The sequence below is a fragment of the Nicotiana tomentosiformis genome, chromosome 8 (genome assembly GCF_000390325.3).
Source record: "Nicotiana tomentosiformis chromosome 8, ASM39032v3, whole genome shotgun sequence".
Classification (NCBI taxonomy): Eukaryota; Viridiplantae; Streptophyta; class Magnoliopsida; order Solanales; family Solanaceae; genus Nicotiana; species Nicotiana tomentosiformis.
The window spans coordinates 16,815,841-16,887,929 of NC_090819.1; the positions used below are offsets into that span (position 1 = coordinate 16,815,841).

General features: G+C 39.7%; 1 pseudogene; it reads left to right on the forward strand.

The window, feature by feature from the left end:
- Positions 1-6,893: 6,893 nt before the first annotated feature.
- On the forward strand, positions 6,894-49,179 carry LOC104105031 (gibberellin 2-beta-dioxygenase 8-like; annotated as a pseudogene).
- The last annotated feature ends 22,910 nt before the right edge of the window (positions 49,180-72,089 follow it).

A 72,089-nucleotide genomic window follows, 5' to 3' on the forward strand; every position in this document is an offset into this window, starting at 1 on the left:
AGTTCTTGAAAAAAAAATGGCTCTAGTTAGTGACCTTGTGACTCTTGTGTTGACTTAGGCAATCATCGAGTGGTTTAGTTGAACCATTAGCAATTTTTAATCTTGAATACGGTTGTTGTGGGCCCTCGCCTCTATCCTCTTGAACAATCCAGCTGTGTGAGAGGTGAGATATTTTGTTACAAGTCCAAGTACCTGTGCGAATGATCTAGAACTTGCCCCGAATGTGTTTCTAGGCGAAATTCTAAGTTTTGCTTGGCTTGAGAAGTGATTGTAGGCTCTCCTTGGCCCGTTTTGAAATTTTCCATGGCCCACAAATGATGTTATCCCTAGTCAACCCTTTTGAGCCTAAAGCCTTTCTCATTTGATAACCATGTTACAAGCCTTTACCCATTTTGTAGTGACCCTCTCTTGGCACCCAAGCTTTCCTTAACACTCATGAGAAGCAAATTGGCGAAAACATAAGTTTGAGGGAGAGACGAGGAGTTTGAAAGTGGTATCAAGGTACAAAAAGAGAAAAGAAATGAAGAAAAAGAAAGTACAAAAGAAAAACACAAAAAGAAAGTGAATAAATTGAAGAGTTGAAGGGATTCAAAGAAAAGCAAAAGTGCGAAGCATGGAGAAAACAAAGAAGGAGAAAATGAATATCATGACCAAGAAAGAGTGATGTCAAGTCTCTCTAGTTCCCTTAAGAAAAAAAAAGATAAAAAAAAAGAAAATTACTCAAAGAGTCGGCAAGGCATGAGCCAAAAAAAGAAAATGGAGTGCTTAAGGAAAGATGAACCCGTTCTATTCCAACATTTCCTACCTTAGTCCAAACGCCTTCATTACATGCCGAAAAATTCCTACGTGATTTCAAGCCGAGTGAGCTTACATTAGTGGTGATTTACATGAGGGGAAAGCATATGGTACTTAGAGTCGTACTTATGACATTCTTTTGAGAGTGATGAGCGAACTTTTCACAAATCATTGAATTGAGTGCTACATTCTTAAGTGAGATAAGCTAACGGAGAGTATAGGAGGAGGAGTTTGGGATCCACAGTAACCTACATGAAAGTGCGAACTTCCTTGATGAGTAAAGTCAAATCTTGTTGCTCAAGTGTCACATTAGAGCTATTTATGCTTTAATCTTCAAAACATTGCCTTGTTGATGATTCATGAGTGTGTGGGTAATTGTTGGTCTCAATTGATGTATGTTTGATTCACCTTAGCTTAGCTGGAATAGCTCTTTTCTTGTGGATGTGGGAATTACCTTATTTGCTTGAGGATAACCAAAAGTTTGAGTTTGGGGGAGTTGATAAGTGGGGATTTTGACTACTTATTTGCGCCTTTTGACTTTCGTTTTAGTTCAAAAATGCTTAAAGGTATTCCCGAAAACTGATGAAATATGCTTACTTGCAGGAGTATTGGAAAATGAGCCAAAGTGATGAAATTCAACTCAAGAAGGAGTGATTTTGAACAAGGACAAAAATTAAGCAAAAAGGGCTAAAGTGCGGACCGCAAAATTCTGTCTGCGGCCGCAGAACAAGAAGAAAATTTGACAGTGCTGCAATGCAAAGTGCGGACCGCACAATAATTGTGTGGCCGTAGAAGTCAAGGTTCAGAGAGTTGGGAATTCAAGACAATCAAGATCTGCGGACCGCACTATAATTGTGCGGCCGCACCCAGAATTGTGCGGTCCGCAGAACGCAAGATGTGTGGTCGTACCCAAAATTGTGCGGTCTGCAGAACTCAAGAAGTGCGGCCGTAGTTCAGAATTGTGCAGCCGCATAAACCACTCATGTCAAGAGCTGCAGCAAAGTGCAGACCGCACACAGAATTGTGCGGCCGCAGAACCTCCAAAAGGGCAATTTTGTCCGAAAATTTCAGTTGTGTATAAATAGTCTTTTTTGACGAAATTAGGTCAAGTTTTGAATATCTGAAAGTTGGTAGCCATTTTTCTTTATTGTTTTAGGAATCTTTATCATAGCTTGTCAATTTTACATTGGAGATTCATCTATTTGTCATTAAATATGAGTTTAATCATCTTTTCTTCTTTATTTTCTTCATCACCCACTATGAGTAGCTAAATTTCTAGCTAGGGTTGTGACCCAACCCTAGTGTGAGTACCTAATAGGTGTTTGATTTAGGGCTTGTTTATGGTTAGGTGTGTAATATTTAGACTAGTTCTTGCTATAATTATAGAATTAATGGTTGCAAATATTGATTCAAGCCTATTTGACTTTGTCTCTACTTGAGAAAGAGAGACTTAGTCTAGGAAAAGTTGGCTAACAAGAAATTGGGATGAACTCAAGAAATTGATAGTCCCAATTAAAGGGTTGAATCTAGAGATAGTAAAAACCCGATTTGAGCATCTATCAATTATTTTGTGCATTACCCATTTGGACTTGAGAAAGCCAAATTGGGCAAAACCACTCTATTACCGAGAGGTAATTGAGTGGGTAATTGTGTGTTGATTGCTATAATATACCCCGACCAACAAAACCCGCTCTAAAGCCCACAACCCGTTAGGCAAACACCTAGGTGGAAATCACATCCCTAGATCTTTTACATGCTTGAAACACGGCACCAAAAATATTATTCTCTAGCTTTACATTTTCAAACCGTAGCATAATTTAGAAGTAGAATCGAAACACTGTTTGTGGAAGTGCATCTTAGACACTTTACGTGCTTAGTCCAAATATATACCTAATCCCATCTATGCTCCCTGTGGATTCGTTCCCGACTCCCAGTTGGGTAATTATTATTGCAATCGACCGCTTCACAATCCCAAACTAAGGTATGATTTGGGCGAGATCACCTATCATATCAGCATCCGTGTAGCCCTTCAAGACTGGATCTGATCTCCCAAAACACAAGCATTCATCTGAGGTTCCTTTTAGATACCTAAGTATCCACTTAACATCTTTCCAATATTCTTTTTCGGAATTATCAAGAAACCTGCTAACAATACTGACAACATGAGCAATATCAGTTCTGGTACATACCATTGTATACATCAGGCTCCCGGCGGCAGAGGAATATGGAACTTTAGCCATACTTTCTTTATATTCCTTTGTTGTAGGACACATCGTCTTGTTCAACTTCATATGACCAGAAAGAGGCAAGCTAACTGATTTAGCACTCATCATGTTGAAGCGTTTAAGTATACGTTCCATATGCTTATGTTGTGACAGCAACAACTTACTATTTGTCCTATCTCGGACAATCTTCATTCCTAGAATTTGTCGTGATGGACCCAAGTTTTTCATGTCAAATGACTTGGACAAATCTTCCTTCAACTTGGCAACCAACTTCTTGTCTTGTCCTACAATCAACATGTCATCCACGTATAACAACAAGATGATAAAGTTATTATTAGAGAATTTCTTATAGTATACACATGGATCTGAAAAAGTCTTTGTGTACGTTTGACTTCTCATGAATGAGCCAAACTTCTTGTACCACTGCCTAGGCGCTTGTTTCAGCCTATAAAGTCTCTTTTTCAACTTGCACACCATGTGCTTCTTCGCCTTTACTTCAAAACCTTCTGGTTGCTCCATATAGATCTCTTATTCCAAATCTCCATGCAGAAATATAGTTTTCACGTCCAACTGCTCCACTTCAAGATCTAGGCTAGCTGCCAAGCTCAAGATTGTTCGAATAGAAGTCATTTTGACAACAAGTGAGAATTGTTTTTTATCAAAATCAATACCTTTTCTGTTCAAAATCTTTTACCACCAATCGAGCTTTGTGTCTTACCAGCTTGCCGTTTCCATCTTTCTTGAGCTTAAAGACCCACTTGCCTTTTGAAAGTTCAACCAGTTCGTACGTATCATTCTTCTATATAGAATTCATCTCTTCTTGCATGGCTTCCATCCACTGGGTTTGTTCCGGATGAGATAGCACTTCCTTGAAATTCTCTGGTTCCCCCTCATCAGTGATGAGGATATACTCTGAAGAAGGATACCTTGTGGATTCTACCTTCTCTCTTTCAGATCTTCTCAAAGGTTGTTGTCCTTCTTGTTGTTGTTGTTGCTCTCCTTCTTCCTCTTGTGGACTAGGGTGCTCCCCCTGCTCAGCAACCTCTTCATCTATGCCTTTCCTGTGCCATTCTTCACATGTGGAAGGATTACGTACAGGTACAGTAGGAGTAGTAACAAAGTTAGTAACTATACCATTATCATTTTTGGTCTTTGTTGATTGATTACTATCAATCCCGACCATATCTTCTCTGAAGATCACATCACTGCTTCTGATGATCGTTTTTCTTTCTGGGTCCCACAATCTGTAGCTGAACTCTTCATCTCCATAACCAATAAAGATGTAGGGAATAGCTTTGTCATCCAGCTTCATTCTCTTCTCATTCGGAACATGTGCAAAAGCTTTACATCCAAACACTTTCAGATGGGAGTAGGACACCTCTTTGTTGGTCCAGACTTTCTCTGGAATGTCAAACTCCAATGGAACTGATGGACTTCTATTAATCAAGTAACAGACTGTGCGAGCTACTTCACTCTAAAATGACTTAGGTAGTTTTGCCATTTTGAGCATACTTCTCACTTTTTCGACAATGGTGTGATTCATCCTTTCAGCTACACCATTGTGTTGTGGGGTTCCAGGAACTGTCTTTTCATGTATGATTCCATGGATTGAGCAGTAATCTTCAAACTCCTTTGAAATATACTCTTCTCCATTATCTGTCCTGAGACGTTTTAATTTTTGACATGTCTCCCTTTCCACCAGAGCATGGAATTTCTGAAATACTTGAAATACCTGGTCTTTGGTTCTCAAGAAATAAACCCATAATTTTCGTGAAGCATCATCAATAAATGTGAGAAAATATTTGTTACCTCCCATTGATTCTACATCCATTGGACTACAAACATCAGAATATACTAAATCAAGTTTATTCGATTTTCTTCCATGAGTTGCTTGAAACGATACCCTTTGTTGTTTTTCAAATAACTAATAATCACAAGAATTCACAGTTGTACCTTTTGCAAATGAGATGAGTGACTTTTTGGATAGGATCTGCAGTCCCTTCTCTCTCATATGGCCCAATCTCTGGTGCCATAAATCTGCAGGCGTATCATCTACAGCCGCATATAATCCATCTTCACATATCTCAGCGGTTGTCTTGTACAATGTGTAGGGAGCCACTCCTTTAGAAATCACCAATGATCCTTTGGTGAGTCTCCACTTCCTATTGGCGAAGTAATTCTCGTACACGTCTCGATCCAGAGCGATCCCTGAAATCAAATTCATTCGCAGATCTGGTACGTGCCGCACATCTTTTAAAACTAATGTGCATCTGACATTTATCTTGATACAAATGTCGCCAATCCCCACAATCTTTGAGTGACTGGTATTTCCCATCTTGACCATTCCAAAGTCTCCTGCTTTGTACCTACAGAAGAATTCTCTTACCGATGTGGCATAGTAGGATGCTGTTGTATCAACCACCCATTATGACTCTTGGCTTACTAAGTACAAAAGAACCACCGAATCATTGTTTTGCACTGCAGCAGTTGTGTTGTCATCATTCTTCTAGCCAGTGCTCTCGCCTCGACCTTTCTTTGGGCAATCACTTTTGAAGTGACGAGGTTGATCGCAACTGTAGCAATTTCTACCCTTTGACCGGTTCCTAGACTTTCCACGAGCTTTGGATTTTTCATGCCTACTCGATGCTCTATAAAAACTTCTTCCTCTATTTTCCATGATAAGAGCATGCCCTTGATTTTCGGGCTTCTTCCTCATCTTATCATTGATAGGATGGCTGATGTGACCTCCTTTAAATCGATGGTATCTCTATCGTGCAGGATGGTTGTTACCAAATTATCATAGGAAGATGGCAACGAGTTTAGAAGCATGATAGCCTTATTTGCTTCAGTGATTGTTTCTCCAAGGTTTGCCAGCTGCATGATTAATCTATTAAACATATTTAAATAGGACAAGAAATTTGTACCTTCACTCATATGGATGGCATAAAGCTGCTTTTTCAAAAAAAAACTTGTTTGTTAAGGATTTGGACATGTATGGACTTTCTAGTCTCTTCCAATTACCATATGCACTATTTTCAACCCCGACATTATTGAGTACTTCATCGGACAAGTGCAGTTTGATTGCACTAGCCACCTTCTTATCCATGTCTTCCCAATCCTTGGCTTTTATGGTTTCTGGCTTTGCCTTTTTACCGTCTAGTGCAATATCTAACCCTTGTTGATTGAGTAGGTCCCTCATCCTTCTTTGCCATATGGAGAAACAGTCATTACCGTTGAATCTTGTTACTTTATATTTTACTCTTGATATTTGTTTTTGTCACAAAGTAAAATTTATAGTAAATAATATTTTTGTGAATGATCAGAACCTATGCTCTGATACCAGTTGTTGGGAATAAACCCTCACATAAATAATATTCACGGTATACGACTATAATAAATATGGATTACTAAAATACTATAACCAACGGTAATAATAAGAGAAACAAGGACACTGAGATTTTTACGTAGAAAACCCTTATGAATAAGGAAAAAATCACGGCCCGAGAGGAGCAACTGATTTCACTATATAAAGGATTTTACAATTTGTGGTACCGAGTAAAATACCCCAAGACCACTAAACACTCAAAAGAAATAACCCTCTTTTGATTTTTTCACCTCACTACAATACCGCTTAAACTCTCTATATTTTTTCTCACAGAGTATTTTGCTTCTTACTCTGTAATTCACTATCTTTCTCTTTGTTTTGGTGTGTCTACAAATGAAAGTAGAGGCACCTATTTATAGTTGCAGAATGCCCATGATGATATATGTAATGACATCAACACTACTGCAAAGGTCTGCTCAAATTTTTTCTAGTATTAATTGGTTGGCTTGAAGTTTTCAAAGCAAAAGAAAACTTCTATTCTTTTACATATGGGATGGACCCAACAAGAATCACCTGATCCTCCATTTCAAGAAACATACAAGCATCTTTTTGACAACATAAGTAATGAATATGATTCAAAAAATTACCAAAACCTCTTCTTAGTGGAGGAATGCGAGTTGTCTCTTATCGATCTTGACCAACTAAATTATGGAAACGAACTCGAGAGAGAGGAGTGCAAGAAAAAAATAGCCAAAGCTTCAAAGAATGGGTTTTTTCCAAGTGATAAACCATGGAGTTTCACATGATATTTTGGCCAAAATGAGAATGGAGTAAGTCAAGCTTTTCAAGAAGCCGTTTAATGAAAAAATGAATATTGACAAGAATCTTAACTTCTCCGAAGGAAGTTACCATTGGGGAACGCCGACAACTACTTGCCTTTGACAACTTTCTTGGTCGGAAGCTTTTCATATTCCTCTCTCTGATGTTTTCAGTTCAAAGGGACTAAGCAACCTCTGGTACTCGAAATTTTCACTCTTATATTTTACTTGATGTGTGTGCAGTGACGGAAGTAAGATTTGACCAAGGGGATTCAAAAAATGGAAAAGGGTTAGAACTGTCCCTGACGTATCAGCTTTAGTTTATAAATGCCCCTCGTTCACCTATTTTGCTAAGACTGACCTTACCGTTAAAAATCTAGCATATTTGTGCCCTCAGTTCTAACAGACTACTTATCAATTAATAAAAGATTTTGTTAATTCCACGTGGTCATTTCTAACTGGCCATTCAATATGGCACACCCCCAATCCATATTTCAGCCACCCATTACCCATCCAAACCGACCCAACCGAGTACAAGTACTTTTAGCCCAAAAACACCCAATCATAACAAAAATAGCCTATGATCCTAGTATAAAGTTTTTCCATTACTTCAATTTCAACTCCAAATTTGAAACTTTCTCCTTCAATGTAGATACATTATTCAAATCTGCAGCTTTACTACTAATCATATTGTTACACCTCACATTATTACGTCGATGTTACGCTCTGCAATAATTTATTATGACGATATTACGCTCCGCAGTAATTTGTTACGGCGATGTTACATCCTGTAGTATTGTACGTTGAATTTGTCGTAAGATAATTGACATCAGTTCAAGGACAAGATTATTTGCAGATTATAAGTATTATACAATTTCAAACAATTGATGAGTAGATTCGTGAAGGTGAAAGGGTAAACGAATCAAAGAAAATGAGTTTCGTCGAAATTTGACAATTTGGGATAAAATATGGTCCGAGCTATAATACATGATATTTATGGACTAGTACCATACAAGGTACTACATGACTATGATAGTAAGGTGTATAAGGTATATTAAAAGTGAGTAGTATTTTAAGTAATTTGAGATAATTCTTAATTATGTGAATAATTGATTAATTATTGGTTAATGGGGGAATTAACTAGTTAATTAAGAATTTATGGGTAATTAATTAAAGATTTTGGATAAACTTAGCCCTCCCCCTCCCCCCCCCCGACGTGGCAGCAACCCTTTTAATCTTTAATGACTCATAAAGAAGATTGGGAGGTGGCACATTTAAATGATTTATGTGACACCAAAGCCTTGAAATGTAGGCCTACCTAAGAGTTAAAGATAACTTCCTAATTCAAGTCACTTTCTAATCTCGTAAGAGAGTTTCAGCCAAGCACATAGAAACATTACAATTCAGATCACTTTCTAATCCAGGGAACATAGCAACGTTAATTCACTTTCCAAATAGCAACGTTGCTGCTAAGTTCTTAAGGAAAGGTTTGGCCAAGATTTTCTTTGCATAGCAACGTGATTGCTTTGAGCTTTTCATACGACTTGTTCCGTATTTTATCGTAATTAACATGTGATAGAGGATTGTCAAGAGAATCGACTCAGGTATGTTAAGGCTATCCCTTCTTTCATTTTGGCATGATCCAAATGATACAAATGAAATGAGCAAAATACGCAACTTTCATAAATGACTCTATTCATAGAAATACTAGGGGTGTCTATATTTTTGATTCCCCATATGTCTTATTATTCCATCATCTGTTGACGGGTCTCAGAAAATACGTAAATTGATAAAGTTTATTTCATGACTTTAATCAAAAGCATAATGGTCCTATTACGTTCCGAGAGATTTTATTGACGTATTTCATATGCATTTCATTCATTTATACATGTATATTGACCCATGAACAGATGGCGTTATATACGCGTATATATGTATATTATATATATATATATATATATATATATAGGATATGAAAAAAGGTTACGACGTTATATACGCACCACCATCTGATCAGCTGGTATACGTTGATGATGTTGCCCACAATAGCCGAAATGATATGATGGGATGCCTTCAGAGGTTTGATGATGTTATGAACACATATACCTATGCATGGTATGACATTTATACGCATATGCATGACATTATAAAAATAAAATGATTCACAGAGCTATGCAGACGTACATGTCGAGTCTTTTACTCCATGTTTCTCTCATGTCTATTATTTACTGATTTTTATTCCTTACATACTCGGTACATTATTTGTACCGACGTCCCTTTCGCCTGGGGACATTGCGTTTCATGACCGCAGGTACCGATAGACAGGTCGAGAATCCTCCAAGTAGGCGATCAGCTCAGCGGAAGATGTTGGTGAACTCCATTTGCTCCGGAGTTGCTTGTTTGGTGAGTATGATTTAGATGTGTATTGTTTGGTATGGCGGGGCTCTTTCCTGACCTTTATGACATTTATGTATTCTTAGAGGCTTGTAGACAGAGGTCATGTACGTAAAAGATTGTATGGCCTTGTCGGCCTATGTTTTAGTGTACGAGTGGTTATTTTGGTCTTAGAGGCCCATATGTCTTAAGTATAAGTTGGTATTTCATGTTGCATTCTACTTATCTCACGACAGTCTCCCAGGCTCAGTTATCTATGATAGTATGATACGAAAAGATACGTTATGTTGGTACTCGGTTAAGCAAGGTACCAGGTGCCCGTCGCGGCCCATCGGTTTGGGTCGTGACAAAAGTGGTATCAGAGTAGTTCTGTTCTAGGAAGTCTACAAGCCGTGTCTAGTAGAGTCTTGTTTATGGGTGTATTGTGCACCACACTTATAAGCAGGAGGCTACACGGCATTTAAGACTGTCACTCTTTCTTCTTACTCTAGATCGTGTGGTAGAGCTCAGTTGTAAGAACTCAATTTCCTAAACTCTATCTTATTCATGATACAACAATGCCTATATCCAGAAAGACGGTTGGTAAGAGATATAGCTGTGGAAGAGTTGAGTCAGAGGAACTTGATTTTTCATGATGCTTATGATGAGTAAATGTGAAGTTTTCAGCAGAACATGTGTGTAAGCTTCTTGATAAGGAGCCTTAAGGTAAGAATATCTACCCATATGGTGAAAATCAATGTGATATTCAGGAGGTACATATATTTTTCAACAAGTAAAAGAAGCAAGGTGAAAAAGGGTACGAGGCACCCAGTTAATGAAGATTATCAGTATTTGCAACTCAGGCACAGAAAAATAAGCATTTTGAGTTACCTTCAATGGTAACAGAGGTATGTACGATCGGCCATACCCATCTTAGTTATGCCTTATGGGAGTTGACAAATATGGTTTAAGAGAAGGACGGGGTATCAGGATCCCGTTGGGGTTAAAGTAACACAAAATGATGGATGGGTTGTTTGTGTCAGTTGACATTTTCGAGGGATATTGCAAATGTACTACTCCTTATGAGACGCTCAGATGGTGCACTCTAGAATAATACAGCCAGATATGAATACTAGAATGTTCAAAGACAGGCACTGGAATCTTGGAAGGAATAAATATTACCTTAGTATGGCTCCCGTCCCTAGTAGAGAAAGAATGTTAGGCAACCCGAAGAGCCAATGGATGGAGCAAAGGGCGCTAAAAGCAAAAGAATATCTTGTTCGAGTTTTCAGAATAAAGTGATAGACATAAATGTTAATGGGAAATAAGAAGAGAATTAATGAAGTATTATGAGTAATATATGATACATGGATAACAATGGTAGATCAAAAAGATGACAGTATTACAGAATCTATAACCAAATGAGGGAAGAGACAAGAGGTGACAGGCCTTAAGACAACAAAAGAGTATAGGCTATACAGTCATATCCTTATTCCGAGAAATAAGTTCGTGACTCCAACGCGACTACCAGAAAGGAGAGTTAAACCCGAGAGTAATAGAAATCAGTATGGGCTGGTGAACAAGATAAACTAAACATGAATTAGGGGCTAAGTGATTTGATAATAGTCAGCGTCATGAGAGTTTCAGATTTGCTTTCCGACGATAATAGAATGAACAACAGAAGAAGATTCATGAGGAATTCAGAGAATGGTCATTCAAGAAAACGCTTCCCTAAAGCAAGCAAGGTGAGTAAAGTTAAGCTTAAGGGACTATGTATGCCAGTTACACTAAGTGTCACCCTCGCAAGTGAGGAATTTCATTATCCTTGGTACAGAAGGATTACCGCGAGGAGAGTAAGGATCATCGATAATGTGAAAAGATGCCAAAGATGAAAAGGTAAAACATCTATACGTAGATCGTCATAGCTCCAATTCTTAGTACTCCCCTAAAGGGGCGAATATGGAGTGATGTGGCATTAAGTCAGAATTAAGTGGTTTTAGTAACTACGGAATGGTAAAGTGAGAATGCGATAAAAATGAGAAAGGGATGAGATTGCACTCATTCAAATCCTACAGATATGCAACGATTCCAGGACATTATGCAAACACGACGTCAAGGAGAGGAAGTAAGGGTTCATACCCGAGATGTTATTAATAGATAAAGAGCCAGTGCGAGACGTAAGTTAAGACAAAGGAAATAACCCAAGAAAGATTATGCGGAATATTAATATGGGAATGGACCAACGAGCAGTTAGTAGTTGATTCAGGAAGAGTCTAGTTATGGCTAGACAAGAGGTTGCAGACAAATTAACAGATCATGCAAGATAAACATAGTGAACCCCAACATGGGAATTCAGTCTCATAAATACGACATCGTGACCCTTGAGAAATATTCAGACAAGAGTTAGGGTAGTTAAAGGTACCGTATGAATGTTATGGAAATAAATGATAGTCTCATTGGGAAGACAATCAAAAATTCAGTTCAGGGGCAACCCTACAAGCATAAGGGCATGGAAATAAGTAATTACAGATAATTATAGGTGAGGAAGAACATCAAAAATTCCTACAAGTATACGATGTGATAAACTTGTAACTTTACAATAGCCAGAAGGTCTCCATAAATACTACAATGAAAGACTAGCTTAGGAAATAAGGAAGAAGGCTTCAAGCTAAGCACAGTGACCTAAAGAGGAAATTGTCATGTAAAGAAAACAGTCTCACTACAACATTGTATGCACTCCATGAGAAAGTGGCACTTACCGTGGCTAAGGAATGGGAAGAAAAATCAAAAGTAATATTCGAGATCATATGAGTTGCATGAAAATTTTGGCATGCGTGGGAACTAAGATAAGCTATATGCATGCAACAAGTGGCAAAACGACCAGGAAAAGTAATTGCTTACATTTAAAGAAAGTGCAGAAGGAACGAAAGGAATTATTCGATCAGTGATCCAGATTGAGTTACGTTATGAATGCACTTAATATTTCGGAGTATTATCAATGCAGCATATATGTTAACAATCATACAAGCCGTAGAAGAGTCTGGTATAAGTTAAAAGAAAGAATTGAGCCCAGGTCATAGACAAAGGATTGAATTGTTAGAAGATTGTATGGATATTCCATAGCGTCCATGAAGGGATAAAGTAATAATTAATACCATGAGCCGCAGATCGGAAGATAGCTTAAGCTTACATAAAGGCTGATCAAAAGGAAGAGAAATATAAAGAGTTACATCAACTAAGTAAATTAGTAGTCTGATTATTGGACCCAGAAAATTATATAAATCATGATTGAGACCACAATGGAATCACTCTTAATATCAGAGGTGCAAGAGAGATAGTACAACAGCCATATACTATAACGGCTCTACGATAAAGCCACTTAGAAGAGTACCAGCCTCATAAGAAGTCAGTATGAAACTCCCACCGGATTGTGTATGCACATGAGGTGCAAGTGTTATAATAGAGCTTCAAGTCGTGAATGTGAATTATACCTATGTGGAAGGGAGGTCATGAAAGAGATGAAGATGTGGTGTGATATTTTAAGGTAAGTAAAGTAAAGATGAACAACGTACGAGATACTCAGGTGCAGAAGGTTGTGAATAATCCATACTGCATATAGAAAGCTAGAAGTGTTGGGATTCAATATCCAGGAATGGTAGCGGCGTTGTCAATGGCATATCTTCCAGCCTATGGTTTCTAGGTACCAAGAGGCCTAGTTAAGAGAGCAAAGAAGAGTTAAAAATGATGTGATGTCTCGCTTGATGTTCCAGAATAACACAAGGAAATCTATGGTGCAAGAAAGTTGAAGGAAGGTTGCGAATAATATAAATAGATATGTGTAGGTCGCAAGCTAAAGTATGGTAAAGCGACAAGGTTTTAGAAAGACAAGAGTAAGAATAAAAAAGGGCAAGTAAGAAGGTGACGAAAATGGATAAGTCCTCGGGATTAAGCCAGTGAAAACAAGAGAGATGATAGTTTCTCTAAATTATAGAAAGCTCAGTATAGCCTGAATGAACTCAAAGGAGTCTAAGACAAGTAGCATTTAGAAAAGGTGGAATGCTGCCCTGGTAGTAGAATGAGGGTGTGATTGCGATAGATAAAGGATGGCGTTTGGGCCTTCAATTGAGTAATGACTTGAAGAGGATTTCATGAATTGTACGGGATTAAAATACCCATGTAAGGTGAATCACATTGGAATACTATAAAGCACGGTTATGGAAGTCTAGTATCACCCCTAGGTGGATCAATCTAATTACTCTAGATGTCCCCGATGAGACGTGAGCCCTAGCGGCAGTGTTACATAAGAGGTCAAGTTATCAGTGGTAGATGATGGATCAACATTAAGGTGAATCAATAATAGATGAATAAAAGTTCAACAATATGAGATGAGATCAGGCCGTCATACTTAAGATGAATAGTAATGAGAAAGCATTAAAGGTCTTAGATTTATATATATAGGATAAGCAACGAGAGTAACCTGGAGTTTGGTAGCAGACCTCAGTAAGATTGGGGGACCTACTTAGATGTAGTAAAGCCATAGACGCCCAGAAGGACAACTTATCATAATTTTATATATGTTCACAAAATGAGGCCTAGAGATTGGCTAAAAGCTGGAGGAAAAAGGAGAGAAGAGTCGTATAGACGCACGTACAAGGACAAAGTCATACAGGCTGCATGATAGAAGGTAGCAACAATTATGAGATTGGAAGGATTCCGACCACAAGTCGTGGTATGAGAAAGAGGCCTAGAGGGGAAATGCATTGGCCTTTAGATTTATTGACAGAACAATTGCCTAGATGGCAAGGAGAGAATACTAAAGTATTCGGAAGACAAAGGTTATGAAAATGATAAGTGCATCAATCAACATTCGAGGACGAATGTTCCAAAGGGGGGAATGATGATACGTCTCGCATTATTACGTCGATGTTATGCTCTGCAGTAATTTATTACGACGATATTACGCTCCGTAGTAATTTGTTACGACGATGTTACACCCTGTAGTATTGTACGTTGAATTTGTCGTAAGATAATTAATATCAGTTCAAGGACAAGATTATTTGGAGATTATAAGTATTATGCAATTTCAAACAAATGATGAGTAAATTCGTGAAGGTGAAAGGGTAAACGAATCAAAGAAAATGAGTTTCGTCGAAATTTGACAATTTGGGATAAAATATGGTCCGAGCTATAATACCCGGTATTTATGAACTAGTACCATACAAGGTACCACATGACTATGATAGTAAGGTGTATAAGGTATGTTAAAAGTGAGTAGTATTTTAAGTAATTTGAGATAATTCTTAATTATGTGGATAATTGATTAATTATTAGTTAATGAAGGAATTAACTAGTTAATTAAGAATTTATGGGTAATTAATTAAAGACTTTGGATAAACTTAGCCCCCCCCCCCTCTACGTGGCAGAACCCCTTTAATCTTTAATGACTGTTAAAGAAGATTGGGAGGTGGCACATTTAAATGATTTATGTGACACCAAAGCCTTGAAATATGGGCCTACCTAAGAGTTAAAGATACTTCCTAATTCAAGTTACTTTCTTATCTCTTAAGAGAGTTTCAGCCAAGCATATAGAAACGTTACAATTCAGATCACTTTCTAATCCAGGGAACATAGCAACGTTAATTCACTTTTCAAATAGCAACGTTGTTGTTAAGTTCTTAAGAAAAGGTTCGGCCAAGATTTTCTTTGCATAGCAACGTGATTGCTTCGAGCTTTTCATACGACTTGTTTCGTGTTTTGTCGCAATTAACGTGTGATAGAGAATTGTCAAGAGAATAGACTCATGTATGTTAAGGCTACCCCTTCTTTCTTTTTGGCATGATCCAAATGATACAAATGAAACGAGCAAAATACGTAACTTTCATAAATGACTCTATTCATAGAAATACTAGGGGTGTCTATATTTTTCATTCCCCATGTGTCTTATTATTCCATCATCTGTTCATGGGTCTCAGAAAATACGTAAATTGATAAAGTTTATTTCATGACTTTAATCAAAGGCATAATGGTCCTATTATGTTCCGAGAGATTTTATTGACGTATTTCATATGCATTTCATTTATTTACACATGTACATTGACCCATGAACAGATGGCGTTATATACACGTATATATGTATATGGGATATGGAAAAAGGTTACGGTGTTATATACACACCACCACCTGATCAGCTGGTATACGTTGATGATGTTGCCCACAGTGGCCGAAATGATATGATGGGATGCCCTCAGAGGCTTGATGATGTTATGAACACATATACCTATGCATGGTATGACATTTATACGCATATGCATGACATTATAAAAATGAACTGATTCGCAGAGTTATGCAGACGTACATGTAGAGTCTTTTACTCCATGTTTCTCTCATGTCTATTATTTACTAATTTTCATTCCTTACATTCTCGGTACATTATTTGTACTGGCTTCCCTTTTGCCCGGGGACACTGCGTTTCATGCCCGCAGGTTTCGATAGACAGGTCGAGAGTCCTCCAAGTAGGCGATCAGCTCAGTGGAAGATGTTGGTGCACTCTATTTGCTCCGAAGTTGCTTGTTTGGTGAGTATGATTTAGATGGGTATTGTTTGGTATGGTGGGGCTCTGTCCCGACCTTTATGACAATTATGTACTCTTAGAGGCTTGTAGACAGAGGTCATGTACGTAAAAGATTGTATGGCCTTGTCGGCCTATGATTAGTGTACGAGTGGTTATTTTGGTCTTAGAGGTCCGTATGTCTTAAGTATAAGTTGGTATTTTATGTTGTATTCTACTTATTTTACGACAGTGTCCCCAACTCCGTTATCTATGATAGTATGATATGAAATAATACGTTATGTTAGTACTCGATTGAGCAAGGTACCAGGTACCCGTCGCGGCCCATCGGTTTGGGTCGTGACACATATCATCAACCATCTTCCGAAGCTTATTCCTTTCTTGACGAAGGGAATCCAATGAAATCGTTTGCTAGTGGATAAACATTCACACATGAGGTGGAAGTTCTTTATCGTACCATTTCCAATAACGACAACCATTAGTCTCATAACGAGGACATTTATATAATCTATGACCACCATTCATAGGTGTTGTAGCAGTTAAATAATTGGCTATCACTCTGCAATAACAAACACGAGAGTCACCTGGGTCACGAGAAGAAGTTAAGGAAGATTCAGACATTTGAAGCAATAAAAAAAATCAAAGGATCAAAGATTTCGAGTTAAGAGATGGAAGATATGAGATGAGAGGAGAGAAATTGCAGTAATTTGCAGCAAGAAATAGGAGAAGAATGATATAAATCGGGTGTTTTGGAGCTAAAAGGGTTTTTACTGGGTTGGATCGATCTGGATGGGTAATGGTTGGACTAAAATATGAATTGGGGGTGTGCCATATTTATTGGCCAATCAGAAATGGCCACGCGGAATTAACAAAATCTTTTTTTAATTGATAAGTAGTCCGTTAGAACCGAGGGCACAAATATGCTAGATGTTTAACGGTAGGGTCAGTCTTAGCAAAATAGGTGGACGGTAGGCATTTATAGACTGAAGCAGATAAGTTAGGGGCAGTTCTGGCCCTTTTTCGTTCAAAAAATAAAAAAAAATAAACACACGAAAAAATTAAGAGAATTTAACATCTTATTAATATATATATATATATATATATATATATATATATATATATATATAAAATAAAAATGATCTTATATATACAGTGTAATTTTCAAGCAAAGAAGATTCCGTTAATCATAATAAAAAATAGATTTTGAGCTTAACTCACCCAAAAAACTAGTCGGACTCTGATAATAGTGGGGATCAACTTGACACTAATTTTCTTTATTTGGCTTAGCAGCTTTTGATCCAAAATCTGTCCAATTCGTCCGACAACATTTGGGTGCTGCCGATTTGGATAGATAATTTGATAATTGATATGATGGTTTTTTGACGTTGTGGGGCTTCTTACTTGAGGATCCAGTACTCTATTATACTAGTAAGATATGTCCCCCAAATAAAGTGTAAGTGTATCAATTGAAAATTACTTTCTAATGTATGCATTTGGCATGTTTTTTTGGGAGATGTCTCATAGGATGTCTGCCGTGCTTCTAAAATTAATTTAGTAAGAAAGTATTTTTATTGATAAATAGTTGTATTTGACTAATTAATTTGAAAAAATATTTTGAGCAGCAATTAATGTTTGACAAGCTTTTAAAAAAGTACTTCTAAGTCTCAAAAGTGTTTTTTAAAAGAAATATTTTCAGTGAGAAGCAATTATATTTGGCTAATCAATTTGAAGAACACTTTTGAGCAACAATTAGTGTTTGACCAAACTTTAAAAAAATACTTTTAAGCGTATTTTTCTCAAAAGTGCTTTTCAGAAAAAGTGTTTGGGGAAAACCTACTTTTTCTATTTCTTAAAAATTGCTTCTACTTTTACTCAATAACATTTTTTTCCTTCTAAAAATTTAACCAAATACTTTAACTTTGGAAAAAAATACTTTCGCCAAACAATACTTTAAGCCAAAAAAAAAAACAAAAAAAAAACAGGGGCAAGCAAGCTATTAGTCTTTCATCCTCATTATTTTAGACCAGGTACTGGTAGTCAACCTAAAAAGGAGAAAGTTAACACTGGACCACCTTACCCAATTAGGATATAAGGAGCCAGGTTGATTAGTTACTACAATAGCTTATGTTTTCCTTCTAAAAAAGAAAAAGAGGATCAGGAGCTAATTATAGGGAGAAATAAAAGATTATCAGCCCACAGAATTGGAACTTATAACATTTTTTAAAGTAAAATCCACATCATTGTGGTGGGGTTAAGGCCAATATTAACCCCTACCTATATATTAAGATCCAAAAAATAAGATATGGACTAGGGAGACGTAATGCCGAACCTATCCAGTTACATAATGTAAGTTATTAGACATACCTAATTACTTTGTTCTGTAGAACTTAGAAATATTTCTTTTATATACATTGTATAAAGAATTTAAACGGTTTCAATGAAACTTAGTGCGAATAGCAAATGTTTACGCTATTTGCCAATTCACGAAGGAACCTTGGAGCAACAGTAAGTTATTTTCGTATTACTTATAGGTCACGAATTCGAGCTGTGAAATCAGTCACTGATACTTACATTAGGGTAAGCTATCTATATAAAACTCTTGAGGTGCGGAGTTACCCCGGATCCTACGTGAACATGTGATACTTGGTGCACCGAGCTGCCTTTTTTATTCCCCAATTTATCTTCTTAGAGTCTATAAATAATAATTGCTTGGAATTAGCAAGATTATTAGCAACAACATTATCTGAATTAGTACAGCAATTAGCAAGATTATTAGCAGAGGAACTTGGACATAAGTCAAATTATTTCAAAGAAACATGTTTGCCAAACACTTGCTACCTAACAATGAACAGATATCCAGCTTGTCCTATTTCTCTAGAAGTCTTCGGTCTGTTTGTTAGAATCTCTATTCCTGAAATGATTCTTGGTTCGGTCGCTCAGGAATTATCGAAGATACCCGCTGTTGAATAGTCGGACTATTTCCTCTCTCAACTGTCGGCAATCCTCCATTCTGTGGCCGTGAGTGCCATGATATTTACATATCTGGTTAGGATCCTTTTGGGTTGGATCGGATTGTAGAGGTCGAGACCATTTGGTATCTTTGATGCGTCCGATAGCTGATATAATGGCGGCATCATTGACATTAAAGTTTTATTCTGATAACCTCGGTGCTTCATTAGGCCCGATTGGCCTATCGAAGCGTTTTTCGGTCATGAGTCCCCGGTTGCTCTGACCTCGGTCACTTCTTCTTTCGTTTCTCATAGAGTTCCGTTCGGACCCACTGCTTTTCGAACTCCATTATACGGCTAGTACCGATCCCTATTTGGTCTTGGTTCATGATCGATGTCTCTCTTGACTCTGTCTATGTTTCTGACGGAATAAACAGACCCCGAAGGGGCCCCGAGTTGATCATCTTCCACACTGATCATCGATTGATATCGGTTATGCACGTCGGCCCAAGTAACGGCCGGATATTCTATCAGGTTTTGTTTCAACTGTTATGAAGCCATCGAGCTTTGAACGTTGAGCCCTTAGGTGAAAGCCCGAACAGCCCAATTATCAGTGACAAGTGACAGGTCCATTCGTTCCATTTGAAAACGGGACACGAACTCTTTGAGCATCTCGTTATCCTTCTGTTTTATTTTGAAAAGGTCTGATTTCCTGGTTTCAACCTTGATAGCCCCGACGTATGCTTTCATGAAAGAATCAGCAAGTATAGCAAATGAATCAATAGAATTAGGAGGTAAGTTGTGATACCATATCATAGCCCCTTTTGACAGGGTCTCTCCGAACTTCTTCAATAGGACAGACTCGATCTCATCATCCTCCAAGTCGTTCCCTTTAATGGCACATGTGTAAGAGGTTACATGCTCATTTGGGTCGGTCATTCCATTATACTTATCAATCTCGGGAATGCGGAATTTCTTAGGGATAGGCTTCGGAGCTGCGCTCGGAGGAATAGCTTTTTGCATGAACTTCTTGGAATCCAGGCCTTTTAATATTGGCGGTGCTCCTGGGATGTGGTCTACCCTGGAATTGTAGGTTTTCACCTTTTTGTCATTAGCTTTGATTTTCTTCTCCCCTAATTCTATCTGTTTTGTCAGCTCTTCGAGCATCTTTATTATCTTGGGGTTAACCCCCGATTCATGTTCATTTGACCATTCTGTGACCGGTTCATCCCTACGGGTAACTTCCAGGGGTGGATCAGATTCAACCCAGTCGGTGCACGACTTTGGTTCTATAACTGAGTTATCGCTGCCTCTTGAGCTTGCAGCATTTCTAAGATCACCCGTAAAGCGATCCCGTCTCCTCCAATGTTTTGGGTTTTTTGAGTTGCCGATCGGGCTCCACCACGGACGTTATTCTCGAGGTCGGTAGGCAACTTTATGTCGATAGCCACATGTGAATTAGCGTCAATCGGGCCTGCGGCCGGAATTCCGATAGGATCAACGGGCGGTAGCTCGTCACCGGGAGCTATGTTGTTATTTTCACCGTGATGGCCGGACTCGTTGTCAACATGTAGGGGTGCTGATTGAGAGTTCGACATTTTGAGTTCTAACCTGAAATTAAAGATACTTCAAAGAACACGTGTAAATTAGTGTGTGTTATGGAGATTTGTATCAAATAACCACTATTATCCTTAGCCCTACGGTGGGCGCCAAACTGTTTACCCTCAAAATCGGATAATAATTGAATTTGTAAGTGGTTTTAAGGATACGTGGACTAACTTGACACAAAAACGATAAATTAGATTGCAATTGAAATAAATAATGATAAAGTAAATGCAAACCACACGAATTGAATGATCTTAGCCTTGGGAGGTTAATCACCCTCGAATCAGGTACGCTCTGATCGATGCCAGGATACAGAAGAATAAGAGCATAAAATAATAATGATATAAAGCTTTGAAATGCGTGTTACAATGTGTTTAATGAATTATGAGACCCCCTTTATATAGTGGAGGAGTCCTACTTTAGGTACAGTTCTATAAAAGGTAAACAATCTCTTGATTTGATGATTACCGGTGCCTTGTTTATACGTGCCGAGATTTCCGCCGTAATATCCGACCGGTCATGGATATTTTGGTCTTCTGTTGGTTATATAACAATGTTTCTTCGAGCTCGATCAGGGCTAAGGTCAACTCAGGGATTACAGACTCAATGTTCTCGAAGGCGAGCGTTATGACCCCGGGTTCTAGCTCGGTGGGACTCGGGTTCGATCTTCAGTCTTTGGTTGTCATGTTCCTAATATGTCATGTCGTAGGTGAGATCGATTTTGACCGTACACAGATAGTCCCCTCATTTTTTGGAGAGTAGACGATGAGAAACGACATGAGCTTCCGATTCTTTCTTCGATATCACCCGACAGAAACGACAAAATTGTCGAAACGTCTCATCAGTCAAGTCTTAATGGCATTAAATACTTGTCAGTTGCTGGTCGGTCACTCCTAGATGTGAATCGTCATTGGAAAACTATAAATACCCCCTTATTTGTTCATCCAAACTTTAAATTCAAACCTTCTGCCCTCGTTCCTAAGAAATTTCAATACTTCTAAGTACTTATATTCTGGTTACTTTGAGATTTTTTATAAGAACTCTCATTCGACTTTTTCTCAAACCACTAAGTGTACTCTTTTAACTTCCTCTTTTTCCTTATTTCCTCTCTATAAAGAAATGGAAAAAACTTCTAAAACCGTTCCCTAAAAAGAAACTCCTTCTACCTCGCGGCCGGCTACCGAAGAGACCGCTTCACGCACTACTATCGAGGAACCAACATCGGAACCTCCTCTAAAAATGTTCATCTCGGGGGATGCCCGGTAAATGCTAATTTTAAAGTTGAAAAGCCGTCCTCTATACCAAGCTGGCGTGAGGAGGTCTCGAGGTACAACTGCTCAATCATCGAGGATATTCTCTCCGAAGTCAAGAAGGATTGCAACTGGGCTGACAAACATGTGGTGGTTCCCAAACTTGACGAAGCTATCACCACCCACGTCAAGGGATTCTTAAGTATTTACACTTATCCCTTCATGTTGGGCCCCTTGGACCCAGTTATCGTCAATTTTTGCAAAAGATACGAGGTAACCCTCGGTCAGATTCACCCTTCATTCTGGAGGATCGTAATCCTCCGTCGTTTCTTTGTAAGTAAGATCAAAAGTTGCCCTTTCACGATCGATCACCTCATGCGCTTATACAATCCCCGACTCTACCGGAGGGGACTAATCAAGCTAGCTCGTCAGGCCAGTAAGGCCGCGTTCTCGAGTATCGATGAAGATAGGGATCAAAGTTGGCTAGGTCATTTCGTCCGAGTGAGGACCTCAGACTTGATCCCGGCAGAGCACATGTCGTTCACAGAGAAGTGGAACATGAAACGTATGTATATAATTTTGGTTCCAAGGTTTTATTTATCGCCTTTTTTCTTCCTTCTTATCGGTGTTCTATGATGTTGCAGCTGTTGCTCGGATCCCGAACGCAGTTCCTCGACTCAAGGAGTGGGTCGAGGGCATCGTATCGCAAAGGCCTTATTCTGAGTGCTCGAGGCGTAAGCTTTCAAAGGGCCGATGGGATGCCCGTTCGCACGGTGAGATATATTTTATAAGTGATATTTGGTTTCCCCTTTGCATGATTAAGTCCTTACTTATTTTATTTCCCTTTACAGGTTTACCAAAGGATGTCCAAATGAGGCCCCAATCTGGTAGTGATGATTTTCCCACTGAGTCCTCTGCTCCAAAACAGGGTGAAGAGAAGAAGAGAAAAAGGGCTCCAAGTTCTCCAAGCTCTGAGAAAAAGAAACCAAAGAGGAGGCTTATCCGCAAGCCAAAAGAAACCTCCATCTCCCGAATACTTGATTCGGAATCCCTCTATCGGCTCAGGGACGAGTCTGAAGAGGAGGAAATTTTAGTGGCCCGAGACCATTCAATCCCTGAAGAACGGGCATCAACCGAAAGGGAGGAGGATTGAGGCCAACCCCTCCCAAACTCAAGAGGTCGACGCATCAGTGAGTGTCGAAAACCCTTAAGACGTCGGTTTTGCTCCACCCGGTGCGATCGATATAACGGGATCGACTTCGTTCATGGACTCAATGTTCAGTGAAGCTCAAGCAGCGAAGGAGCGTTCAAATGAGGGGGTCCAAGGAGCGAACGATCCCCTCCAAAGCCTTTTTGATGGCATTGACTCTATTACCACAGAGGATGTCACTGGTTTGGGTGATTTGGAAGTACCAATAAGAAGTCCGCCCTCAGGGACAAGTGAATCTAGCTCGAGCCCGAGATAGGTCAACCGATTCCCTGCCCCGAGTGCCGATCCTGGTCGGAAGCAGTCGATCATTATCTCTATTCCGGAGGACGCCCGGGTCCTTTTCGCGCCTGTTGGGGTAGCTAGTTACCTCCGGTGCCTGGTGACTGAAGAAGACCAGTCAAATATGAACAAGGTGGAATCTCCATGCTTATTCAACGAAGCACAACAGGTATTGAATCGGGTAAGGTGTTACCAAATCTTTTCATTTTCCAGATTTGATTACTTAATGATCTTAATAGTTTTCCTTGTATCTGCAGGCCTCAGTGCTTCACCATGAGACCTTCCTCCGATATCGAGAAGAGTTGAGTCTCCTCGAGGACGAATCCAAAGAGATTACTGAGAAGAGAGATATGTATAAACTTCTCAGTGAGCAACGCGAGAGGGAGGTTAAGAGCCTCCGAGCTGAGCTGGAGGTTGCTCGAAAGGATCATGTCGACTAAGTCGAGCAGGTAAAAATATTTTAGATTAGTGATGAAGAGCTAAGCTCGGTGACTAACGGTCAAAATCCGCAGGTCCAACAAAAAATCGATCAGATCGATCAACTACGAGATGAGATGGATACTGTCAAGGCCGCGACCTATGAATGGAGGGGCATAATGGATCGTCTGGCCTCGGAAAAAGAGGGTGCTCGGGTGCAACTGACTTCAGCCGAGGTCTAGCTTCGAGCAACAAAGGAAAAGGTCGAGGTGCAGGACAAAAAGGTTGAAGAGCTCCAGTCTCGGCTAAGTTTGGTTGCCTTTGATCGAAAAGTTATGGCCAAGGAACTAGAAACGGCCAAGTCAGCGGCCGCGGTGGTTAAAGCCGATGCCGACGAGATGGTGGCCTAATATAAGGCTGATGTCGAGGCTGCCCAGGACCGCTTGAAAGACATTGTTGATTATGAGAAGAGGCAGTTGCGAAGAGACGCCCTCGAGGAGATTTATGCTCAGGGTTTCGTTCTATCGACCGAGATCGAAGCCGATAAGGGGCTCGAGGCCAAGGCCAAGAAGTTGGCCTACCCCTAAGAAGAAGAAGAATAATAAGAAGAAGAATAAGAAGACTCTGAGGGCTCCGATAGACCCGGGGGTGGAGAAGACCAGGCTATTTAGACGCCTTGGTAAAAAAAAATATTTTTTTGTTTTTTTTGTATTTGTGTACTTTTGTATTTTTGTTAGGGCCATTTGGCCTTTGTAAAGACTGTATATAATATACAAGGCTTTGGTTTTCCCTTCGACAATTTAAGAATTTCGCTTTCCTTTGCTTTATTCATTATGTTTTGCAAAGATCGAAATGCCTTAGCATAAAATAGTTAAGTCATGTTCGTAGGTTCGAACAGGCCTTGCCTTAGAGTTTAAGGCTTCGTGAGAGTTCAGTATGACCAGAAACTTTTTCTCCAAAGTATTTATGATTTTTTAGATTATATTTTGACGATGGTAGCCTTTAGAACCGGTTATGAAATTTTGAAGGTCTTGTTTTTTTGTTACGGGTCTCGGACATCTCTGAGCCATTTTAATATGGCCGTAGCCTTTAGTTTGGGTGTTGCACATTGGGCTTGTTACCCCAAGTTATCCGGGCTTGCCTAAGATAAGAGTTTCCGAATGGGAATGGCCGTAGGCTTTAAGGTTCGGGCGTTGCCTAATAAGTCTTGTGCCCTCGGGCTTTCTCAGCCCGAGCCATCTAAGTTTGATTTTGGACGACAGTCCCCGATTGTGAGTGATTGTTTGAACCTGGTTAAAGGTGGCCCTTAGGCTCGATACCTTTAAGGGATCGGATGTAGGAAATTCCCTAAGAGAAAAAAGAGAAATTCTTAAGGGACAAGATATTTATCTGCAAGGTAGAAACTTCTTTTTATTCTTGTGCGTAATAGTTACACATGTATACAAGTTTAGTGCTAGGGCTCGAGCAGTCTATGCGGGCACGGTTCATTTGATTGTTTGAACCTTACAGTAAATCTAATCGATCGAGCCGAGACCATTCAATCATAAAGTTTCCTTCCTTGTTAAAGTCGTTATCCGAGGGTGATGCCCCCCAGTGTTCGGGGTCGAGCGTAGAGAGGCCTCAAATACTGTTGTCATGATTTTCGATACCAGTTTGTAACCGGCCTTCAATTCTAAGTTATCACGATTTACTGTTGCCTCATTAAAAACCTTGCCAGAAAACCCATTTACGACAAAACCGGTTCAAGGGAAAAAGATTGCAACGCGTGCTTTCACACATAAAGATTGTATCCTTATTTGATGATTGCCTACAAGTGTTAGTTCGTAATGTAAATAAATAAAATAAAATGAATGGGATCGTACCTTAATAGTAGTATCGCTTCAAGTGAGTTATGTTCCAGTTGTTCGGTAGTTGCTCACCGTTCATTGTTTCGTGCTTGTACGATCCTTTATCGGTGATCTCGATAATTTGATAAAGTCCTTCCCAGTTTGGCCCCAGCTTTCCTTCATTTGGGTTCTGGGTATTTAGTGTGACCTTCCTTAAGACTAAGTCCCAGACATTAAAATGTCGAAGGTTGGCCATTCGATTGTAATATCTCTCGATTCGCTATTTTTGGGCAGCCAACCGGACAAGGGCTGCTTCGCGCCTTTCATCTAATAGATCTAGGCTCGTGTTCATAGCCTCGTCGTTCGATTTTTTGGTTGCATATCGAAATCTGAGACTTGGTTCTCCAACTGGTATTAGAGCTTCGGCGTCGTAAAGCAGTGAGAATGGGGTGGCCCCAGTGCTAGACTTCAAGGTCGTACGGTATGCCCATAAGATTTCAGGCAGGATTTCCTTCCATATTCCTTTGGCGTCGGTCAATCTCTTATTGAGGTTTTGGAGTATGGTTTTGTTGGTCAATTCTACTTGTCCGTTCCCACTAGGGTGGTAGGGTTTTGATAGGATCCTTTTGATCTTTTGATCTTCGAGAAACTTGCTAATTTTGTTGCCGATGAATTGTTTCCCGTTGTCGCACACGATCTAGGCTGGCATTCCAAACTGGCATATGATGTGGTCCCAAATAAAATCGATGACTTCCTTATCCCTGACCTTTTCGTATGCCTGGGATTCTACCCACTGAGAAAAATAGTCAGTCATAAATAATATAAATTGAGCCTTACCGGGTGCCCACGGAAGGGGGCCAACAATATCCATTCCCCACTTCATGAAAGACCATGGCGACAAAACTGAATGCAACAGCTCCCCGGGCTGATGAATCATTGGAGTGTGTCTTTGACATTCATCACATTTTCGTACAAACTCCTTCGCATCCTTTTCTATATCGATCTAGTAGTAGCCAGCTCTGATCACTTTTCGAAACAATGAGTCAGCACCTGAATGATTTCCACAGGTGCCTTCGTGGATTTCCCTCAAACGTACTCGGTGTCCCCTGGTCCTAGACATATCGCAAGTGGGCCATCGAATGTTCTTCTGAACAGGGTTCCGTCTTCGGACAAGCTAAACCGGGCCGCCTTTGTACGTAGGGCCCTCAATTCCTTTGGATCTGATGGTAGTTTTGCGGTCTTCGGGTATTCTATATATTTATTTTTCCAGTCCCAAGTTAGGCTCGTTGAGTTAATCTCGGCATGACCTTCTTCCACTTCCGATCTCATAAGTTGTACAACTGCCCCCGAGTTGAACTCGCCGTCCTCGTCCAATGACCCTAGGTTAGCGAGGGCATCGGCCTCACCGTTTTGATCCCGAGGTATGTGTTGCAAAGTCCATTCTTTGAATCGATGTAATGTTACCTGCAATTTATCCAGGTACCTTTGCATGCGTTCTTCTCTGACCTCGAACGTCCCATTAACTTAGTTTACCCCAAGGAGGGAGTCGTACTTAGATTCAATTACCTCTGCCCCAAAGCTTTTGGCTAGTTCGAGACCTGCAATCATGGCCTCATACCCGGCGTCATTGTTAGTCAATTTCATAGTCCTAATAGATTTTCTAACTACATTGCATGTTGGTGGCTTCAATACGATGCCATGTCCGGACCCTTTTGCGTTCGAGGCGTCGTCCGTAAAGAAGGTCCAGATCCCCTAGGAGGTTCCTGAGTTAATCAATAACTCTCTTTCGACCTCGAGTATTAGGACAGGTGTAAAGTCGACCACAAAGTCTGATTTCCACAGTCTGGTGTCGATATTCAATATTGTACCCACTAATTTTCATGGCCCATTTGGCCAATCGGCCCGAGAGCTCGGGCTTATGCATAACATTCCTCAACGGGTAAGTAGTCATGACACATATGGGGTGACACTGGAAGTATGGTTTTAGCTTTCTAGAGGCGCTTAGCAAGGCGCGCACCAACTTTTCTAGGTGAGGATACCTAGTTTTGGCCTTACCTAGAGTCGTGATAACATGGTTAATTGGAAATTGCGTACCTTGCTCTTCTCGGACCAGGACTCCACTTACCGCTATCTCTGATACTGTCAAGTACAAGTATAGTTGTTCGTCTATCTTCGGTGTGTGGAGCAGCGAGGGGCTCGATAGATACCGCTTGAGTTCCTCCAAGGCCCGTTGGCACTCCGGGGTCCAGAGAAGTTATTCTTCTTCTTCAATAGTGTGAAGAACCGGTGGTTCTTGTCGGAGGACCTTGAGATGAATCGCCCAAGGGTGACTATGCGCCCGGTTAATCTTTGCATAGCCTTCACGTAGTCCACAACTATGATATCTTCGATAGCTTTAATCTTGTCGGGGTTAATCTCAATTCCCCGGTTGGATACCATGAATCCAAGGAATTTACCTGACCCAACTCCAAACGCACATTTCTCCGGTTTCAGCTTCATATTGTATTTCTTCAATATGCTGAAGGTTTCCTACAAATATTTTAAATGGTCCTCTGCTCACAGGGACTTAACCAATATATCGTCAATATAAACCTCTATTGATTTTCCTATTTGTTCTTCGAATATTCGATTTACTAGGCATTGGTAAGTGGCACCGATATTTTTTAACCCGAATGGCATCACCTTATAGTAGTAAGTGTCGTATTTAGTGATGAAGGAGGTTTTTTCCTAGTCACCCAGGTCCATCCCTATTTGGTTGTACCCGGAGTAGGCATCGAGAAAACTGAGGATCTCGTGGCAGGTCGTGGCATCAATCATGCGATCGATGTTGGGCAAAGGAAAAGAGTCCTTGGGACATGCCTTATTCTTATCCTTATAGTCTACACACATTCTTAATTTATTCCCTTTTGTAGGGACTACCACTACGTTCGCTAACCAATCCGGGTATTTAACCTCCCAAATGAAACCTATGTTAAGGAGTTTAGATACCTCGTCCTTGATAAAAGCATGTTTGATCTCGGACTGGGGTTTTCTCTTCTGCTTCACCGAATGGGATTTCGGGTCTACTCTTAGCTTATGAGTGATTATTTTTGGCGGGATCCCTGTCATATCAAGGTGGGACCAAGAAAAATAATCTATGTTAGCTATAAGAAACTGAATGAGTTTTTTCTGAGCTCGGTATTTAACCCCGTGCCCAGGTATACCTTTCGATCGGGTAGGTGCTCGACCAATATGACCTGATCGAGCTCCTCGACTGTCGATTTAGTGGCGTCGGAATCATCGGGGGTTATAAAAGACCTGGGTACCTCATAATTATAATCATCGTTTTCATCAGTCCTCTGTTTCTCCGGTTGGGTCAGAGCTGGTGTCGGTAATTGCTATTTAGTTTTTGGCTTTGTTAGGGATGTCAAATAGGGTGGGACAGAGCAAGCCTTGACCTGCTAAAATTTTAACCCACCCTGCCCTGCCTCGTTTAGCATTTTTTTCAAAATATTTCCCTGCCCTGCCCCGCCCTACCATGCCCCGCCCCGCCCCCTTTATGTATTTTTTTAATTCTTTATTTTGTTATTCATTTTGCAATATGCTATATTTTTTGTTCTAAAAAAACTATTTCGACTCTATTGAGACATTGCAGTTGACACGTCAATGAAAGTTGTTTATGTATATCAATTGAATAAAATGTGATTTTTATCAATGTTATATAGTAGTTTATTAAAGAGTAAATTCCTTTATATTAATGCTTCAACTCAAGTAAATGGGTAAACTACTTAAAGACATTTTCGAAATAGTTTCTTTTCTTCAGAACCAAAAAAATTAATTTTCACGGTACCATTGCATTTCTAACACTGGAGTATTGCAATTTTAAATTCAGTTAACAGTAGCATAATGAGAAATTAACCATATCCATTCGCATGACATTTGATAATTACTGCAGCAAGTCAATAAACTACACAAATTGAAAAGAAAAATTAAGATTGTCCTTTTAGCTTTTGTAATAGCCATCTAATATTTTTCTAACCAAAGCTGAAGCTTTTACCCCTAATTAACTATTAGGCCTAAAATTTTTTTATAGAAATTGAAATAAAACAAAGTACCTTCAACCTCAATAGCCATGTAGGCTTGTAGTATTATATTTTCTCAACCATTGAAGCTTTATAGTACTTAGTAAAATAAAATCTATCATGACCAAATTAACCCAATAAGAATAAGATGTATGCATGGGTTTTGTAACAAAAAATACGCAAATTTCCATTAGTGTTACTCATCAAGCATTAAACCAGATTGTACGGAAAGCTTGCCCTACTACCTGCCCTGCCCTCTTTAATATTTCAAAATTTTCAGTTTTGACCCACCCTGCCTTGCCCCGTTTAACCATTACCTTGCCCCGCCCCGTTTAACCTTTGCCCTGCCCTGCCCTGCTTTTGCCCTGCCCTATTGCCATTCCTAGGCTTTGTGACCGAACTCGACCCCTTTGTCGTTACAAGTGCGGATATCGGAATCGCCTCTTCGACCGCAAACATCTCTTTTGCGGCTGGCTATTCTCCGTAGATTGATTTAATTCCGTCCGGTGTTGGGAATTTTAACACTTGATGCAGAGTTGAGGGTACTGCCCTCATGTTGTGGATCCATGGCCTTCTGATCAAAGCGTTGTACCTCATGTCTCCTTTGATTACATAAAACTTAGCTTCCTGGATGGTCCCGGTGGTGTTCACCGGTAATGTTATCTCACCCTTAGTGGTTTCACATGTCATGTTGAATCCGTTTAGAACCCGGACTGCAGGCACGATTTGATCTTGTAGACCGAGCTTCTCCATGACCCTCTATCGGATGATGTTGGCCGAGCTACCTAGATCAATTAATACACATTTAACTCGAATTTTATTTACGAGTACATATATTACTAGTGCATCATTGTGGGGTAGCACGATCCCTTCCGCGTCCTCGTCGTTGAAAGACAAGGTTCCTTCCGATATGTAATCTCGAGTTCGTTTCTCCCTCGTGATGGATACTTTGGTGCATTTCAACATGGGACCCTAAGGGACATCGACCTCACCAATGATCATGTTAATGACGTATTGGTTCTTCTTGTTCGGTCTGTTTGCTAGAATCCCCATTCCTGAAATGATTCTTGGCTCGGTCGCTCAGGAATTCTCGAAGATGCCCACTGTTGAATAGTCGGGCTACTTCCTCTCTCATCTTTCGGCAATCCTCCGTTCTATGGCCGTGAGCGCCATGATATTTACATATCTGGTTAGGATCCCTTTGAGTTGGATCGTATTGTAGAGGTCGAGACCATTTGGTATCTTTGATGCGTCCGATAGCTAATACAAAGGTGGGAGCATCGACATTAAAGTTGTATTCTGATAACCACGGTGCTTCATTAGGCCCGATGGGCCTATCGAAGCATTTTTTGCTCATTCGTCCCCGGTTGCTCTGACCTCAGTCACTTCTTCTTTCGTTTCTCATAGAGTTTCATCCGGACCCACTGCTTTTCGGACTCCATTATACGGCTGGTACCGATCCCTGTTTGGTCTTGGTTCACGATCGATGTCTCTCTTGACTATGTTGATGTTTCTGACTGGATAAACAGACCCCGAAGGGGCCCCGAGTTGATCATCTTCCACTCTAATCTTCGATTGATATCGGTTATGCGCGTCGGTGTCATGACCCAAATACCTAACCAGTCGTGATGGCGCCTATCGTGGAACTAGGTAAGCCGACATTCTCAATATGCTTTCAATATATAACAAAAGTAAGATAAAGCAATTAGACTAACTGAAGGTTTACATAATAACGGGGTAAAAACCCAAAATACAAGTGCGGAATGATAGCCCAGCATCGGGATGTCACTAAATCATGAGCATCTAACAACCAATCTAGAAAAATAGAGTCTACTACAGTCTGTGCCAAATGCCAATACAAGAGAGAAAAGATAATAAGAAAGGAGAAACAAGGATTGCAGACGCCGGCAGCTACCTCGTAAGTCTCGGATAATCAGTCCGCGCACGAACTCAGTTACCGCCAGAACCGTACACACCTGGATTTGCACATGAAGTGCAGGGTGTAGCATGAGTACAACCAACTCAGCAAGAAACAGAATTAAATAAGGAACTGAGAAGCAGTGACGAACTATAATAATATAGATCATTTCAAAAGTTTTCAGTAAAGAATGAACATGCTTTCAAATCCGGTTGTATAAGTCAAATCAGTTCGAGCTCAAGTAAAACAGATATGAATCTTCTAGAAATTTCACAACAACAACAGATAACAATTAAGTGCAACAATAAATAAAAGCAAGTACAGCCTCTTAAGGAAACAGTTACTCAACTCATCTCAACAGCTCATACTCTCGGCCCTCAGCCCTCAATACACACTCTCAATAGGTACCTGCACTCGCTGGGAGTGTAGACACTCCGGAGGGGCTCTTTTAGCCCAATCAATATATTGTTGCGGCGTGCAGCCCGATCTAATATTGTTGCGGCGTGCAACCCGATCCAATATTGTTGTGGTATACAACCCGATCCAATAATATATATATATAGCCCGAAGGCCAGTTGCAACGTGCAACCCGATCTAATATTGTTGCGGCGTGCAACCCGATCCAATAATATATATATATATATATATATAGCCCGAAGGCTTATTGCGGCGTGCAACCCGATCGACATACCTCACAGCTCGCAGCTCGGCACTCAGGCCCTATCTCAGTCACTAACCTCTCCAGCCCCTTGGGCTCATAGAAATAATTAGCCCAAACAGATAATACAATAAGTATCAACAAGCAATGAGAGGGAACAGAGATATAACACACAAGTAAGACTGTGACTGAGTACAAGATAGTAATTAGCAGTCAATTCAACAAGCATTCGACCGTTGCGGGTCCCAACAATGATATCATATGGCCTAAGCATAGTTTTTAACATGAAAGACAGTTAGTTGCTCAAAGAGAAGGAAAAATAAGTAATAACAATGGCTATTCGACTTTACAGTTTCACGGGATGGACCAAGTCACAATCCCTCATGGTGCACGCCCACACGCCCGTCATCGAGCTTGTGTGTCACCTCCAAATATTCACATCATACCAATTCTCGGGGTTTCATACCCTCAAAACCAGATTTAAGACTGTTGCTTACCTCAACCGCGCAGAAATCCTACTCCGAAATGCCCTTGACTCTCGAATCAGCCTCCAAATTCCCCGAATCTAGCCACAAACAGTACGAGATAATCAATATTGGTTAAAAGGATCAATTCCATAAGAAAACTACTAAAATATAGCCCAAAATCCGAAATCGGCTTAACCCGCCCCCCGGGCCCACGTCTCAAAACCCGACGAAAGTCACAAAAACCGAAAGCCCATTGACTCACGAGTCTAACCATACCAAATTTATCAAAATCCGACCTCAATTGCCCCTCCAAAACCCCAAAATTCACTCTCCAATTCCCAAGCTCTAGTCTCCCAAATCTCACCTCAAACACTCACCAACTAGGTGTAAAATCAGTGGGAAAATACCATTATTGAAGATAAATAGGCACGAGGAACTTACCTCAATGATTACTCCGAAATCTCTCTCAAGATCCCCAAAATTCGAGCTAAAAAATGATGAAAATGGTGAAAAATCTCGAAGTGTTCTATTTATAGGTTCTGACCAAACTTCTCGCACCTGCGGCTCCATTTTTGCATCTGCGGGTAAAGCCCTGCTTCAGCGAAAAAATCCCTAAACACTGCCTCTGCTCCTGCGATCAAGTGACCGCATTTGCGCTCTTCGCGGGTGCGGGAACTACATCGCACTTGCGGTCCAAACTCGCACCTACGCCCCCAAATTCGCTTCTGCGGCCATCGCATGTGCGGGAGTGCCATCGCACCTGCGTCCTCTGCCCAGGTCCTCCTTAGTCGCATATGCGGCTGTGCGGTTCCCACTCTGCAGGTGCAGCTACACCAGTAGCAGCACCTTCAGCTGCAATTCCTCAACTCCCATCAAGTCGTTAACCACCCGATATCACCCTGAGGCCTCCGGGACCTCAAAGGATCATATTAAGAAGTTATGTAACCCCATGCGAACTTAGTCCAACCTTCGAATCACTCAAGACAACATCAAAACACCAATTACACCCGGATTCAAGCCTAAAGAACTTCTAAACTTTCAAATTCCATAAACGACGCCCGAAACATACCAAACCACTTCCGATTGACCTCAAATTTTACACACAAGTCAAAAATGACACCACAAAACTATTCCAACTTCCGAAAATCCAATTCGACCCCTATATCAAAATTTTCACTGCCGGCCAAAATCGCCAAAATCCAACTTTCGCCAATTCAAACCTAATTCTACTATGGACCACGAAATCACATTTCGGACGCGCTCCTAAGTCCAAAATCACCTAACGGAGCTAACGGAACCATAAAAATTCAAATTCGAGGTCGTTTTCCCACAAGTCAACATCCGATCGAGTTTTCCAACTTAAGCTTCCAATTAAGAGACTAAGTATCTCAATTCACTCTAAAACTACTCCGGACCCGAACCAACCAACCCGGTAAGACATAATACAACATTAAAGTAAAAAAGAAGCAGAAATGGGAGAAACAGAGCTATAACTCTCAAAACGACCGGCCGGGTCGTTACAGTCGGCCCAAGTAACGGCCGGATATTCTATTAGGTTTTGTTTTAACTATTGTGAAGCCACTGACCTTCTAACATTAAGCCCTTAGGTGAAAGCCTTAACGGCCTAATCATCAGCGACAGGTGGCAGGTCCATTCGTTCCATTTGAAAACAGGACATGAACTCTCTAAGCATCTCGTTATCCTTCTATTTTACTTTGAAAAGGTTTGATTTCCTGGTTTCGACCTTGATGGCCACAGCGTTTTCTTTCACGAAAGAATCCATAAGCATAGCAAATGAATCAATAGAATTAGGAGGTAAGTTGTGATACCATATCATAGCCCCTTTTGACAGGGTCTCTCCGAACTTCTTCAAAAGGACAAACTCGATCTCATCATCCTCCAAGTTGTTCCCTTTAATAGCACATGTGTAAGAGGTTACGTGCTCATTTGGGTCGGTCATTCCGTTATACTTAGCAATCTAGGGCATGCGGAATTTCTTAGGAATTGTCTTCGGAGCCGTGCTCGGAGGAAAAGGTTTTTGCACGAACTTCTTGGAATCCAGGCCTTTCAATATTGGTGGTGCTCCTGGGAACTGGTCTACCCTGGAATTGTAGGTTTCCGTCTTTTTGTCATTAGCTTCGATTTTCTTCTCCCATGATTCTATCCGTTTTGTCAACTCTTCGAGCATCTTTATGATCTCGGGGTTAGCCCCCGATTCATGTTCATTTGACCTTTCTGCGACCAGTTCATCCTCGCGGGTGACTTCCCGAGGTGGATCGGGTTCAACCGTCTTGGTGCACGACTTTGGTTCTATAACTGAGGTATCGCCGCCTGTTGAGCTTGCAGCATTTCGAAGATCACTCGGAAACTGATCACGTCACCTCCAATATTTTGTGTGTTTTGAGCTGCTGATCTGGCTCCACCACGGACGCTATTTTCGGGGTCGATAGACAAGTTTACGTCGATAGCCACATGTGAATCAGCGTCAATCGAGCCCGCGACCGGAATTCCGATAGGATCAACAGTTGGTAGCTCGTCACCCGGCGCTATGTTGTTATTTTCACCGTGATGGCCGGACTCGTTGTCAACATGTAGGGGTGCTGATTGAGAGTTCGACATTTTGAGTTTTAACCTAAAATTTAAGACACTTCAAAGAACAAGTGTAAAGTAGTGTGTGTTATGGAGATTTGTATCAAATAACCACTATTATCCTTAGCCCCACGGTGGATGCCAAACTGTTTACCCTCAAAATCGGATAACAATTAAATTTGTAAGTAGTTTTAAGGATACGTGGACTAACTTGACACAAAACGATAAATTAGATTGCAATTGAAATTTATAATGATAAAGTAAATGCAAACCACACGAATTGAACGATCTTAGCCTTGGGAGGTTAATCACCCTCGAATCAGGTACGCTCCGATCGGTGCCGGGATACAGAAGAACAAGAGCTTAAAATAATAATGATATATAGCTTTGGAATAGGTGTTACATTGTATTTAATGAATTATGAGACCCCCTTTATATAATAGAGGAGTCCTACTTTTGGTACAATTCTATAAAAGTTAAACAATTTCTTGATTTGATGATTGCCGGTGCCTTGTTGATACGTGCCGAGATTCCCGCCGTAATATCCGACCGGTCACGGATATTTCGGTCTTCTGTTGGTTATGCTAACAACGTTTCTTCGAGCTCGATCGGGGCTAAGGTCGACTCGGGGATTACAGACTCAATGTTCTCGAAGGCGGGCATTATTACCCCGGGTTCTAGCTAGATGGGACTCGAGGTCGATCTTCAGTCTTTGATTGTCATATTCCTAACCTATCATGTCGTAGGCGAGCTCGATTTCGACCGTACACAACTTGATAAGTGCCAAGAATTGTACTGATCTCACCAGTGTTTAATGGTTGTTGAAACACAAGTAGGAAAAGGATCTTCCCATTGGCAACCATCTACACTGGAATCTTTATATGTTGAAACAAATGGTGCATTTTTCCAATCTGTTTTCTCCGAACCAGCCCTAGTAGCCCAATCATCTGCATTCCATATATTTGAAAACAAGTACATTGGCTTCTCATTAGGGAAGAAATTGTTCGTATAATTCGAGTTTTTGTATACCCTTATCAGAACCTCATCCACGAAAAATTTGCACACACCAGAATGATAATGTCAATTCTAATTGAAAATAATTTAACTCAAACTTCTCATTTTATCTTAATCAAAAGTTTTTATAATCATACAAATATCTATGACTAGTTTTAGATCATAAATTTCAAAAGTCATCATTTCTTTCTTAAACTTCGTGCAGATTCAAACTTTACCGCATAAAATAAAATGATGGGGAGTATAACCGACCTATTATAATAGGCTAAACCAGTAGGGATGAAAAACAGGGTGGTACAGGTTTAAGCTTACGGGGGGCGGGGTGGGTTTAAGCTTTCGCAGTGCCGGGCGGGTTCAAGAATGTTTTAAAAATTGTGGGGCAGTTACGGGGCTTTGCGGATTAGGCAGTATTGACTTTTGAGTAATACATGTATCTAACATTTAATTGACAAGTAGTCAGTTAGAACCGAGGCACAAATATGTTAGATTTTTAACGGTAGGGTCAGTCTTAGCAAAATAGGTGGATGGTGGGCATTTATAGACTGAAGCTTAGGGGCAGTTTTGACCCTTTTTCGTTCAAAAAAAAAAAAGTAAACATACAAAGAAGTTAAAAAAATTTAACATTTAATTAATATATATACATAAAATAAAAATTATCTTATATACACAGTGTAATTTTCACGTAAAGGAGATTCCGTTAATCATAATAAGAAATAGATTTTGGGCTTAACTCACCTGAAAAACTAGTGGGACTCTGATAATAGTGGGGATCAACTTGACACTAATTTTGTTTATTTGGCTTAGCAGCTTTTGATCCAAACTCTGTTCAATTCGTCCGACAACATTTGGGTGCTGCCGATTTGGATAGATAATTTGATAAATGATATGATGGTTTTTTGACGTTGTGGGGCTTCTTACTTGAGGATCCAGTACTCTATTATACTAGTAAGATATGTCCCCCAAATAAAGTGTAAGTGTATCAATTGAAAATTACTTTCTAATGTATGCATTTGGCATGTTTTTTTGGGAGATATCTCATAGGATGTCTGCCGTGCTTCTAAAATTAATTTAGTAAGAAAGTATTTTTATTGATAAATAGTTATGTTTGATTAATTAATTTGAAAAAATATTTTGAGCTGCAATTAATGTTTGACAAGCTTTTAAAAAAGTACTTCTAAGTCTCGAAAGTGTTTTTTAAAAGAAATATTTTCAGTGAGAAGCAATTATATTTGGCTAATCAATTTGAAAACACTTTTGAGCAACAATTAGTGTTTGACCAAATTTTTAAAAAGTACTTTTAAGCGTATTTTTCTCAAAAGTGTTTTTGAGGAAAGTGTTTGGGGAAAAAACTATTTTTTTCTGTTTCTTAAAAATTACTTCTACTTTTACTCAATAACACTTTTTTCCTTCTAAAAACTTAACCAAATACTTTAACTTTGGAAAAAAATACTTTTGCCAAAATAAAAATAAATAAAAAAAGGGCAAGCAAGCTATTAGTCTTTCATCCTCATTATTTTAGACCTCGTATGGTAGTCAACCTAAAAAGAAGAAAGTTAACACTGGACCACCTTACCCAATTAGGATATAAGGATTAGGGAGCCAGGTTGCTTAGTTACTACAATAACTTATGTTCTCCTTCTAAAAAAAAGAAGAGGATCAGGAGCTAATTATAGGGAGAAATAAAAGATTATCAGCCCACGGAATTGGAACTTGTAACATTTTTTAAAGTCAAATCCACATCATTGTGGTGGGGTTAAGGCCAATATTAACACCTACCTATATATTAAGATCCAAAAAATAAGATCTAGGGAGACGTAATGCCTAACCTATCCAGTTACATAATGCAAGTTATTAGACATACCTAATTACTTTGTACTATATAACTTAGAAATATTTCTTTTATATACATTGGTTGTATAAAGAATTTAAACGGTTTCAATGTAACTTAGTACGAATAGCAAATGTTTACCTATTTGCCAATTCATGAAGGGAACCTTGAAGCCACCGAGCTTCGAACGTTGAGCCCTTAGCTGAAAGCCTGAACGATCCAATTATCAGCGACAGGTGGCAGGTCCATTCATTCCATTTGAAAACGGGACACAAACTCTCTGAGCATCTCGTTATCCTTCTGTTTTACTTTGGAAAGGTTCGATTTCCTGGTTTCAACTTTGATAGCCCCGACGTGTGCTTTCATGAAAGAATTCGCAAGCATAGAAAATAAATTAATAGAATTAAGAGGTAAGTTGTGATACCATATCATAGCCCCTTTTGACAGGGTCTCTCCGAACTTCTTCAATAGGACATACTCGATCTCATCATCCTCCAAGTCATTCTCTTTAATGGCACATGTGTAAGAGGTTACATGCTCATTTGGGTCGGTCGTTCCGTTATACTTAGCAATCTCGGGCATGCGAAATTTCTTAGGGATCGGCTTCGGAGCCGCGCTCGGAGGAAAAGCTTTTTGCACGAACTTCTTGGAATCCAAGCCTTTGAATATTGGTGGTGCTCCTCGGATGTGGTTTACCCTGGAATTGTAGGTTTCACCTTTTTGTCATTAGCTTCGATTTTCTTCTCCCCTAATTCTCTTTGTTTTGTCAGCTCTTCGAGCATCTTTATTATCTTGGGGTTAGCCCCCGATTCATGTTCATTTGACCATTCTGTGACCGGTTCATCCCTGAGGGTGACTTCCCGGGGTGGATCAGGTTCAACCCTGCTCGGTGCACGGCTTTGATTCTGTAACTGAGGTATCATCGCCTATTGAGTTTGCAACATTTCGAAGATCACCCGTAAACTGATCATGTCTCCTCCAATGTTTTGTGTTTTTTGAGTTGCCGATCGGGCTCCACCACGGACGTTATTTTCGGGGTCAGTAAGCAAGTTTATGTCGATAACCACATGTGAATTAGCGTCAATCGGGCCTGCGACCGGAATTCCGATAGGATCAATGGGCGGTAGCTCGTCACCGGGAACTATGTTGTTATTTTCACCATGATGGACGGACTCGTTGTCAACATGTAGGGGTATTGATTGGGAGTTTGACATTTTGAGTTCTAACCTAAAATTAAAGGCATGTCAAAGAATAAGTGTAAAGTAGTGTGTGTTATGGAGATTTGTATCAAATAACCACTATTATCCTTAGCCCCACGGTTGGCGCCAAACTGTTTACCCTCAAAATCGAATAACTATTGAATTTGTAAGTGGTTTTAAGGATACATGGACTAACTTGACACAAAATGATAAATTAGATTGGAATTGAAATAAATAATGATAAAGTAAATACAAAACACACGAATTGAACGATCTTAGCCTTGGGAGGTTAATCACCCTCGAATCAGGTACGCTCCGATCGGTGCCAGGATACGGAAGAACAAGAGCTTAAAATAATAATAATAATAATAATAATAATAATAATAATAATAATAATAATAATAATAATAATAATAGCTTTAGAATGCGTGTTACAATATGTTTAATGAATTATCAGACCTCCTTTTATATAGTAGAGGAGTCCTATTTTAGGTACAATTCTATAAAAGGTAAAAAATCTCTTGATTTGATGATTGTCGGTGCCTTGTTGATACGTGCCGTGATTCCCGCCGTAATATCCGACCGGTCATGGATATTTCGGTCTTCTGTTGGTTATATAACAACGTTTCTTCGAGCTCGATCAGGGCTAAGGTCGACTCAGAGATTACGGACTCAATGTTCTCGAAGGCGAGCGTTATGACCCCGGGTTCTAGCTCGGTGGGACTCAGGGTTGATCTTCAGTCTTTGGTTGTCATGTTCCTAACATGTCATGTCGTAGGTGAGCTCGATTTCGACCGTACATAGATAGTCCCCTCATTTTTTAGAGAGTAGACGATGAGAAACGATATGAGCTTCCGATTCTTTCTTCGATATCACCTGACAAAAATGACAAAACCGTCGAAACGTCTCGTTAGTCAAGCCTTAATGGCATTAAACGCTTGTCAGTTGCTGGTCGGTCACTCCTAGATGTGAATCGTCATGGGAAAACTATAAATACCCCCTCATGTGTTCATCCAAACTTTATATTCAAACCTTCTGCCCTCGTTCCTAAGAAATTTCAATACTTCCAAGTACTTATATTCTGGTTACTTTGAGATTTTTTATAAGAACTCTCATTCGACTTTTTCTCAAACCACTGAGTGTACTCTTTTAACTTCCTCTTTTTCTTTATTTCCTCTATATAAAGAAACGGCAAAAACTTCCAAAACCGTTCCCCAAAAGGAAACTCCTTCTACCTCGTGGCCGGCTACCGAAAAGACCGCTTCACGTACTGCTGTCGAGGAACCAAAATCGGAATCTCCGCTAAAAATGTTCATCTCAGGGGGATGCCCGGTAAATGCTGATTTTAAAGTCGAAAAGCCCTCCTCAGTACCAGGCCGGTGTGAGGAGGTCTCGAGGTTTATCTGCTCGATCACTGAGGATATTCTCTTCGAAGTAAAGAAGGATTGCAACTGCGCTGACAAACATGTGGTGGTTCCCGAACCTGACGAAGTTATCACCACCCACGTCGAGGGATTCCTAAGTGTTTACATGTATCCCTTCACGTTGGGCCCCTTGGACCCGGTTATCGTCGATTTTTGCAAAAGATACGAGGTAGCCTTCGGTCAGATTCACCCTTCTTTCTAGAGGATCGTAATCCTCCTCCGTTTCTTTGTAAGCAAGATCGAAGGTTTCCCTTTCACGATCGATCACCTGAGCTTATACAATCCCCGACTCTACCGGAGGGACTGATCAAGCTAGCCCGTCGGGCCAGTAAGGCCGCGTTCTCGAGTATCGATGAAGATAGGGATCAAGGTTGGCTAGGTCATTTCATCTGAGTGAGGACCTCGGACTTGATCTTGGTAGAGCACATGCCGTTCCCAGAGAAGTGGAACATGAAACGTAAGTGTATAATTTTGCTTGCAAGGTTTTATTTATTGCTTTTTTTCTTCCTTCTTATCGGTGTTTTGTGATGGTACAGCTGTTGCTCGGATCCCGAACGTAGTTCCTCAACTCAAGATGTGGGTCGAGGGCATCGTATCGCAAAGGCCTTATTTCGAGCGCTCGTGGCGTGAGCTTTCAAAGGATCGATGGTAGGCCCGTTCGCATGGTGAGATCTCTTTTATAAGTGATATTTGGTTTCCCCTTTGCATGATTAAGTCCTTACTTGTTTTATTTCCCTTTGCAGGTTTACCCAAGGATGTCCAAATGAGGCCCCCATCCGGTAGTGACGATTTTTCCACTGAGTCCCCTGCTCCAAAATAGGTTGAAGAGAAGAAGAGAAAAAGGGCTCCGAGTTCTCCGAGCTCGGAGAAAAAGAAACCAAAGATGAGGCTTTTCTATATATTTCTCCGAGCTTTGGATCCGACGGTAGTTTTTCGATCTTTAGAAAAGAGTGAACATGCTTTCAAATCCGGTGGTATAAGTCAAATCAGATCGAGCTCAAGTAAAACAGATATGAATCTTCTAGAAATTTCACAACAACAACAGATAACCACTAAGTGCAACAATAAATAAAAGCAAGTACAGCCTCTTAAGGCATCAGTCACTCAACTCATCTCAACAGCTTATACTCTCGGCTCTCAGCCCTCAATACACACTCTCAATAGGTACCTGCGCTCACTAGGGGTGTACAGACTCCGTAGGGGCTCCTTCAGCCCTAGTGCTATATTGTTGCGGCGTGCAGCCCGATCCAATATTGTTGCGGCGTGCAACCCGATCCAATATTATTGCGGCGTGCAACCCGATCCAATAATGTATATATATAGCCCGAAGGCTTGTTGCGGCGTGCAACCCGATCCAGTATTGTTGCGGTGTGCAACCCGATCCAATAATATATATATATATATATATATATATATATATATATATATATATATATCCCGAAGGCTTGTTGCGGCGTGCTACCCGATCCACATACCTCACAGCTCGCAGCACGGCACTCAGGCCCTATCTCAGTCACTAACCTTTCCAACCCCTCGGGCTCACAAAATATCATAATAATTAGCCCAAATAGAGAATACAACAAGTATCAACAAGAAATGAGAGAGAACGGAAATATAACACACAAGTAAGACTGTGATTGAGTACAAGACAACAATTAGCAGTCAATTCAACAAGTATTCGACCGATGCGGGTCCCAACAGTGATATCACATGGCCTAAGCATGGTTTCTAACATGAAAGGCAGTCAATTGCTCAAAGACAAGGAAAAAAAGTAATAACAATGGCTATTCGACTTTACAGTCTCACAGGACGGACCAAGTCACAATCCCTCACGGTGCACGCTCACACGCCCGTCACCTAGCATGTGCGTCACCTCCAAATATTCACATCATACCAATTATCGGAGTTTCATACCCTCAAAACTAGATTTAAGACTGTTGCTTACCTCAACCGCGCAGAAATCCTACTCCGCAATGCCCTTGCCTCTCGAATCGGCCTCCAAATGCCCCAAACAGTACGAAATAATCAACATTGGTTAAAAGGATCAATTCCACAAGAAAACTACTAAAATATAGCCCAAAATCCGAAATCGGCTCAACCCCCTCCCCCCCCCCCGAGACCACGTCTCGAAACCCGATGAAAGTCACAAAACCTAAAATCCCATTCACTCACGAGTCTAACCATACCAAATTTATCAAAATCCGACCTCAATTGCCCCTCCAAAAATCCAAAATTCACTCTCCAATTCCCAAGCCCTAATCTCCCAAATCTCACCTCAAGCACTCACCAACTAAGTGTAAAATCAGTGGGGAAACACCATTATTGAAGATAAATAGGCACAAGGAACTTACCTCAGTGATTACTCCGAAATCTCTCTCAAGATCCCTAAAATCCGAGCTCAAAAATGATAAAAATGGTGAAAAATCTTGAAGTGTTCTATTTATAGGTTCTGCCCAGACTTCTTGCACCTGCGGCTCAATTTCCGCATCCGTGGAGCTGCATCTATGGGCAAAGCCCCGCTTTTGCGAAAAACTCCCTAAACACGGCCTCCGCTCTTGCAATCAAGTGACCGCATCTGCGCTCTTCGCGGGTGCGGCAACTACATCGCACCTGCGGTCCAAACTCGCACTTGTGCCCCCAAATCCGCTTCTGCGGCCATCGCGGGTGCGGGAATGCCATCGCACCTGATTCCTCTGCCCAGGTCTTCCTTAGCCGCATCTACGGCTCCTCCTACGCTTTTGTGGGCTCGCACCTGCGGTTCCCACTCCGCAGGTGCAATTACACCAGTAACAGCACCTTCAGCTATAATTCCTCAACTCCCATCAAGCCGTTAACCACTCGAAATCACCCCGAGGCCTCCGGTACCTCAACCGATCATACCAACAAGTCATGTAACCCCATGCAAACTTAGTCGAACCTTCGAATCACTCAAGACAATATCAAAACACCAATTACACCCCGATTCAAGCCTAAAGAACTTCTAAACTTTCAAATTCTACTAACGACGCCGAAACCTACCAAACCACGTACGATTCACCTCAAATTTTACAGACAAGTCAAAAATGACACCACGAACCTATTCCAACTTTCGGAAATCCAATCCGACCCCAATATCAAAATTTTCATTGCCGGCCAAAATTGCCAAAATTCCAACTTTTGCCAATTCAAGCCTAATTCTACTACAGACCACCAAATCACATTCCGGACACGCTCCTAAGTCCAAGATAACCTAACAGAGCTAACGGAACCATAAAATTTCACATCCGAAGTCGTTTTCCCATTAGTCGACATCCAGTCGACTTTTCTAACTTAAGCTTCCAATTAAGAGACTTAGTGTCTCAATTCACTTCAAAAGCACTCCGGATCCGAACCAACCAACCCGGTAAGACATAATACAGTTGTAAAGCACAAAAGAAGCAAAAATTGGGAAATAAGGCTATAACTCTCGAAACGACCGGCCGGGTCGTTACAGTCGGCCTAAGTTACGGCCGGATATTCTTTCAGGTTTTGTTTCAACTGTTGTAAAGCCACCGAGCTTCAAACGTTGACCCTTGGGTAAAAGCATGAACGGCCCAATCATCAGCGACAGGTGGCAGGTCCATTCGTTCCATTTGAAAACGGGACATGAACTCTCTGAGCATCTCGTTATCCTTCTGTTTTACTTTGAAAAGGTCTGATTTCCTAGTTTTGACCTTGATGGCCTAGGCGTGTGCTTTCACGATTGAATCCACAAGCATAGCAAATAAATCAATAGAATTATGAGGTAAGTTGTGATACCATATCAGAGCCCCTTTTGACAGGGTCTCTCCGAACTTCTTCAAAAGGATAAACTCGATCTCATCATCCTCCAAGTCGTTCCCTTTAATGGAATATGTGTAAGAGGTTACATGCTCATTTGGGTCGGTCATTCCGTTTTACTTAGCAATCTCAGGCATGCGGAATTTCTTAGGAATCGTCTTAGGAGCCGCGCTCGAAGGAAAAGCTTTTTGCACAAACTTCTTGGAATCCAAGCATTTCAAAATTGGCGGTGCTCCTGGGATCTGGTCTACCCTGGAATAGTAGGTTTCCACCTCTTTGTCATTAGCTTCGATTTTCTTCTCCCTGATTCTATCCATTTTGTCAGCTTTTCGAGCATCTTTATGATCTCGGGGTTAGCCCCCGATTCATGTTCATTTGACCTTTCTGCGACCGGTTCATCCCCGCGGGTGACATCCCGGGGTGGATCGATTTCAACCCTGCTCGGTGCATGGCTTTGGTTCTGTAATTGAGGTATCACCGCCTGTTGAGCTTGCAGCATTTCGAAGATCACCTGAAAACTGATCCTATCTCCTCCAATATTTTGTGCGTTTTGATTTGCCGATCGGGCTCCACTACGGACGCTATTTTCGGGGTCGGTAGACAAGTTTACATTGATAGTCACATGTGAATTAGCGTCAATAGGGCCCGCGGCCGGAATTCCGATAGGATCAACGGGCGGTAACTTGTCACCGGGCGCTATGTTGTTATTTTCACCGTGATGGCCGGACTCGTTGTCAATATGTAGGGGTGCTGATTGAGAGTTCGACATTTTGAGTTCTAACTTGAAATTAAAGACACTTCAAAGAACAAGTGTAAAGTAGTGTATGTTATGGAGATTTGTATCAAATAACCACTATTATCCTTAGCCCCACGGTTAGCGCCAAACTGTTTACCCTCAAAATCGGATAACAATTAAATTTGTAAATAGTTTTAAGGATACGTGGACTAACTTGACACAAAATGATAAATTAGATTACAATTGTAATAAATAATGATAAAGTAAATGCAAACCACACAAATTGAACGATCTTAGCCTTGGGAGGTTAATCCACCCTCGAATCAGGTACGCTCCGATCGGTGCCAGGATACAGAAGAACAATAGCTTAAAATAATAATGATATATAGCTTTGGAATAGGTATTACATTGTGTTTAATGAATTATGAGACCCTCTTTATATAGTAGAGGAGTCCTACTTTAGGTACAATTCTATAAAAGGTAAACAATTTCTTGATTTGATGATTGCCGGTGCCTTGTTGATACGTGCCGAGATTCCCGCCGTAATATCCGACCGGTCACGGATATTTCGGTCTTCTGTTCGTTATGCTAATAACGTTTTTTCGAGCTCGATCGGGGCTAAGGTCGACTCTGGGATTACAGACTCAATATTCTCGAAGGCGGGCGTTATTACCCCGGGTTTTAGCTAGGTGGGACTCGAGGTCAATTTTCAGTCTTTGGTTGTCATATTCCTAACCTGTCATGTCGTAGGCGAGCTCGATTTCGACCGTACACAACTTGATAAGTGCCAAGAATTGTACTGATCTCACCAGTGTTTAATGGTTGTTGAAACACAAGTAGGAAAAGGATCTTCCCATTGGCAACCGTCTACACTGGAATATTTATATGTTGAAACAAATGGTGCATTTTTCCAATCTGTTTTCTCCGAACCACCCCTAGTAGCCCAATCATCTGCATTCCATATATTTGAAAACAAGTACATTGGCTTCTCATTAGGGAAGAAATTGTTCGTATAATTCGAGTTTTTGTATACCCTTATCGGAATCTCATCCGCGAAAAACTTGCACACACCAGAATGATAATGTCAATTCTAATTGAAAATAATTTAACTCAAACTTCTCATTTTATCTTAATGAAAAGTTTTTATAATCACACAAATATCTATGACTAGTTTTAGATCAGAAGTTTCAAAAGTTATTATTTCTTTCTTAAATTTCGTGCAGATTCAAACTGTACCGCATAAAATAAAACGATGGGGAGTATAACCGACCTATTATAATAGGCTAAACCAGTAGGGATGGCAAACGGAGCGATGTGAATTTAAGCTTACGGGGACTGGGGTGGGTTTAAGCTTCCGCAGTGCGGGGCCGATGCAGGGCGGGTTCAAGAATGTTTTAAAAATTGTGGGACAGTTGCGGAGCGTTGCGGGTTAGGCAGTATTGACTTTTGAGTAATACATCTACTCCTCTTCATCAAAAGAAAAAATCAACTGTTTAAGTGATAAGTAGTCAGTTATAACCGAGGACACAAATATATTAGATTTTTAACGGTAGGGTCAGTCTTAGCAAAATAGGTGGACGGTAGGCATTTATAGACTGAAGCAGATACGTTAAGGGTAATTCTGGCCCTATTTTCATTCAAAAAATAAAAACAAAAAGTAAACACACGGAGAAGCTAAAAAAATTTAACATCTAATTAATATATATACATAAAATAAAAATGATCTTATATACACAGTGTAATTTTTACGCAAAGGGAATTACGTTAATCATAATAAGAAATAGATTTTGGGCTTAACTCACCCGAAAAACTAGTGGGACTCTGATAATAGTGGGGATCAACTTGACACTAATTTTGTTTATTTGGCTTAGCAGCTTTTGATCCAAACTCTGTTCAATTCGTCCGACAACATTTGGGTGCTGCCGATTTGGATAGATAATTTGATAAATGATATGATGGTTTTTTGACGTTGTGGGGCTTCTTACTTGAGGATCCAGTACTCTATTATACTAGTAAGATATGTCCCCCAAATAAAGTGAAAGTGTATCAATTGAAAATTACTTTCTAATGCATGCATTTGGCATGTTTTTTTTGGGAGATGTCTCATACCAAGTTTGGTCGTGTTTCTAAAATTAATTCAGTAACAAAGTATTTTTAGTATAAATAATTGTGTTTGACTAATCAATTTAAAAAATATTTTTGAGTAGCAATTAATGTTTGACAAGCTTTTAAAAAAATACTTCTAAGTCTCAAAACTATTTTTTAAAAGAAATATTTTGACTGAGAAGCAATTATATTTGGCTAATCAATTTGAAGATTACTTTTGAGCAGCAATTAGTGTTTGAACAAACTTTTAAAAATGTGTTTCTAATCGTATTTTTCTCAAAAGTACTTTTCAGTAAAATATTTCGGAGAAAAATTACTTTTTTCTATTTCTTTAAAATTGCTTCTACTTTTCCACAATAACACTTTTTTCCTTCTAAAAGGTTAATCACTTTAACTTTTAAAAAAAAATATTTTCCTCAAAAATACTTTTAGCCCAAAAAAAAAGGCAAGCAAGCTATTAGTCTTTCATCCTCATTATTTTAGACCACGTATGGTAGTCAACCTAAAAAGAAGAAAGTTAACACTGGACCACCTTATCCAATAAGGATATAAGAAGCCAGGTTGATTAGTTACTACAATAGTTTATGTTCTTTTTTTTTTTCTTTTTTTTTCTAAAAAAGATGAGGATCAGGAGCTAATTAAAAGGAGAAATAAATGATTACTAGCCCACAGAATTAGAACTTCTAACATTTTTTTTTTAAGTCAATAATCCACACCATTGTGGTGGGGTTAAAGCCATGATCAACCCCTACCTATATATTAAGATCCAAAATTTGAAGATATGGACTAGGGAGACGTAAAGCTTAACCTATCCAGTTACATAATGTAAGTTATTAGACATACCTAATTACTTTGAACAATAGAACTTAGAAATATTTCTTTTATATACATTGGTTGTATAAAGAATTTAAACTGTTTCAATGTAACTTAATGCAAATAGCAAATGTTTACGCTATTTGCCAATTTATAAAAGGGAGCCTTGGAGCAACAGTAAATTTATTTTTGTGTGACTTATATGTCACGAGTTCGAGTTGTGGAATCAACCATTGATACTTGCATTAGGGTATACTATCTATATTACACCCCTTTGGGGTGCGGACCTATCCCGAACCCTACACGAACACGTAATATTTGGTGCACCGAACTGCCTTTTTTATTCCCCAATTTATCTTCTTAGAGTCTATAAATAATAATTGATTGGATTTTTAATAACGATTATATTTTTTTTTGTAGGATGAATTCAGCTCCACTATGGAGCAATTTGCAACAACATTATCTGAATTAGCACAGCAATTAGCAAGATTATTAGCAGAGGAACTTGGACATAAGTCAAATTATTTCAAAGAAACATGTTTGCCAAACACTTGCTACCTAAGAATGAACAGATATCCAGCTTGTCCTATTTCTCCAGAAGTTTTCGGATTAATGCCACACACTGACAGTGATTTCCTCACAATATTACATCAAGATGAGATAGGAGGATTGCAATTACTGAGAGATGGGAAATGAATTTCGGTTAAGCCTAATCCTCAAGCACTTGTCATCAATGTAGGAGATTTGTACCAGGCACTTGAACTACTATTTTCCTAAAGTTTGAACTCAATACATTATTTTAGAGTAGCAAGTGGGCGGGTTGGGTCAAACTTGAGCGAATCTAAATGGGTCATATTCATAAATGGGTCATGATTCACCCTGCCCAAGGTCCTTTATGAGGAATTAACTTAAATAGTCGCGTATCCAAGTGCCGGATGTGTAATATATGTATAATCTACGTATAATATGTGTATAATTATTGGCTAGAAAAAGTAAATCGTGAATTCGACTAGCTATTTGTGTAAAGATCCCAAGGTTTATTTGGATCAAAATGAACTTGAGCAAATCTAAATGGGTCAAGTTAATAAATGGAACATGATTCACCCTGCCCAATGTCCTTTATGAAGAATTAACTTAAATAGCCGCATGCCTATAAGCACGTAATTTTTGACCGCCACATTTTAGAGCTATTTTAGTATTTTATATATTTATTTAAGTTAACTTTAATTTTATGGAGTTTTAATCTACTCTTATTTCAAATTACAATTTAAAAAACACAAAAACAGTTTCATATTTTTTGGATAGTTTAGCCTTAACCCACAACCCAGTACCCGTCTTGATCCACTAGCCCCTTAAAATTGATCCTTCAATCCCAGCAATCCATCTTCTCTAATCCTATGGCCATCATCAATTCTCCCACCATATGTAAACCTAATAAAACTCAAAACCCTAAACTTAGTTGGGTTTTTTTTTTATCTATTTGATCTTCTTCTTCTTCTTCTTCTTCTTCTTCTTCTTCTTCTTCTTCTTCTTCTTCTTATTATTATTATTATTATTATTATTATTATTATTATTATCCAAATGTGTCACACCCCTTTTTTTCTTAACCTTCTTTAAAAGAGATAAAAGGATTTTTAAGCTCAAAAAGTTTTCAATCGGAAAGTAACAAAAAATTATTTAAAAGGGATTTTCTTAAAGTCGCCACTTGACATGAATCTCGGAGTGCCAAGTCACCGTTTAAAAGAAATTTTCCCTTAAAAATATTTTTGACTCTAAAACATAGTCTGCACCAGAAATCCAAGCAAGGGGGTTCATTTGACTCGGGAAGAAGGTGTTAGGCACTCCCCAACTCCCGTAACTAGTACGGTTGCATACTTGATCAGATTGGCTTTTAAGAATATTCCGATTGAGGTAGAGATACACTAAAGGAAAAATAAATACAAAAGAGGTTCGAGGCCGTCCCTACCTAATAAAAGAAAAATAAGAGAAAAGCAAAGAAAGTACTAAAAAAAATATACTAAAAATTCTAATCTATCCTACACTGCTTCCTTCACGATGCTCGTCACGGCCTCCAAATACAAGTACTATGGGGCATTCTCCGGATAAATAATAAACTAAAGGGACGACCTCTCACCTTGAATAAAAGAAAAAGCCTAAATTTTGCCTACCCAAGTCTGGTCTGCCTAAACATGCTACTGGCGAATAATATAATAAAATAAATAAATAAATAAAAGAGAGATAAATAAAAGTAAAACTCTAAATCCTGCTCATGTTTTTTCTACCTTTTTAGTTTTTATTTATTTAGACCAAGCCCAATTTCTAAGCATGCAAGTCAAGGTTAATAACTAACGAGCTCGATCTTCCCACTTCCCAAGACCCAATATAAACAACAACAACAACAACAACAACCACCCAGTATAATCCTACTAGTGGGGTCTGAGGAGGGTAGTGTGTACGCAGATCTTACCCTACCCTGGGGTAGAAGTGCTGTTTCCGATAGACCTTCGGCTCCCTCCCTCCAAGAACTCCCCACCTTGCTCTTGGGGTTACTCGAACTCACAACCTCTTGGTTGGAAGTGGAGGGTGTTCACCACTAGAGCAACCCACTCTTGTCTCCAAGACCCAATATCATTTAACAAAATGTGCGGAAGGCAAATAATGATTCAATCACAACATCTGTCCAAATCGCATGAAACTAGGAGTCAAATAAAATAAAATAAAGGAAAGATAAAAATAACAAAATAAGGCTGAATAATGTAAGGCATATTATAAGTATGATAAGAGTTGTGTTAAAATCCCAATTGTACCATGTTATCCCACTAATGCCATCTCTTAATTCTAAAACCCCAAACAAGATAAAGTACCCTGTCACTGAAGTAATAGTCTTTCACAATTCATCATCCATTTTTAAAACAAACGATACACTCTGCTACAATTCATAGGAGAACAAAGTGAATAATTCTTCACGACTTATATTCATTACACTAGAGTTAAAATAGAGATACGTTTCATGGAAAATCCATTTACACTAACCAACGATGCCATTATCATGCTATTTTTACATACTAAACGATTTCTAAACCATTGACATGCCATTTTCACAGAATATATTAACTTTTTATTCAAACAAGATCCAATTTCAAACTTAATGTCTCCAACATAATTGGCATGAACTTAAATAATCAAAATGTTCCAAGTTTAATCACAGTTCATTCAAAACTCAAGATTAACATCACATGGATTAACTTTCTTTTGTCAATTTTAGCACATAAACTTAAAACCAATAGCACTGCCTCATGAGGATTTTTTAGCAAAAGACATTTGAGACTAACTAGGAATATCACTCATGAATTCCAACAGAACATGAAACTGAAATAATCCAAACAAACCTAATAGTTTAATTAAGATTCATGTTGAAAAAGACAAGGAAGATCAGTACAGAAAACATCAATCAAACCATGAATCCAAGCAATGAACTCTATATTTCATTCGAAATTAACAACCTCAACTAAATTCATTTCATGCTCATCCTTTTTTTAACAAACTTAACCGAGTTTTAAACCTTTAAACTCATTTCAAACCAAAGCTCTTATCATACTTATAATCAGACCAAACAGTAAGATAAGCAGAAGGGAAATGGACCTGAAATCACTTTCTAATATATTCAAATTTCCGGTGATTACAGCGCGACGAGAACTCGAACCAGAAATTACAAACAACAGCAGCAAGAATGAGGCAAGAACTGCGATCTCGAACAACGGACGACAACTCGAATCAGCTTCAAACCTCAACTAACATCCATTTTGTTCTTGAACAAAAATATAAAAGAAGAACCCAAAATCTTTTTGTATTTTTCGATTATCAAATGAAAAGAAAACTGATGTATCTTTTTTTTTAAATATATGAATCAACTCTACCAGAAAATCAGAAGAAAATTAGAAGAGAACCTAACCTCTCCTCTTTTTTTTGTCCGAAATCCCCTTTTTTACATCACTCTCTCGAACCTCCCTCCTTTTTCTCCAAGAAATAGTGGATAAAAATCCCTCAAAAAAATCTGAAAAACTCCCCATAATCCAAGAGCCCTCTGATTTTCTTTTTGTGGGTGATTTAGGGTCAAATGAAAGGCAAGGATTCATTGTGAATCAATCCACGGCTCCCATTAATCCAATAATCGCTAAAAAGAGAATCAAAAACGTGTTTGAGGGAACAAGGAAATATTTTGTGAGACGTTTGTTAGGCTATGTAGCAGAGGGAGAGAGGAGGGACCACGTGGGGCAAGTGAGTGAGTTAACTCGCCTGATTCTGGCATGTTTGGGAGTAGTGGTGCGGCGACAGAGGGGTAAAGGGGGTGGTGCGACTGGTTTGTAGAAATTAGGTTTAGGGTTTTGAGTTTTATTAGGTTTACATATGGTGGAAGAATTGATGATGGCCATAGGATTAGAGAGAATGGATGGCTGGGATAGAAGGATCCATTTTAAGGGGCTGGTGGGTCGAGGGGGGTACTGGACTGTGGGTTAAGGGGCTGGGCTGCTGAAGGTGATTGACAATATTTGGGCTTTTAGAATCTAAAAAGCTTTGGCCTAAAATCTTAATTACCTCTCTTCAAAATAAAATGAAAAAATACTACAAGATGTAAAATCAATCCTAATTAATTAGGTTAAACTATTCTAAAAATATTAAACTATTTTTATGTTATTTAAATTGTAATTTGAAGTAAGAGTAGACTAAAACTCCATAAAATTAAAGTTAACTTAAATAAATATATAAAATACTAAAATAGCTTTAAAATATGACGGGTCAAAAATTACGTGCTTACAGTTTTCCCTCTTTGCTTGGAAACACGAAGTATTTTTTAGCAAAGAATTAAGTAAGAAACGTAATTTGTTTCTGGTCCGACACTTAAAGGATAATAAAGATGGAAAAAGGATTGTGACCGAGCCCTGGTATCTGAGCTGCCTACATATCCTTGGCTGTAAAGGAATCAAGTCACGTGTAGTTCAGAAGTAAAGAAATAGAGAAGGATACCGATGGGGAGAGTCGAGTGAAGTGACGTGTCGTGCCGTCGAGGTTCCGGTCCGCGATTCCTGTAATTACATCAAATGAGATAAAAATTACAAGAAAACTACCAAATTATATCTACTCTTCTAGCTTTAATCTTCTCTCGGTCTTGTTGTGCATATTGAACTGCTGACTCGCATTCCAAAGGCGAGCTTCTGTTACTTTTAAATTGAATTGACCCTATTCTTCAGATGGGCTCCTGGTGCTTCCGACTTGAACTTGGAAATTTAAAATTTACCATGTTGTTCAGGCGGGCTCCTAATCCTCGAACTTGGATGAAACTGGAAAGTTAACCATATTCTTCAGGTGGGCTCCTTCTGTTTGGATTTGAAAGGAAGTTGAACTTGAACTTGAAGTAGAATTGAGCTTGAAACCAATTTCTGAAGTAAATATCCTCATTCTCTAGGTGGGTGCCTGACGTTCTTGTTGATACCTGATTTTTTTCTCATATTTTTCATAATGTTTTTTTTATAATTTTTTAAAGGCTTTAAATTAATTTATTTATGTATTTTATTATATAAATATCCAATAATTACCCTATAAATTATTTTTATGATGATTTAATTATCTAAACTTATAATTTATACCAATATGAGATTTTAAATATTTTCAGTGCATTTATCATAATTACATTTGCATTTTTAGGGCCAAATTGTATATTTTGCAATAATAGCCCATATACATGTATAATTACTTTATTTATGCTGAAAATGACTTTTTATATTTTTATAATATTAAGCAATTATTTTTAATCATCTTAGTGCATAAATAATATTTTTTATATTTATTAATTACTTTTATAAATTATTTATTTATTAAACATTGGGTATTTAAAATATGGCCCCAAAGTTACCTTAATTTCGGACCTAAACTACCCAATCCCAGCCCAATAACCTCTGAGCCCAAATAAAATAACCCCCAACCCAACCAATTAACCAACCCGACCCAGAACCCCCAACTAATCATGGTCGTTGATCTCCGAGATCAACTACCCAAATTACCCCATCCCTTTTAATTAACTTATTACTCCCTTAACCCTAACCACTCTTCACCGCCCGCCGCCTTTGAATGCTCTCAAACCCCCTTCTCTCTGCCCAAACCCTAGTCGTCTCCCCCCAAATTTCTCTCCTAATCCCACCGGATATGGGATTATACAAATACTTCTTGCCATATTTGACTCCCCCTTGGTACTGGACCCTTTCTCTATACCGCTTTCCTAAATATGGCAAGCGGATCTCATCAACTTCGAACCAAAGCTGGTTCAGTTTCTTGACCTTTTCCGTTTATGTTCATTCTTGTTCTTTTATGGTATGAATCTCTGTGTATTTCTGTGACTCCTACTCACCCTAAAATTAGGGTTTCAGATTCTTTTAAATCGAACCAAATCTGGTTCGATTCTTTGATTTTAAAAGGTATTTCTATCTATGTTCATCTTATTCTATGTAGCATGTGATTTTTACCTTTTATTTATTTTATATTTCTGCCGATTTGTGTACTTTACCTAAAATTAGAGTTTTGAAATTTTCTCTTTTCATTACTGATTTTGATTGCTTTCCTTTCTAGAGTTTGACTAATGATTTTATTTGTTTGGGTGTTTGATTTCTACTGCTATATAATCCCCTCCCCACTCCCCTTTTGAGACGGTCCGAAATCCTTATGAAAAATTACAAAAAAAAGAAGAAGAAGTTGTGTGCTCTTTGCTCTTTAATAATCTTATTCTGCACTTTGGTTCCTGGCCGGCTGAAAGCCAAGGCCGGAAATTATGAGTTCTTGTTATTTTATTGATATTCATAACACTGTGGACTTCCGTTCTTTCTTGTTTTCGCTTAACTGGTGGGTTACCAAACCTTTGTCATTTCATTTCTACTTACCTGTCATTAGCATGTGTTTTCACTTCTGAAGATTGTTGTTCAATATGTTTCTGGGCTGTTCTCGTATGCAATTCTGACTGTCTTACTTCAATTCTAAGTCTTTCTAATCTAAAATGCCATTACGCGTGTAAGTTTGAGACATGTTTAGACCTGCTTTAAGTTGATTAATTTCTTTTTTAAAGTCTGCCTAGCCTATGTGTTACTGATATCCATCTCTTTACTTTTTAAATTTGCTATTTGAACATGCTACCGTACCCTTTTTCTATGGATTAGTTGACTAAGTATGAGTATGTAAGTATACAACACAAGTCTGTTTCTAAATTTGCTGTGATAACATGTAGCATGTTTTGATCCTGTTTTCACCATGTCTTGACTACCCTAGTAATTGGCCTTATCCTGTTAAGTTCTGATTGATATGATTACTTCTTGTGATACTAGCACTCTATATTTAGCATAATCTAAACTTTTTACCATAAGTCTGTGCACATCAATCCTGCAAACATGTCTTGGTAACATATGTATTATGTGTTGAATTTGTTTTTTTGAAACTTTGCTAAAGTCTGTTCTTAAAAACCCAAGCATGTTCTATTACTTTTTTATGTGCTCAACTTGGATCTATTTGTATCCCTCAGTGCTGTCCCCTAACCTCAGTCTATTCCTTTACTACTTGGTCTCTTTGAGTTCTGATTCTTAGCTGGCTGAAAGCCAAGGCCACTTAGGTTCTTTCTTTGACCTCCCTAGGGAACTCTGACACACTAGGGCCCTGGTTTTATATGCTCAACTCTATCTTGTTCTCACTGGGTGAATCATTCAATTCCTGGCTGCTGTATGTCTATGAGTGTGTAACTTGGAGACTCTTGTAAAGGCTAGGCCTGTCTAGGTGTATTTCGGGCCTGCGGTAGGCTCCCTATAGTTATTCTCTTATGTAATTAATGCTATTCATTCTGGGTTTGTAATAATTATTGTAATAATATTTTGGGGTATTAGTAAAATTGGGAAAGAGGATTTATCTTACACTTGCATTGAGAGAGGTAGAAATCCTGCCTATAGGTTCATCACTTAGCTCAAATGTGTTATTATGTTCAAACATGTTCTGCTATCATGTGTTATAGATCATGCCTATAGGTAGTTTATTTGCTCCAAATGTGTTACTTTTAAGTTATTATAGAAATCTTGCCTATAAGTATCCTATCTTGCTTAAATATGTGTTAGAAATCTTGCCTATAGTTTCTCTATTTGGTCCAAATGTGTTCTACTTTTACCGGTTAGAAATCATGCCTATAGGGTCTAAATCAATCTTGATTATTGTCCTACTCGTTTATTTTAATAATTATTAGAAATAATTCCTATAGGACTCGATTAAACAATTCCGAACATATTCTTGTGATTACCATTGTTAGTTACTGAGCGAATCACTTAGAAATCATGCCTATAGGTTTAATCTCTTGTGATTTTTTCAGTAGGCAACTATATAGGCTTTAGAAATTGTATTAAATGAAAGGCTTTTACACATGAAGCTGCCCGCTTATAAAATCCAGAATCACATAGAGATCCTGCCTATAGGGTTCTGCGACCTTAACTTATTAAAATCTGTAACTGTCAATGTTAGTTAGTTTGCATGCATTTGTTGCCTAAGTGCGGAGGCCAACTTGAGCCCTTGTTTGCCTATACATGAAAGTCCTAAATGTTTTACTTGTCACCTAGTATTTTCTCTTTTGAGCAACCTAATTTAAAGTTTAGAACCACCCTAAAATAGAGGTCCAAATGACTCCTGGATTATAGGCATGTGACGGGTAGTGCACGCATAGAGTACCACTAGAATTGACTAGTGCGCTTTAGGTAAATAATTTAAAGATAGTAATCGGGTAGCAGAAGATGATAGTCTGTGCCCACTGAATAATATGAGTAACACTCCATCTTGAGGGAGTTACAAAATATTATTTATGTTGCACGAGGTGATCCTTTAGGCTAAAAAACTTAGGACCCCCCCTTTGTTTTAAAGTCAATCATTCTATTTTATTTGCCCAATTTTGTCTTTTCTCCTTGCTTAGACTAATTCATATAATTCGAGTTCGGGTGGGACCCACCGTTGTGGACCTCGAGGAGTGCCTAATACCTTGTAATTTGAGCCCTTACCCGATTTTTGGTGATGCAACTGGTTAAACCAGAGTTATCTGCAAATAGGTGCCCTAACGCACCTTAAATCCGTTAGGTGTCGACTCTCTCTTTTAACACCCCTTCCTCTAAAAGAAGTTGTCATGTGTCGAAGTCCGATTTCACGAGAAAAAAGGGGCGCGACAACATGGTGACTCTGCTGGGGAAATGTTTAGGCTCTTACCATAGCGAACTTGGTCTATATGAATTAGTCTTCTTTGATGAATGTGTTTCCTTGTTCTTTCTCGTTATATGAACACCCCGCTCCCGTTTCCCTTTTATTGCTACATGCACATTCTTTTCCCTATTTTTCCTTTATGTGAATTCATTTTAATATGCAAATCTTTGCCTATTTTGGTTGCAATACGCGTTTTCCCTTTATTTTCTAGTTATGTTCACTTGCTCCGAATCATTTTTTTTAAATTTTGCTATATCATGTCTTTCCCTATCCCTACCCTTTTGTTAGCTTTATTGCAATTCTTTCACATTGCGCGAACTAACTTCTTCCTTGTTTTTCTTTTTTTTTTATGTCTTTACGCTCCATTTAATACTGCGTTTATTGTCTTTGTCATGCAAAATACTTGACAACGTGTTATTTTATCTTTACATAAAGCATGATCAACATCATATTTCACTTGTGCGTAATTAGTACCATAGCGGTGCTTGATGAGTATCCGCGCTTTTCCTAAATCACCCTTTTAAATTTGGCAAGGCTTATTTGCGGTAAAACTAGTCGATCAGCGGTGCAATCGACGGTTCCGTGCCTTCCCCTCTCAAGTTGTCTACTTGAGGGTACCTGTCTAGACTCTTCTAGAAACCTCCACTCTTATATTAACTGTGCATGCAGCATGTCTAAACCTAGTGTGGGTTAGAACACTGTCCGCGTAATAACTCCCTAAGGCAAGCCTTGTCCAAAGCCCACTGGGATTTCCTTAAATCCCAATGGGTATGATCATGATATGTGCATTATTTGGAGAAAACGTGCCAATATGCTAATCATTAATGTGTAAATAGTTAAATCCGGAGGGGGAAAGGGCTAACTTTATTTGTTTTGCATAAATGAGGCACGAAGTCCCCAGGTTCGGTATGGTTCGAAGTATCCCACCTTTGTTGTTAGATTGGTGGGAAAATCTCTCACCGAGCGACAAAAACCATGTGAAAAGAGTTCTCGGGAATTTACCTTCTTTGTTAGTTATTCAGCCGAACAATGTATTGATTGAGGCCGCTGCTATGTTCTGGGATGAGAAGAGGGTTGTTTTCCATTTCAGTGACATAGAAATGACTCCCCTTCTAGAGGAAATAAGAGGCTTTGCTGGTCTTCCTTGGGACAACCCTGGTCTGTTGGTTCCGGAAAATCGCACTTCTCGAGGTTTTCTAAAAATGATGTGTTTTAGAAAGAATGATGAGTTAGTCTTCCTGAAGAAGTCTTACGTACCATTCGACTTCCTTTACGAGCGTTATGGGCACAACAAGGCTTACCGTCTTTATCATGATGAATTTTCTATCACCTCTCTAGGTTGGACTCATCGCCGGGTTTTTGTGTTCATTGTTTGTTTTATTAGGATGTTTGTATTCCCAATACAAGGAGAAAGTATTCACACTCGCTTATCTATGGTTACTAAGACCCTAATGCAAGGAATTGAGGGACAAACTTACACTATTATCCCAATGATCGTAGCGGAGATATACCGAGCCTTGGACCGTTGCAAGAAAGGATATAGGCATTTTGAGGGTTGCAATTTGTTACTACAAATATGGTTGTTGGAACATCTTCAAAGGGGAAAATACCGTCAAGAATTTCCGCGGCGACCATGGAATGACCACATAGCTTTTCACCATCCGAAAAGAATGACTTTTATCCCGGATAGGTTTGCACAACCAGGAAACACTGTGGGTTGGGTACATTTCTTTAGCAATTTGACTGACGACAAGGTCCATTGGATGTTCGAGTGGTTCCCTACTAGAGAATCCATCATCAGGTCAAGACATGTTCCTCATCTATCCTTATGCTCCTATCAGAGTCATGAGGAAAGCTGGGAGAAAACAGGTTATACCACGAGTTTCCAAAATGGTTCATTACAAAGCAGATGTCTAAGGGAATGTCATTCCATTCAAGTTCGAGGCACAACACATGTGGCATCAAAAGATTATTGTGGATAAAGATACCATCGAGACAGACAGCTATCATGCCGACCATGTGTACTTCTACACATCATGGTTGGTCGATGACATAGAAGGAGAGGTCAAGCCAGGGGTTAATTTGACGTATATGGTCATAGACGCCGATGCTGAAGCACAAGTCAAATACAGGAGGTTGCGCAAAAGGGTCTTTGAATCTGAGGCCAGGCATTTGGAACAACATAAAGTGGACATGGAAGCAATCAATGAATGGAGGGGAATCGCTACTAAATCAACAGAAAGGTTGGAGTATTTGGAGCAGGATTTGATGGAACTTGAGGGAAAGATGAGGAAAAGGGTATCGGATTGTCAGAACGCAGAGGACGATGAAGGAGGACATCTAGCAAAGGCGTATCTGCTATTGTACATGTGCGACCTGGGGAATCTGATTGACGGGGCTAAGAAAGCCAAGCTTGGAGAAGGTCCCTTCGTTTTAGAATTTGATTGTAGTAAGGCAAATGCCACTAGTGACTCTTTATAATTACTGTCGTTTTAGTAGAGATTTGGTCTATTTATCATATTAATGAAATGATGCAGTTATCGACATTGAGTTTTCTCCAAAGCTATATGTCTCTAGGCCTACCTCGGGCACGATGAGGTCCCCAAATTAAGATGCGAATTTCGTAATACGTGTTTAAATATCGTAAATATCCTTTTAATACTCTTTACTGACTTATTTACCTTTTTTTCTTCTTTTCTTTGTTTATTCCCATCCCCTAAGGTTGGTTTGTGCATACTGGCATCATCGACATATCATACCAGATCTAGAGGTCCTCCACCTCCTCATCCTCCAAGCGATCCTAAGAACAAAGGAAAGGCTAAGATGGATGATCTGAGCGGTATCAGGAAAGACAATACTACACATGAAGAGAATGTTGAAACTTCGGAGGGTCGGGGTACTCTGGCACAAAACGACTTGGTTTTGCGATTAGAGCAAAAGATACTGGAGTTACAAGGGGAACTTGAGCAAGTCCGTAACCTGGCAAACCTTTCCCCTACCCTAAATGTTCTCGACATCAACGAACAAAACACCCAAAACTCAACACCTCCTCAAAACACACAAAAACCAGCACCCGCAATATCCTCCTGCAACTCATCAATACGCCACACCTACCCAAAATCATAATCCTCCACCAGCACCAACTCCTCCACAACATTATCATCATCTGACCCAGTACCCACAAACTACCATATACCATACTCCTCAGAATGCACCACAGCCTACTCCTGACCCGCAAAACTCAACCAATGACCACCATTACGCCCAGATTCCCGAAGTCCACCAAAGCAATCTCATATATGTTGAAACCTTACCCCACACCCCACAACAAACCCTATACATACCCGAATCCACCGAGAAGGACCTGCTCATCAAGAACATGGCAGAGGAACTCAAGAAACTTACCGGCAGGGTTCAAAATATTGAAGGGGGCAAAGGCATTGAGGGTTTGAATTATGAAGATTTGTGTATTCAGCCGGACGTAGAACTGTCAGAGGGTTATAAACTTCCCAAGTTTGAAATATTCGACGGAACTGGTGATCCGAAGATGCACTTAAGAACGTATTGTGACAAGCTTGTAGTAGTTGGCAGGGATGAAAGAATCCGCATGAAGCTGTTCATGAGAAGCCTCACTGGAGACGCCCTGTCTTGGTACATAAGTCAGAACCCAAATAAATGGGTCAATTAGGTAAGCATGGCATCAGATTTCATGGATCGGTTCAGGTTTAACACAGAAAATGCACCAGACATTTTCTACATTAAAAATCTCAAGAAGAAGCCAACGGAAACTTTCCGCGAGTATGCTATTCGATGGAGGTCTGAAGCTGCAAAAGAGAGGCCAGTGCTGGAAGAAGAACAAATGAATAAGTTCTTCTTCAGATCTCAGGACCCGCAATACTACGAAAGATTGATGGTTATTGAAAACCATAGTTTTTCTGATATCATCAAGTTGGCAGAGAGGATAGAAGAAGGGATCAAAAGCAGAATTGTGACAAATTTTGAAGCACTCCAAGCCACAAATAAGTCCCTGCAGTCAGGAGGTATCTCCAAGACGAAAGAAGTAGGTGCAGTAATGGTAGCCCAAGGTCTGAAGTCTCATCTCACATACCAAACACCTCCACCCATATATCAGCCTTCACCTCCCAGATACCGACAACCTGCCACCACTTACCATACCTATAACACCCAACTCGCATACTACCACTCACCACCAGCCTGCCAAAACTACCAAAAACCTAGACCAAATTTCGATCGCAGACCACCCAGACAATACACCCCAATTGCTGAACCTATAGACCAACTGTACGAGAGACTGAAGGTTGCCGGTTATATCACACCCATTCCGGCTGTCGCCATGGAAAATTCCTCTCAATGGGTCAATCCAAATAAGACATGTGCCTATCACTCATGCATGAAAGGTCATACTATTGATGAGTGTCGTACTTTGAAGGATACGATTCAGACACTAATTGACACCAAAGTCATACAGGCAAAGGAGGCTGCACCCAATGTCCATAACAATCCTCTCCCGGATCACATGGGCGGAGGGGTAAACATGATAGAGACCGATGAACAATGGGACTCAGAGGGGTCAATTGGACTCATTCGAGAATGGGATAATCCTGAAACATCTTCAGTCACTCTCACACTTATCATGGTACAAACTCAGGCACCAATTGAAGTTGAGGTAGCTGCACCAACTCCGTTTGAGGTTGAAGTAACAACACCCATCACTGTGATGGTAACACTTACACCGTCTTATAAGTCTAATGATATACCATGGGATTATGTTGCAAAAGAAAGAAGGAAAGGAAAAGGGGAAATGGATGAAACTAGTGCAGCACAAGGTATGAACAAAACTGGTAAGGTTTACACACCCGAGCATTTGGGGGGAAACAGGTAAAGAAGTCGCTTCCAGGCAGCCCATCATTGAAACCGGCCCGGATGATCTTTGGAGAAAGGTGAAAGCAAGGGAGTATTTTGTGGTTGATCATTTGAACAAAACTCCTGCTCAGATATCCATTCTATCACTACTGCAAAATTCTGAGGCACACAGGAATGCGTTGATGAAAGTGTTGAATGAGGCTTATGTACCCAACAACATTACCAGTGGAGAGATGACTAATATGATAGGACAAATGTTGGAAAGCCACAAGATCACTTTTCATGAAGACGAGCTACCACCAGAAGGACTAAGTCACAACAGGGAACTGCATATCACAGTGCAGTTTGAGGATAAGTTCATTGCCAGAGTCCTGATAGATGGGGGTTCGAGTCTTAACATATGTCCACTAACTACTCTGAGAAGATTGGGTAAAGGCATACACCAGATACGAGTAGGAAGTATGAATGTGAAAGCATTTGATGGGTCTCAAAGGGCCACAATTGGGGAAACCAACCTCAGCCTATAGATGGGCCCAATGGTTTGATGTTGCATTTCAAGTGTTGGACATATCTTCTACCTACAACCTATTGTTGGGACGACCTTGGATATATGCCGCTGGGGCCGTAGCTTCTACTCTACATCAGGTCGTGAAGTTTGAGTGGAACCATCAGGAAGTGATCATCCATGGGGATGGAAGTAATCCCATTTACACCAGTCAAACTGTTCCGGTCATCAAGAATAGAAGGAAGTTGGGTGGAGAAACATACCATCGCATCGAGCGCGTCAACGCAATTGAAAAGGATAAATGGATGAGCAGTAAGATAGAAAGCATATTGGCATGGACAGGGTATGAGCCTAGCAAAGGTCTCGGTAAGAATCTCCAGGGGATCACCAAACCAATACAGCTAAAGCGTCACGGCACAAATTTTGGGCTTGGGTATGAATACACCTGGCACAAGTATCAGAATTGGTCGCCACCATGGCGTGGTCCTTATTACCCTCTAGAGAAACTAGTACCACATTTGAGCCAGTAATTTCATCAAGATGGCATGATGCGGGAGTCCGAAGAAAATGAAGTTATAGCTGGTATAAGGAATCTATTTCTGGATGATGAAGACATGGATTGCAGTGCGATAGTTAAGGAAGAGGAGGAGGAAGGCCTCATATTCATACCGTGGAGAAGGGAGTTGTTCTCAAGAACTGGACTGCTGCACCATCAAGGGCCCATCGAGTTCCTGGGTAGCCTGGCAATTAGCATCATTTATTTTAAAAGCAATTTTTTATGAGCATTTAAGACATTTTCAATATTTTATTTTGAGCATGTTTTGTTTTGAAATAATTGCTCGGGTCATCAGGCCGTACCTGTTTGGCGTTTTCAAGATTTATCTAAATGCATTATTTTTTTAGTATTTATTATAATTCTTTACGTTTTTTTCTCTACAGCATTATTATTACCTATCCCGATGAACTTACGACTATGACATGTAATGAGACAACGCAATATAAGGATGATGATTTAGAGGATCTGGAAGAGGATATAATGCTCGAGGAAATTATTAGAGAAGTTGAAAACAAGCCTAAGTCCAATTTGGATGAGACTGAAATAGTTAATCTAGGAGACTCCGGAACAGTCAAGGAAACACGTGTAAGCATTCACCTGTCACCATCAGAGAAAGAAGAATACACTCATTTCCTCAAGGAATATGACGATATCTTTGCATGGTCCTATGATGATATGACCAGTTTGAGCACGTCCATAGTGGCTCATAAACTACCTACCAACCCAATGTGTCCACCGGTAAAGCAGAAACTCAGAAAGTTCAAGCCAGATATGAGTTTGAAAATCAAAGAAGAAGTCACTAAGCAGATCAAAGCTAAGGTTCTCAAAGTGGTTGAATATCTAACTTGGTTGGCTAACATCATGCCAGTTCCGAAGAAGGATGTGAAAGTCAGAGTATGCGTCGATTATCGAGACCTAAACAAAGTAAGTCCCAAAGATGATTTCCCGTTACCCAACATACACATACTGATCGACAACTGCGCCAAGCATGAACTCCACTCCTTTGTGGATTGCTTCACGGCATATCATCAGATCTGGATGGATGAAGAGGATGCCGATAAGGCAGCTTTTATCACACCATGGGGGGTGTACTGCTATAAAATGATGTCGTTTGGTCTGAAGAATGCTGGGGCCACTTATACGAGGGCCATGAAAACTATTTTCCATGGCATGATACATAAGGAGATATAGGTATATGTGGATGACGTCATCATCAAATCCAAGAAAAGTAAAGATCCCATAGCAGACTTGAAGAAATTCTTTGATCGGCTTTGGAGGTACAATTTGAAATTGAATCCCGCAAAATGTGCCTTCGGGGTCCCCGCAGGAAAATTATTAGGATTCATCGTCAGCCGCCGAGGAATTGAGCTAGACCTATCAAAGGTCAAGGCTATCCAGGATTTTCCACCTCCAAAAAACAAGAAAGACATGATGAGCTTCTTGGGACATCTTAATTACATCAGCTGCTTCATAGCACAATCAACCGTGATATGTGAGCCTATTTTCAAAATGTTAAGGAAGGATGCCGCAACCAATTGGACTAAAGACTGCCAGAACGCTTTTGACAGAATCAAAGAATAGTTTTTCACACCGCCAGTCCTGGTCCCGCCAGAACCTGGTAAACCACTGCTACTCTATCTCTCCGTATTAGATGGGGATTTCGGTTGTGTCTTGGGATAACACGTCGAGACGGGAAAGAAAGAACATGCCATATACTATCTGAGTAAGAAGTTCACACCCTACGAAGCACGATATTCTTTGCTAAAATGCACCTGCTGTGCTTTGACCTGGATAGCCCAGAAACTGAGGCACTACTTCTGTGCCTATACCGCATATCTTATATCAAGGATGGATCCTCTGAAATACATCTTTCAAAAACCCATGCCTACAGGGAAGCTGGCAAAATGGCAGATATTGTTGAGTGAATTCGACATCGCGGTTAAGGGATAAGAATTATCGGATCATCTTGCGAAAAATCCTGTAGGAGGAGAATACGAACCACTAAAAACGTATTTTCCTAATGAAGAAGTATCATTCGTAGGAGAAGATATCGCCGAAGCCTACGACGAGTGGAGAATATTTTTCAATGGAGCCGCAAACTTCAAAGGAGTGGGTATTGGAGCCGTTTTGGTGTCAGAAACATGTCAACATTATCCGGTATCCGCGAAACTCATATTTCCGTGCACCAATAATATGGCAGAATATAAGGCTTGCATATTGGGGCTCAATTTGTCCATTGACATGAATATCGAGGAATTACTAGTAATTGGTGATTTAGATCTTCTGGTACATCAGGTGCATAGAGAATGGGCTACAAAGAATACCAAGATATTACCATATCTATATCATGTGCAAGAGATGATGATGAGGTTCACGAAGATAGAGTTTAGACATGTCCCGAGAATCCAGAATGAGTTCGCAGACGCATTGGCCACTTTGTCATCCATGATACAACATCCGGACAAGAATTTCGTCGACCCCATTCCGGTAAGGATTCATTGGCAGCTAGCTTACTGCGCTCATGTTGAAGAAGAAATAGACGGGAATCCATGGTTCCATGATATCAAGGAGTACTTGGCAAAAAGAGAGTACCCGGAACATGCAAATCATACTAAAAACTCACGCTCCGAAGATTGTCCAACCATTTATGCCAAAGTGGAGGAATTATGTACATAAGGACTCCAGACTTAGGATTATTACGGTGTGTTGACGCCAAAGAAGCTTCCAAATTGCTCAAAGAGATACACTCTGGAACTTGCGGACCACACATGAATGGTTTCGTTTTAGCCAAGAAGATACTGAGGGCAGGTTATTTTTGGATAACTATGGAAACAGACTGCATCAGATATGTCCATAAATGTCATTAGTGCTAAATACACGCAGATATGATACGGGTTCCGCCAAATTAACTCAATGCAACGAGTGCACCTTGGCCTTTTGCCGCTTGGGGAATGGACTTCATTGGACCAATCAAGCCCGCCGCTTCAAACGGGCACAAGTTCATTTTATTGGCCATAGACTACTTCACAAAATGGGTCCAAGATGCATCCTACAAAGTTGTAACCAAGAAAGTCACCGCAGATTTTGTCAGAGATCGTACTGTTTGCCGATTTGGGGTTCCAGAGTCCATCGTCACCGACAACGCCGCCAATATCAATAGTGACCTAATGAAAGCTATGTGCGAGACCTTCAAAATCAAGCATAAGAATTCCACAGCATACAAGCCTCAAATGAATAGAGCCGTGGAGGCCGCAAACTAGAATATCAAGAAAATACTAAGGAAGATGGTAGACAACCACAAGTAATGGAATGAGAGGTTACCATTTGCCTTATTGGGGGTATCGGACCATAGTCCGCACGTCAAACGGGGAAACTCCTTACCTATTGATCTACGGTACGGAAGCCGTCATTCCCGCCGAGGTAGAAATCCCCTCCCTAAGAATTATATAGGAAGCTGAACTTAGTGATGAAGAGTGGGTAATAAGTCTCTATGAACAATTAGCTCTCATTGATGGGAAAAGAATGAATGTAGTGTGTCATGGTTAACTTTATCATAACAGAATGTTCAGAGCTTTCAACAAAAGGGTCAAACCTAGACAGTTCGCACCGGGACAACTGGTGCTGAAATGAATCTTTCCACATCACAATGAAGCCAAAGGAAAATTCTCACCCAACTGGCAAGGACCCTATATGGTTCACATAGTACTAACAGGAGGAGCACTCATACTCACATAGTACTATCAACTTAAATGCAGTCAAAAGATACTATGTTTAAAGCTGTTTACATTTATACAATTGATGTAACTGAACTACGCTTGACCTGATTCCCGTTTAAGTGGGGATACATAGGCAGCCCTGTGGGTTCGGTCACAATTCAATAAAATTCTCATTTTCCCACAATCAGAAACTGGGGCAGAATTTTGAGGAGGACCCTCAAAATTCCGGGACAAGCTCAGCCAATGACACTGTGTGCGGAATATCCAGAAAATCGTCTGAATAACTGGGGCAGAATTTTGAGGAGGACCCTCAAAATTCTATGGCAAGAAGGTCGCAATGTCTATGATAATGTCACAGTTACTGGTTCATCTAATATTATTGTGTTTTAAATAACTATTCACACATATTTTTCGCAAAGCTTTATTTTTAGCCAGATGCTACCCATGGTAACTCAAGTAGGATTTCAATGCAGAACAAAGCAAAGCAAGCAAGCGGAGGCACAAACCTACCTCCCCGTAAAACTCACAATTTTCCTTTGGATACAGAAACAAGGAATAGCCGTGAGTACGTGCGCACCTTAGAATCACTATCTTCATAACAACGAAGCTACCTAAAGCAAACATATCTCCAGCTAAGAAGTACTCTCTTATCACTTATTATCTATTCATTGTATGAGAATAAGCATTGTCTCCATCTTTGCATGAGGCTAAACCTTGCCTCCTCAATCGCATAAGGCTAAGCACTACCTTCCCTTGCATGAGACTAAGCACTGTCTCCATCTTTGCATGAGGATAAGCCCTACCTCCTTAATTGCATAAGGCTAAGCACTGCCTTCCTTTGCATGAGGCTAAGCACTGTCTCCATCTTTGCATGAGGCTAAGCCCTGCCTCCTCAATTATATAAGGCTAAGCACTGCCTTCCCTTGCATGAGACTAAGCATTGTCTCCATCTTTGCATGAGGCTAAGCCCTGCCTCTTCAATTGCATAAGGCTAAGCACTGCCTTCCCTTGTATGAGACTAAGCACTGTCTCCATATTTGCATGAGGCTGAGCCCTGACTCTTCAATTGCATAAGGCTAAGCACTGCCTTCCCTTGCATGAGACTAAGCATTGTCTCCATCTTTGAATGAGGCTAAGGCATGCCTCCTCAATTGCATAAGGCTAAGATCCGCCTTCCCAATGCACGAGACTAAGCATTGTCTCCAAGCTTGCATGAGATTAAGCATTGTCTCCTATCTTTCATGAGGCTAAGACCTGCCTCCTTTGTTGCATAAGGCTAAGCTCTGCCTTCCCAATGCACGAGACTAAGCATTATCTCCAATCCTGTATGAGACTAAGCATTGTCTCCAACCTTGCATAAGACTAAGCATTATCTCCAATCTTGCACAAGACTAAGCATTGTCTCTCCTTGTATAACCACAAATGATGCGCTGTTCAAAACCTTGCATTATTCTCTTCCCTCGGGGCTAAGCTCTGCCCCCGGTTCTACATAAGACTAAGCTATGTCTTGTTTCATCTCAAGCATCAGGTCTTTGCATCTCATGGGCAGAAGTATAGCAAAAATTTCCGAAGGCGTCATAGTCCGAAGGCATCATCCTCATAGCCGGAAGACACCATGCCATGGCCTGAGGATCTCTCAATATTGCATATCATTATTCAAAGGCATCATAGTTCGGAGGCACCATCCTCATAGCCCGAGAACATCATTTCATGGCCTGCGAATCCTCTATCTCACAATTCATGGCCCAGGACATCATGGTCTAAGGACATCATCCTTACTGTCCAAAGATGATTTCCATAGTCAGAGGGAATTTGCTTCATGCTTAAATTTATACAATAATCTATATGTATTTGTATGCATCGTATTTTGAGTTTGAAGGTGATCCAAGAAATAACCATTCTCTTAACTGGAGCAATCTTCGCTCCGGTTTCCATTCAACGTTCATGTCCAGCAATTATTTCAAACGTAACCAACCACCGTCTGTTACCCATTTCCATCTGATAACCATTCAAATATCCATAACCATTCCCAGATACATTCGCTTACAATCCCGATATCTTCCTATCCAGAATATCTTGTCCGTTCTTACAATAACTCAATCGGTTTATTCCACCGTTAGATCCAGGACTACACATGGCCCGATTCCTGTAAAACCAGGGATATGTAGGTAGCTCAGAAACTAGGGTTCAGCCTATATTTTTCAAAATCACCCCATTCAGTCAAAATTGGTCATCATTTCTTTACCCGATAACTCTTTCATCCTTCCCGGGTAAATATGGGCAGTTGTTGATACCCGATTGTTCCCTCATATTTTCAAATATATATATATATATATATATACACATTCAAAATAGTACGTATGCATCATCATTTAGTTTATAAGCATATACAAGTATTTTTCATAATGTTTTTTTTATAATTTTTAAAGGATTTAAATCAATTTATTTCTGCATTTTATTATATAAATATCCAATAATTACCCTACAAAATATTTTTATGAGGATTTAATCATCTAAACTTATCATTTATACCAATATGAGATTTTAAATATTTTCAGTGCATTTATCATAATTACATTTGCATTGTTTAGGGCCAAATTGCACATTTTGCAATAATAGCCCATATGCATGTATAATTACCTTATTTATGCAAGAAAATAACTTTTTATATTTTTATAATATTAAGCAATTATTTTTAATCATCTTAGTGCACAGATTATATTGTTGATATTTATTAATTATTTTTATAAACTTTTTATTTATTAAACATTGGGTATTTAAAATCTAGCCCCAAATTTACCTTAATTTCGGACCTAAACTACCCAATCCCAGCCCAATAACCTATGAGCCCAAACCAAATAACCCCGAACCCAACCAATTAATCAACCCGACCCAGAACCCCCAACTAATCATGGCCGTTGATCTCCGAGATCAACGGCCCATATTACTCCGTCCCTTTTAATTAATCTAATACTCCCCTAACCCTAGCCACTCTTCACCACCCACCGCCTTTGAATGCTCTCAAACCTCCCCCTTCTCTCTTCCCAAACCCTAGTCGTCTTCCCCAAAATTTCTCTTATAATCCCACCGGACATGGGATTATACGGTTACTTCTTGCCATATTCGACTCCCCCTTGGTACTGGACCTTTTCTCTATACCGCTTGCCTAAACATGGCAATCAGATCTCATCAACTTCGAACCAAAGCTAGTTCAGTTCCTTGACCTTTTCTGTCTATGTTCATTCTTGTTCTTTTATGGTATGAATCTTTGTGTTCCTACTCACCCTAAAATTAGGGTTTCAGATTCTTTTAAATCGAACCAAATCTGGTTCGATTCTTTGATTTTAAAAGGTATTTCTATCTTAGTTCATCTTATTCTATGCAGCATGTGATTTTTTCATTTTATTTATTTTAGATTGCTGTCGATTTGTGTACTTTACCTAAAATTAGGATTTTAAAATTTTCTCTTTTCCTTACTGATTTCGATTGCTTTCCTTTCTAGTGTTTTATTGATGATTTTTCTTGTTTGGGTGTTTGATTTCTACTGCTATATAAACCCTACCCCACTCCCCTTTTGAGACAGTCCGGAATCATTAACAAAATTACAAAAAAAAATAAACGTTGTGTGCTCTTTGCTCTTTAATAATCTTATTCTGCACTTTGGTTCCTGGCCGGCTGAAAGCCAGTGCCAGAAATTCTGAGTTCTTGTTCTTTTATTGATATTCATAACACTGTGGACTTCCGTTCTTTCTTGTTTTCGCTTAACTGGTGAGTTACCAAACCTTTGTCATTTCATTTCTACTTACCCGTCATTAGCATGTGTTTTCACTTCTGAAGATTGTTGTTCAATATGTTTCTGGGCTATTCTCGTATGCAATTCTGACTGTCTTACTTTAATTCTAGGTCTTTCTAATCTAAAATGCCATTACGCTTGTAGGTTGAGACATGTTTAGACCTGCTTTAAGTTGATTAATTTATTTTTTAAAGTCTGCCTAGCCTATATGTTACTGATAGCCATCTCTTTACTGTTTAAATTTGCTATTTGAACATGCTCCCATACCCCCTTTCTATGGATTAGTTGACTAAGTATGAGTATATAAGTATATAGCACAAGTCTGTTTCTGAATTTGCTGTGATGACATGTAGCCTGTTTTGATCCTGTTTCACCATGTCTTTACTTCCTCAGTAATTGCCCTTATCCAGTTAAGTTCTGATTGATATGATTCCTTCTTGTGATACTAGCATTCTACATTTAGCATAATCTATTTGTATCCCTCAGTGCCATCCCCTAACCTTAGTCTATTCCTTTACTACTTGGTCTATTTGAGTTCTGATTCTTAGCCGGCTGAAAGCCAAGGCTAATTAGGTTCTGTCCTTTGACCTCCCTTGTGTGAGCACTGCTCAGGGTCCAATTGAGACCCTTGTGAACTCCAACACACAAGGATTTGGTCCCTAATCCCTCCTCTGAACTATTCTTGTTAACCACCCTAGTGTGAGCACTGCCCTGGATTCTTGTAGCCCTTGGGAACTCTGACACACTAGGGCCCTGGTTTTATATGCTCAACTCTATCTTGTGCTCGCTGGGTGAATCATTCAATTCCTGGCTGTTGTATGTCTAGGAGAGTGTAACTTGGAGACTGTTGTAAAGGTCAGGCCTGTCGAGGTGTATTTCGGGCCTGCTGTAGGCTCCCTATAGTTATTCTCCTATGTAATTCATGCTATTCATGCTGGGTTTGTAATAATTATTGTAATAATATTTTGGGGTATTAGTAAAATTAGGAAAGGGGATTTATCATACAGTTGTATTGAGAGGGGTAGAAATCCTGCCTATAGGTTCATCACTTAGCTCAAATGTGTTATTATGTTCAAACATGTTCCTTTGTCATGTGTTAGAGATCATGCCTATAGTTATTTTAT